Raw genomic sequence first — 72,089 nt, forward strand, 5'->3', positions numbered from 1 at the left:
TCGCTACCTCTGGAGCACTAGTCTGACGTACTGAACATGTTCCTGGAGAGAAGAAGAAAATATCAGTATGTCATCCAGGTAGACATAAATGAACTGATCTACCATGTCTCTCAGCATGTCATTGACTAGTGCTTGGAAGAAAGCATGGGAGTTGGATAGCCCAAAAGGCATGGCCAAATATTCAAAATGGCCCCTGGGGGTATTAAATGCTGTCTTCCATTCATCCCCCTTCCTTATGCTGACCAAATGATAAGCATTACGTAAGTCCAGTTTTGTGAATATTGATGCTCCCTGCAGCCTCTCGAAGGCTGAAGACATCAGTGGCAAAGGATTGGTATTCTTCACCGTGATGTTGTTCAGCCCTCTGTAATCAATGCAAGGTCGCAGAGATCCATCCTTCTTACCCACAAAAAAGAACCCCACCCCCGCTGGAGAAGAGGAAGGGCGGATGAACTCGGAAGCTGGTGAATCAGAAATATATTTCTCCATGGCCTCCCTTTCAGGAGTAGAAAGTGAATATAACTTGCCTTTAGGTGGAGTCGTACCTGGCATTAGATCTATAGCAAAGTCATAGGGAGGAAAAGAAGCAGCCCGGGACTTACTGAACACTTTCTTCAGGTCGAGGTATTCCTTGGGCACGTTAGACAAATCCATCGTCTCCTCCTGAAACCCAGAACTAGACACAGACGAATGAGCAGACACAAGACAAGAGCCATGGCACTGATTACTCCAGGTGGAAACGGAGCCTTGACCCCAGTCAACCCTGGGGTTGTTTTTGATCAACCAGGGGTGCCCGAGAATGATGGGGCTGAGTGGAGTGTCAGTGATAAAAAATTCCAGTGTCTCAGTGTGGTTACCTGCTACCGTCAATGTGATGGAATCCTAGGTGTGCGTGATGATGGGTAATGTCTGACCATTGAGAGCGTGAACTGCAATGGGTTTGTGGAGTGAAGTAATGGGGATGCGGAGGTGACTGACCAAAGAAAAATACATGAAATTACCCTCAGCTTCGGAATCCACCAGGGCCTGGCAATCGTAAGAGCCTGTTGCCCATTGCAATCTTCCCGGAAGGAGAGTCGCGGACGAGGATTTCCCCAATGCTGCTCCACCCGACAGTAGCCTCCTCCCTACTGCCGGGCTTGATCTTTTAGTGGACAGCGATTGAGGAAATGCCCCACCGCGCCGCAGTAAAGACACAGTCCCTCGGTTCGTCGACGCTCTCTCTCCTCTCGGGAAAGCCGAGCTCTACCCACCTGCATGGGCTCGGGATCGCTGGGTGGGCTGACCATGTCTTCAGCGAGGAAGCCCAATGGCTCGAGTTGTCTTCTGGCCCGGGAGCGCTGTTCCACCTGAGAGTGCTGTTCCAACCTCGAGTCGACCCTTAAAGCTAGCTCCATCAGTCCGTTTAAGTTCTTGGGAAGATCCAATGTATAAATTTCACATTGGACATGGTCAGCCAGCCCATGCAGGAATCTGTCCCAACGAGCCTCCTCGTTCCAGTGGCACTCGGCAGCCAGGGTGCAAAATTGTATCATGTAGTCAGAAACAGAATGCATGCTTTGGTGGAGATCAGAGAGTCCCGCGCGGTCAAACACCTGTCTCATCTCCTCCTGGAGTGCCTGGAACAAGGAACAGCAAGGATCGTTATTCTCCCACACCGCCATCCCCCAAAGAGTCGCATGCCCCGACAGCAGGTTTAAAACCATCTAGTCAGGAAAGCTCGACACAGCTCAGGCTCACCCACATTTCTCTCAGGTGTTGGTATCCTGGGCTCGAGCTGGTTGGTGACGTCGGTAGGGTTGAGGGGAACAGGCGGTGGGGTGGGCACCTGTTCCAGGAATCTGGAATGAAGAGCCAAGACCAGGACACACGTGGACAGCCGGAACCCCCAGACACAATGCATCAATCTGACAACAAGGCTGGGTGAAACACAGGTTTAAATTGCCCCGGTGATGAGTGCAGCAGGTGGCAGTGATCAGAGTGATAGGTAATCAGTAACCGCGCCTCCAACACAACCACACACACACAGAGAAGGTGAGACAGTGAATTCATGAACCATGGTACAGAAGTAATTTAAAAGCATTCCAAAAGCCTGATTATATTACAGATTATATAGACTTAAATATGTGATATAATGGTTTACATTACTACATCAAAGATTTCATTTAGTTTATTTTAAAGAGCAAAGTATTAAAAATCTAAATGTGTAAATGAAGCTCTGTAAAACTTTACCCATTGGGTAATCTTCATGCCCCATGAACACAAACAGTTTGAATTTGCCAACATTTAGTTTAAAATGCTTATTTTTTCTTATAGGGGCGGTTTCCCAGACCGAGATTAAGCCTAGTCCTAGACTAAAATGGCCATTTAAATCAGATTAACAGAAATGTGTTTTCTCTGTCATGGTTTTAAAACGTCTAAGACTTGGTCTAGTCAAGAATTTAATAGGCAAATTTCCTGGAGAAAGACTACTGAGGCTTAAATTAAATTAAACCTTCCAGGAGGCAGGTTTAACTTCAGATTAATTTAATTTACAGGGCACATGGATTACTTGGACTATATCAATGATGATCAGTACTTTCCACCAGCCAGGCAAATTCTTGCAGACAGAAGTGACCCATTGCAACATTTTGATGAAATAAGTTTTCAAGATCGTTTCCGTATGCATGAAGTAAATGCAGTGGAGATAATTTCACTCTTAGAACCAAGGCTTTCATCTGTGACCCAAAGAGGACAGCCTATTCCAGTTTGTCTCCAGGTGCTCATAACTATAGCCGCGTTTCCACTGCAGAAACTTTACCCAGAAACTAGGGACTTTGGGCTGGTACTCGGTGTGTTTCCACCGCAGGAACTAAATAAAGTTCAGGGTAAAAAAAATGCCCCTCAGAAAGTCCCTTCTGGCGAGGTAGTACTTTTTTAAAGTTCTGGAACTTTCGGGGGCAGGACTTGGGCGCTAAACATCCTGATTGGTTGAGTTCACGCAGCATCGTGATTTCAACCACCATTTATTCTGATCATTTTCAAAATATTACTGTTAATGTGTAATGAAATGTAATTTTAAAAGTATTTCAGGCGAGAATGTAGTTGTTTAAATCTCAAATCTGTGGTTTATTTATAAAGACAGCACCTATTTAAAAATGTGTTTCTCTGATTTCGGAGACGTCAGCTCCACGCGATCAGTCACGCGATGTCCTTCTGATATGTGCCGCTGGCTCTGATGTCTCTTTAGTGGTTAAACATAAAATATAATTTGTTTTGGGTAAATCTAACAGGTAATCTTTGGTCTTTATTAAATTTGTGTGTACTTTGTATTGATAAACGCACACAGACCTATGTCAAGAGACTTTTTGCCTATTCTTCACGGTACTTTATACCGCGGTGGAAACACAGAAAGCAACAGGTCTGGGGGAGAAATAGTTCCTGGGGAAAAAAGTTTCTTGTACAATTGTTCCGGGTAATTTCGGTGGAAACACAGCATTTAAGGTTCTTGGCATGTTGCACCTTTCATCTAGAAACTGGGGATTTATGTGGTGTCAGTGAACCAACAGTAAGTAAAGTCATTCACAGAGTGTGCAGGCCCATTTGTGAATTAAAAGAACATTACAAAAACTTCCCTGATGCTACAACCCAGGCTAACTACAAGGTACTATTCTATGAATATGGACATTTCCCAGGAGTCATAGGTTGCATAGATGGAACCCATATTCCCATTAAGCGTCCCTCTACTCCAGATGCTGAGGAATACAGAAACCAAAAGAACTGGTTTTCCATAAATGTCCAAGGTGTATGCACTCCCCAGTTAGAGTTTTCAAACATTTTTGCATGCTGGAAAGGTGCAACTCATGATTCCCAAATTTTCCTCAGCTCATCTCTGTATAATCAATTTGAAAGAAGAGATCATAATGGTATATTGCTTGGTGATAGTGGGTATGCTCAGAAGGATTTCTTGTTTACGTCATACTTGCACCCAACAACAGCTGAACAACTGCACTACAACCAGGCTCATATGTGTACAAGGGGTTTAGTCGAGCACATGTTTGGAAGAGTCGCTTTCAGTGCCTTAGAAAAAACACTCAGATTCAAAACAAGTAGATGCTACACTGTCATCATTGCAACAGCTGTTCTTCACAACTACCTAATAAAGCAGGGATGCCCAAATCCCCGAATAGAAGAGGATGACAATCCAGATGTGACACCATTTACAACAAACCACAGAGAAGGACTTGTATAAAGGGGTTCTTTTGCATTGTGCCACTTTAAATAGATATTTTTACATTATTTACCTTTCAACCTTCTGCTCAAATCTGATACATGTAATGATAAAAACCAAATATGTTTTAAAAGTGTACAACTTTTTTGTCTGGTATGTTACTGAAACCACCACAACATCCATCTTTTCTTAATAAAACAATATTTATTTCACAGATTCATGTACTGATGTGACATTTGAGCCTGCTGCATCTCTCTATCCTTCATCTTTATCTCCAGATGTACTTAGTAGTATCTTCATTTCATGCTCCTCCTTAAGATACTCGTTAGTGTCCAAAAATATTGGTACCCTTGGTAAATATGATCAAATAAGGCTGTGAAAATTCATCTGCATTTTTGATCTTTTATTAAAAAAATTACACAAATGTATCCTTTCATTGGATCCTATTCATTGGGGGAAATATCATTATGAAATAAATTTTTTTCTCTAATACACATTGGCCACAATTATTGGCACCCTTTTATTCAATATGTTTTGAAACCTCCATTTGCCAGTTTAACAGGTCTAAATTTTCTCCTCTAATGCCTGATGAGGTTAGAGAACACCTGACAAGAGATCAGAGACCATTTCTGCATTCAGAATCACTCCAGACCCTTTAGATTCCTAGCTCCATGTTGGTGCTTCTCCTCTTCAGTCCACTCCTCTCATTTTCCGTAGGGTTCAGGTCATAGGACTAGAATGGCTATAGCAGAAGCTTGGTTTTGAACTCAGTGACCCATTTCTGTGTTGTTTTTGAGGTTTGTGTTTGGGTTATTGTACGGTTGGAAGATCCAAACATGGCCCATTATAAGATTTTTAACAGAGTCTGTCACTTACTGATTTTTTATCTGTTGGTATTTAATAGAATCCATGATGCCAAAATCCCAGACAAAACCAGATTTCTTAATGTCACGGTGCAAGGTGCCTTTTCAGCTTCCCCTGCGGTCTGTGTTGTCCTGTCTGTTCGGTAGCTTGTGGTCTGGGCAATCATCGCTCATCATGGCAGGGGTGCGCAGATCACGAGCTGATTCTTCCCTACCTGCCGCTTGTTCCCCCACTCCCTTATATGTCTCTGCCTTTCTGTCTGTCGTCATGAGTAGATTGATTTGTCTTTGCCCGTGTTTTGTGTGGTGTCCAAGCTTCATTCTCACCTTCTGTTTTCCTGTCTAAGGATCCGTAGAGATCCAGCAGCACTAGTGGTCCGCAGTGTGCCGGCCAGCTCGGAGATCTCTGTGTGCACCAGCGCATTTAATTATTGTTTATGTTATTTTGTGTTTTGTGGTGAGAATAAAGATTCTCCTTTTCCCTACTCTGCATCTGAGTCCTCTGTCTAGCCCGCACCCTGACACTTCAAGTAGGCATGAAACGGATGTAGTGATTGTCTTTTTTCTTTCCTGTGACATCTATCCGGGTGAAACAGCATTTGAAATGAGAGGACGGGATTTCATCCTTTGGGAATTGATTGGATCGTTGGAAGCTGGGGCGTTGCTAACAAAATGAAAGCAGATCTGAATGGCAGTTTGCAGTTTTCTCTCCACTGGATTCACCGGCGACACTCTAACATAAAATAAATAAATAAATAAAAATTATTGAGGATGACGACAAGGACGATCAATAGCACAAAACATAACAGCGCATACGCGTGCAAGAGAGAGACTGCATGAATGACTGAGCGCGTCCTCCATCAGGTGAATCATATTCATAAAAATTGTTTTGCAATGTCCGAATAGTAAAGTTGTGGTAATATCCGAATATCCTTTAATTTTTAAGGGTAGTGTACTACTCCCATCATGGCTTGCATTATCACTGCTAAATCTAATGATTTCTATAAAGTAAAGCATCAGCTACACTTTTTCCCCGTTGTTTACCCCAGCGTTTACCCTCACGTGACTAGCTCTACCCTTGTGCCATAGCTTGTGACTGCAAGAGAAGATTAGTCGTTTTGAGGGGGAGGGGAGATTAACATTTTTGATTAAAGATTACTAGGGCACTTGAATTTTTTAAAAATCAATTTGAATATAATAAACACTACAGTATTCCATTAAAAAAGACAATGGTGCCATTTCTGTCCCCGAAATTTCGCCAAAATGTTCACAGTCCTGCTAAACAAAGGACCAGAACTCATTGACTGCTTTATTAATATGTAAGTTCGTTTAGAGGATGAATATTAATTCTCAAATTCATCTTAGTCCCCAAGAATCCGAAGGTCAGTGTGACATCTGGCTAAAGAATATAAACATTCAGTAGGCTACATTTTAAAAACACAAGATATCTCCCAAAAACTTTGAGCACTCAAGGACCCACAGTTAAACCATCCCAGTCGTTCTATAGGTCCCACAGAAGTCTGTTTACTTCCTTTGAGAGCACTTATCCCAGAGGATGATGGGGCTGTATCCTGGCAACAGAAAAGCCATATCCATATCCTGGCAACCGCAGTGAGAGAGAGAGAGAGAGAGAGAGAGGGGGGAAGACGGAGGGCAAGAGTTGAGCTCCGTCCTTTGAGAGTCACGCCTTTATTTCTGTAACAGAAGAGTCTAGAATACACCGGGTGTAAATAGAGGTCAAGACATTTTGACCAATTCGTTGAATGATTACATAATCTCTATGTGCTACTTTGTGCAAGATAAAGTGAATTTGAATCCAGAATACTATTATATATTTTCTATGCTCCCTTTCCCTCTGAAAAAGAACGTTTGCAAGTTTCTCTAAAGAGGCACTTGTCTCTTGTGGGACAACAGAACGATGTGAGCAGATGTGCTATTAACCTCTAGAGACTGGAAATAAGATAATCACATAATGATGTCCTGCTGTGTGTGTGCGTGTGTTATTTTGTGCCATCCTTTTTGAAGACAACATTTCTCCTGGGTGGCCCTCAGGGGTCCAATGACTGTCTGCTACTGCTTCCTTCAGCATTAGTTTTAAACCAAAACGATCACAGCAGTAAATTTTAATTCCTAACATTTTGGTAATGGAAGCTAAACCTAATTTCAGTAACAAATCAGTAACATTATCTGTCCTGTATTACCAGTGAACTCTCATTTGGGGGCCAACCAGCTTGAAAGTGAAGACCTTTGTTTTGAGGATCAGATCAACAAATACAAGAAAATTCTGACTGGACCGTTTTTAACAAACACTTCTCTCCTTTACAAGGAGAGTTCATCCACAAATACTGAAAATATTTACACATGAAAGTTAGACTGGAAGAATATAATCCCTACTATTATATAATTATATTAATGTAAATCATCTGTAAAGAAGATGAAGTGTCTGAAAACAGGTTCTCGTGTTAATTTATCATTATGGGTCGATAGCTTCTTTTATTAACAAAGATGAACAAAAACGCCCCAGTGACTGTTGAGATGGGCTATAGTTAAGTACTCTGAAAATAGTAAAGTTAAATGGACAGTATTTATGCCCAAAATACAACTGAATTACATTTTATTAGCTGGCATATTAGAGAAATTGGTACAAAGAGAGAATAATTTGTTGTATCAGGAATATGTTGTTTTTCACGAGCGGCCAATATGGTTTTCTGATCTATTTTTAAGTGTTATTACTATAAAATAACTAAATTAAAATTGTAATAGTTAACATTTAATAAATAATTAAATATTTTATGGTTTTAATTATATAAAAATACGCTTAATAGATCTGAAAATGATGAGCAAAAAGGCTTTTTTTGTCTGTTTTGTTAAATTATATATATATATATATATATATATATATATATATATATATATATAATTTATATCTATATATATAGATATAGATATCTATCTATCTATCTATTATATATATATATATATATATATATATATATATATATATATATATATATATATATATATATATATATATATATATATATATATAAATATTTTATGGTTGGAAGTAATGTAATGCTGTGAGATTGATATGCCGTTTTACATTTAGAGACTTCATATGTTTGACCACAAGATGGTGTTCTTACACTATTAACATGCAATCATAGACCAAACTCTGATCAACGAACACTGAGCAGCGAAATCAGTTTGCTTTCCTTATGATAAGCACTGTTAAACATTTTACGGTTAAACTGTTTCTGCTGACATTCAAGACAATGGCACTTCTGATGATGGAAAGCTATAGGATATAGTCACATATTATTATGTAACCAATTGTTTACCCAAACCTGTACACGACTGTAACAATCTAGTTAAAGTTACCCACGCTTGAGGCATCAAAAGGAATGTCTGCCAGATATTCTCATATCAAAGACAAGTCTTGGCATGACATAATTCTAGTTTCACAATATTCACAGGAAAAGAAAATGAGACTGGCACATGTGTTTTCGACAGTCTTTATGTTATCTAATACCAGCTATTGTTGTGCGTGACACTGAATCTCTGACACAGGGCCTCTCTCAGCGGCCTCTGGAGCTGCAACAGTCTTTCCAGTTCAGCCACCCACTATGTTTCTGCACCTTTCGCTTATTTTGAACTCGCACGGTACCTTATCAATTAGATCTGAGCTGCACTTCAGTCAATTTTCTTTTAATGGCTGTAATCCAGTTATAGTGACATTGACACCATAATTACTACATAAGAAGCTGGAAAGGTACTTTGATTGTACTTACATATACAATACTTGTGTGCAAGAGGACTTTGTGCCAGCATGCCCTTAAATTCAGAAGCTTTCTGTTTCACATGCAAATACTTATTCTTGGAAAAACACATTTTATGAATTGATAAAACTTATTGGTAACACTTTACAATAAGGTTCTTTCAGTTAATAAGGTGGGGTGATAATAAAAGCCTTTTGAAGTGAAGTGATGCATTTAAAACTTTATAAACTGTTATCTCTAGCTTCCGCTAACTGTCATATGTGACGTTCCAGCCGATGAAGTATTTTAAGAAATACATTTATTCAGTAAGAACACATTAAATTGATCAAATTGAAATTGAATGATCAAAGAAGTCTGACAATAAATAAATAAACAGCATATCAGATTTCTGGAGGATCATGAGACATTGACGACTGGAGTAATGATGCTGAAAATTCAGCTTTACATCACAGAAATAAATTACATAGTTTAAAATATAGAAAGAAAAAAAATCACAATATTAATGTGCTTTACTGTATGTTTAACAAATAAATGCAGCATTGGTGAGCAAATGTAATATATATATATATATATCATGCCAACCCCAAACATTTGGACTATATAATTAAAAAGCATTGAATAATGAATAAATAACATTTAACATTGAATAACATCAGTTCATTAACCCTCTCAAGTCGATTAACGCGGATACGCGTTTTGAGTCATTTTCTCCTGATAACCCCGAAAAGAACTTAAATTACACTTTCAGTTTTAATCGTACAGATAAGAGCAATACATCAATCGAATCTGTAAAAGGTCTACTTTTTTTTGGATACAGACATAATAACAACAAAACTTTGTGCACTTATAAAATAAAGATAACAAACAAGGTGTGCTGTCTGCAGCCTTTGTCTGCGCCGATCTTCATTTACAAACACGTCATTAAAATGAACTGTAACTCCGTGAATACTCAACGAAAATACATGAGAGAGATATCTATACAAAGCTTGACATGTCTATTTTTAAACTAAACAAGTGCCGCCGAAAACAGATATTCTGTGATAAAGTAATCCATATGAAAACAACGCGATGTCCGTTTTTCACGTCTCCCTTCATTATATCTAATGTGACCACGCCCCCGCGCTGAACGATCTATTCAGATTCAAACTGAAGCGCGCGGCTTGAATACGCCCATAACAGAAGAAAAAGCAGCAAGACTGTTCAAGTTTTTTTTATTTTACTGTTTGCTTCGCGATGAGAGGAATAACACATAATTCACCCCAAAAAGATGTGATGTGGTTGAGGATTTGAGAAATGGATTTCCTCAGAAAAAAAGAATGAAGCACTTTATTCAGCAGAGATCATAAACATGAGTAAGTCTCTTTTTATTTATTTATATACTTGTACTAGTTTTCACATAACGTGTAAACGTTTTACTAGTTAGACTTTTTCCAAACTATAATTCCTGACTAAATGTATAATCAAGTGAAACATTATGAAGTTTCAATAACAATATACAACACTATACCCTTCAAAAGCTTGATGTAAATAATATAAATGTAACAAATAGATAACTGTAACAAATGTAAAAACAATGCTTTACTTAACTAACAATGTTGAATCAATTGATTGTGTTAATAAAGCATCGCTATTGCTTCACTTAACATAACTTACAGTTAGATGTCAGTGACATAAGAATGCAACAGCAATCTGGAAAATTATTGAAAAATATTATGCTATGTACTGTATAAAACTTTTGGTATTTCAAGATTATATCTGAGTCATTTAATCAAGCTCACTATTGGACGTTCCCACAATGCAGGTGATTTCATTTTTTTTAACCATTAGGGGACATTTGGTCACCTGCCCCCCACACACATATTCTCTCCCATGGTCTTCTGTCTTTGTCTGAACTCTTTAACCACAATACATAAACGCATTCTTGCACGGACAGAGGTTCAGTCAGGACACTTTCTCAGGAGCCGCTGCCAGGAATTTCATTAATTCATGATGCCAGTACAAGATCCCAGATGCCGTGCAGCGTGCACCTCACCACTGGCAACACAGCTGCTTTGCTTTACACATGGTCTCCTTCATTTGGTTGCACTTACTAATGCCGATCTGTCTCTCTCATTGTTTATCTTCTGGAGGCGATCCGAGAACCCAGAGCGAGATTCTAGTCTGAAATGTCTGCTAGATGTTCCAGGTCACCTCACACAGCTGATTGCAATATGAGTGCAAGTTTTGTTTCATTTATTTGAGATCTTTTTTATGATCCAACATGGACTGGAAAGGAAAGAACACAAGGGATTACAACTAGTCCCTTAGTAACCGGTTCCAAACGATATATTCATCACTGAGCGGGAAACAGACAGGGAGATGCTTTTTGTTGATTGCCAACTGTACGTCAGTGGATGAACTTATGATGCACATCTGTCGACACTGAACAAGAAAAAAAGTTGTTGCTGTGCATTATAATGCAAACTCTCTTTCATTTACATTGGATCAAATGCTGCAATAGATGAGATGTGTGTTTGTCTTGCTAGGTCAGCTTTAAAAAAGGACTTTGCCAAAAGCTGATATGCTTACATGGCATTTGTAATAGTTTCCCAAATGAAACATTAAACAGGGCTGCCAACTTTTGAGTTCAGTTTAGAGTGAGATTTTGGGGGGGTGGGGGTTGGGGGGCTTTGTTATGGGGAGGGTCTTGTGGAGGGGCGTGGCTTGGTGTGGAAAAAAATACAAACACAAAATCCTTGCATTAGCAGAAGTGTATTAAGTATATACTGATTGTCAAAATATTTGGTATCTGTGCAGTATTTCTTGGGAGATTTACATTACATTTAACTCTGCCAGACTCTGCCAGATCATCTTAAATGCATCCTGACATTAGCCACCTTCAAAAAAAAAAAAAAATCGAATTGTGGTTAATTCAGGACCAATGTTGTTCTCATATTTAGTCTTTTGACTTTGCCCTTTCTGTATACTTTTAGTCCTTTTTTATTATTTTCCATTGTATTACATTTGTATCCTTTTTCTTTCCCGTTCTTTTATTAATGCTGATGTTAAACTGTATTTTTTTTTTTTTTTTTTTACCAAAAAGCCCTACTAGGGACAAGTGTTGTAAATTAGCTTTAGCTAAAAACATTATGATACATGCATCAGATTACTGGCAAAGTTTATCTATGATATTTGTATCTGTCCCTATCTAAATAAACTTAATAATAATAATAATAATAATTTTCACAAACATTTTACAGAAATAGGATTAACGTGATTAACATGTTCACAGATTAACATGTGCTCTAACCTGTGTTCACAATTCACATGGTGCAGATATTGAATATGAATATGAATATTTTAGCACACCTGTTTAAACTTAACTGGGGTTTAAAGTAGAAGGCATTCTAGCATTCTTATTCATCTCAATTGTTTCTTGGCTAGCACAAACAGTTCTGTGTGACTTGGATTCTGCTATCAGTGCAATGCAACCAATTAGCTTTGGTAGGGGCAATAATTTCTGTAATTGAATTACTGGTTCAAACTAGACCCTTGTGAAAATGTACACTTTTAGTTGAACTTGAGTGTGTGTGTGTTTGTGTGTGCGTGTGTGTGCGTTTGTGTGCATTTTTGTGTGTGTGTGTGTGTGTGTGTGTGTGTTTCTTGGACCCTATTAAATAGGACTTAAATACATCTTTATATGCAATTTCATGTCTTTGAAATATGGTTAACGTGAACTGTTGTATGTGAGGTGTGGTAACCATAGTATAAGCAGAATAATTGACAACGGGGCCATTGTATTATTAGAAAATAATGTACACCTCAGGTGCAGCTACAAAGTGAAGTACATTCTGACAGTGTTCCTGTAGCTTGAGCTAGCAATAGTTCTAATTTGCATCGATAAAAGCATCAACTCTTACCACATCTTAAAAAATGTGTCCTACTTGTAAAACACTCCATCAGGGGGTGATTTTCAAATTTTGATCTTAAAAAGGTATAAAGTTTATGAAAACTAAAAATAAATAGCGGACTTTGTCTCTGGAGCAATACCTTAAGGTACGAAAGCTATAAGGTACATCTTTGTACATTTATTAACCCCTAAATGCTACTTATACCTCAGATATAAGTACCTCAAATGTACATTTTGTTACTTTAAAGTATTTATATGTAACTAAAGTTTACATATTGGTAACTTTTTAAAGTGGGAGAGAAAGTGACTGAGAAATCATCCACTAAATGAAGTTTAAATGCAGCTCTGTATGCAGTTCCAACACAGTCTTATGTTTGTTCGTAACTGGTAATTTGTTCCCAACACAATCTAATTTCTTCATCTTTGTATGATCTGTTTACTCCCCACTGATGGTTAGGTTTATAGTTGGACCTTCATGCTTGCTTTTGTTGTATGAATGAATACAAAATAAAAACATAAAATAGTGACATTTCCCATGATATTGGGTTGGTATTTGCACTAAATTAACTGCTTTTGTGAAAAGTACGTTTTAATGAGAATACTGAATGAAATTACAACAGATGCAGTCTTGCATTGACATACTGAAGTGAGGGGTTTAATAAATAAGAGGATCAACAACACAACAAAAGCTTGCTTTATGTATACTGTATATACACTCTCACACACACACAAACACACACACACACATATATATTTATATATATATAAATTTATATTCTGACTGTATAAACTATATAAATATGTCATGCAGTCCTCATAACTTAAACGACCAATAATTTACAGAGTGAGGTAGGGTAGGAGGGGACTGGGTTGCAATGTCATAAAGAGATCAGAAAAGGGGCGGAGTCTCAGATTACCGACTTTGGCAGTACGGTTATTATTATTGATGGGTGGGAGGGGCTTACGACAGGAGGCTGCAGTGGATTGGCTAAGAAACCAGTCAATAAGTCAGTCAATGCCTCCATGAGTTGCGGCTAAGGACGCACACACAGGCAGCGTTGATTCGGATGAACCTCCAGGCGATCTGGTTTTTGTAGGTCGTTAGCGCCCGCACGTAGGTGTGCGTGTTGGTGCAATAAGAGTTCCAGTGCTTGTTGTCGATCCCACGACAGCTAGAGGTTCCCGCTTTAATGCCACTGGCTCCTTGACCTGTCTTGGGGGCACCGACTGGCTTCGACACGCGGCACGTGGTCTCGTAGAACAGCTGCTTCTTTACAACGTTGTTGATGCGAACATGCGGCAGCACCGTGACTTCATTGCCCGCTAAGTCTGTGGCTTGGGTCAGGTTGCCAACCCAGTGCTCTTCGCTGTCACACACTGAGTACTCACCACGATGCAAGAAATCGTTGGCCTTCCGCCGGACACGTGGGCGCCTGGGGCTCCCCGTATCATTTTCCGTAGGTACCACGTCGCTGAATAGCACGCGAGGTGAACGGTAACGGCGCTTGTTGAAGAGTTTGGGGTCCACGTTGGGGATTGGGTCATCATGGTGTGAGTCCTGCTTGAATTGGCCGTGAGTCCTGGGTGAGTGATGCACTGCTCTATGCTGATTGGCTGGCCCCTGCGCCTGGGTGTGGCCTCCCATGATGAGTGCAGCCTGGACGCTGATCAGGATGAGGAGGACCAGCGTCAACGACCTCATGGGCACTCGTCCTGCTAGCAAAGAGACATTTAAGACAATCAACAACATGGAAATGTGCATCTTTAAAATTTTTAGAAACAGTTTGCTTTCTGTCAGTAAGGTGGCCTGGCTGTTTAAAATCACAGCAGGAATAGAGAACTGCTCATATGGAAGATATTACTGAGATATGCATGAATAATCTGACATCTGTATGAGTTTCATGAAAGCTTTCGAAAACCTGTCCAGGGCATATTTTACCCAAAAATCTTAAGGGAAAAAAATACAAAAAAATTAAATAAAGATAATTAAAGGTATAGTTCACCCAAAAATGAAAATGTGATGTTTATCTGCTTACAGATAAACAGTATTTATAATGTTTTTTTTTTTTTTTTTTTACCTCTGATTCATGCAATGTCCAAACTGTTAGAACTCTCCTGAGCACATTCTCAGCAGCAGGCACATGAGGTGTCTTCTTCTTCTTGCATTATGGCAGATCAAGTGGACCATTGACACTCCTAATTGAGATTGTAGATAGATTGTCAATGGTCCATTTGAGAGATAGGTGGTGGTAATTCACGTATATGTCTGCGATCCGCCATAAAGCAAGAAGAAGAAGAAGAAGCCTAACTCCAAAGTTAGTTTGAGTTCTGCAAAGTAAAAAAGATCAATGATTTCAATAAAATATGAACATATAACCACACTGTTGTTGCATCAAAATGTGAAGTAAACAGGTACGTAACAACAGAAATATTTATTTTCTAAAAAAATAACTCACATCAGTCTCAAAAGAATAAAGTTATCTTGTCTCTGGCTTTGGGTTTGGTGCCATGGTATCTTTGTTTCAAGGCAGAACGTTAAAGAACGCAACACACACGTTTCGTGGAAATCCTATAGAATTCAACCAATCCGATGACGACTTCGACATTCTTGAAGTGTTTCCACTTTTGTGTCCCATCTGCATCAGATGTTTAGCCAATGGCTAAATATTTTTTTTTTTCTAAGACTAAAATAATGTTTGTTTTGTAGATGTTGAAAGCCAGAGACAAGATAACTTTATTCTTTTGAGACTGATGTGAGTTATTTTTTTAGAAAATAAATATTTCTGTTGTTACGTACCTGTTTACTTCACATTTTGATGCAACAACAGTGTGGTTATATGTTCATATTTTATTGAAATCATTGATCTTTTTTACTTTGCAGAACTCAAACTAACTTTGGAGTTAAGGACACAGAAGCCTGCTTGAGTGAGGAGAAGGAGATCTTCTTTGGAAGAGAGGGAAAGACAGTTTAAGGCAAGTGAACTTCATAATTTCATGTTATCATTTATTTTTTATTTTTTACTAAGAGTAAAATAATGTTTGTTTTGTAGATGTTGAAAGCCAGAGACATTGGAGAGCATCATTCTTTTGAGATTTATGTAAGTTATTTTTAGAGAATAAATGTTTCTGTTGTCTCCTGCCTGTTTACTCCACATTTTGATGAAACAACAGTGTGATTACGTGCTCATTTTTCATGAAAACCAATGATATCTGTGTTTTTCATTGCAGAACTCAAACCAACTTTGGAGTTGTCTGATTTGGAGAGTCATCATTCTTGGTCTTCCATCTTAAAGGAATAGTTCACGCAATGTCATTCCAAACCTATAAGACTTTTTTCTGACAAGACAAATTAATATATTTTTAATTTTCTCATAATTTTTTGTTAATCCATTGAGAGTCTAGACAATCGTATTTTCAAGCCTCATAAATGCAGAGTTATAATAGAAGTAATCCATTCCGGTATTTATATATGAATAAATCTTAAATTATATGATAGCAAACGTATGTTCAAAAGAAAATACTGGTCTCCCAGACTAGCAATGGAGGACGAAAATTAAGAGAATATTAAATATATTTATTTGTGTTCCAAAAATTAGCAAAAATGAACCCTTTGAAGAGCAGCCCTCCACATACGTGAAAATTTGTGAGGAATGTGAATGTCATGTCTGTTTTAATGTTTCAGTAAAGAAGCTTTCTGAAAGCAATATATGTATTCAAACAATATTCCATTCCCTCACACTAGTGCTGCCATTATAGCCTTCTGGAGCGCTGCGGTAAACAACCACACAACGTGTTGAAATTACAAAACAGATTATTTACCTATCCCTACGGATGTTAATACACCTCTATCTCGAAAGGGATAGAGTTTAATTAAATGTTTTCTGTTTTCAAATGTGTTTCTCTTTCTAGGCCACTGATGAAGAGCAGGTGGTGACTGGATGAATGCTGGTCAAAGAGGAGAACGTTCTTTCCTCTAAACTGATGCACCAATGGTTTTAAAGGAGAACACTGCCCTGGATGATGTAGAAGATGTCACATGCTGTGCTAACGGGACTTCTTCATGACTAAATCAGTTATGCAGGGGAAAGTCGTGGCCTAGTGGTTAGAGAGTTTGACTCCTAACCCTAGGGTTGTGGGTTTGAGTCTCGGGCCGGCAATACCATGACTGAAGTGCCCTTGAGCAAGGCACTGAACCCCAAACTGCTCCCTGGGCGCCAGAGCATAAATGGCTGCCCACTGCTCCGGGTCTGTGTTCACAGTATGTGTGTGTTCACTGCTGTGTGTGTGTGTGCACTTTGGATGGATTAAATGCAGAGCACGAATTCTGAGTATGGGTCACCATACTTGGCTGAATGTCATGCCACTTTCACTAAAGAGATCATGAAAGTTGACAGTGATGCATGATCTGTATTCATGGACTATGAAACAAACTGTAAGTGTATAATTTGTAAAAACAATGTTAAATGCTTGTTCTGTGTTTTTTTTAGTAGAAGAGTTTACACTGTCATTCATACACATGCTCACATCCTTTCACACACACGTGTCTGTTAAATGTTATAATATCAATGTTAATGTTGTGATTTATTTGTGTACTGTCATGCCAGAATAGTTGGTAAAGAACTTAACTAATTGTACAATTATTGTATAATAGTGTTTTTGTATATTTTTACACAATATATACATTTACCAAAAAAGTCAACTTTGATTTTAAAAGTTATATTCAACAAATGGCCAATGCTTTATGAACTCTGTAGCTATTAATGCCATACTTTTCTGCATTCCTTACATGCATTTTACTTTTTGACTGTTTTCTCTTGTTTTTAATAAATATTTACCTTTTGATAGTTATTATTTGTGTGTAAAAGTGATCTTAAAATGCCTAGCTCAATTTGTGTTCTTTTTAGCCTGGCAATTTAGCAATTTTAAACCATAAAAAAAAAAAAATTGGGGTTAAAATAACCCAGCGTTGGGTTCGTCTGTTTTTGACCCAGCGCTGTGTTGCCAAAATAACCCACATTGGGTTGTTTTCAACCCAGCAGTTTTTAGAGGGTAATATATTCATATGATGGCAAAGCTGTATTTTCAGCATCATTGCTCCAGTCTTCAGTGTCACATGATCTTTCAGAAATCACTCTAATATACTGATTTGTTACTCAATAAATGTCTTATGATCAACACCTAAGCTTGGACAACATTTATTTAAAACAGATGTTTCTAAGAAAATAAAAGTCTAAACTAATTCCATGGGAAAAACTAACTATTTTACAAAGTCAATTTTGTACAAATTTGTATGATTTGGATCATACGAAAACATATGATTTATAGGGGCTCTTTGCACAACACTGTTTTGAGCTAATTATGTTTTTTTTTATGTTAATGTTATCATCTCTGTGTAAACGACAAACATGCAAAATTGTGAAAATGGTGACAACAGTGTATTTTGTGTTCAGTCTATAGGCGTGTAGTGTTTCTGTATAAAATGATATCACCAACTACTGGGCCTGGCATGTATCATACAGCACTTTAGTCATTTTTGTGGATCCTTGTGAATGGGAATCACTTTGACAACATCATTGGCTGTACAGTATGCAAAACTAAAAAAAAAAAAGCATGAAGGAAAAACACTTCTGGTTTTTAGTACATCGTTGACATGTAAACATATTTTTATAATGAATGTCTACCATTAAACATAACCATCAATGGGGCAGATCATACAAAAACATATGATTTCTATAAACTCACATATTTTGCCAAAACATAAAATAGTGAAAAAAAAGATAAATTGTCTTTGAAAGGTCTCTACTGTCAGTTTTGATCAATTTAATGCATACTTGCTGAATAATATTATTGATTTAATAATAAAAGATACTGACTCAGACATGCCTTCCAGACCAGTGTGTGAGTGTATACAGTAAATATCTGTGCTGACTGACCTGTGAAATGTTTAGAGCTGAAGTGAGGGCCCAGTGGGCTGCTAGAGCCAGATTCAAGTGCAGGCTGACCCCCAAGCGCCTGCCATCAGGACTGGCCTGTGTGTCCGCTACTTTCTGTAAAACACACACACATACCATGGCACTTTAGCTACAACAACATTCAAGTATATGCATTCAATGGGCTGAATGTAATCTTCAAAGCTGCAGACACAAAAATAAAAGGCTCTACACTTTTCTCTTTAGGAGCACCTTCTGATCAATAACACAAATTAGCCTTCCCATCACGAGGTGATGTTTGACTGAAGCGTTTTTTTTATTTATAAAAACTGAAAAAAAAAACTTCTGAAACCACAAAAAGGTCAGTGTTACACTGTATTTTCCAAATGCTCACCCAGCTTATGAGTCACTTCATCTGCCTGCATCATTTAACCACCTAATGTGATGATATTCCATTAAACGTGTGATATTTGACACTTCATAATGAGACTTCTGCCCCCTCTTAACCACACACTAGAAAGTGTTTCATAAGAAACCATCCATCAGGCTGAGCTTTCTGAATTGTATCAAAAATGCCACATATTGAAGCTTTAATATAATTGGAAATAAACAAGGAATTCATTTAAAAGAGAGCCCAGTAACCAACAGACCTTATTATGGCATCACCAACAATAAATAAGATCTAAATTTGTTATGCAAACTAAACTGGATTATGATTAATATTACCTGCACGGCTTATAAGAAAAACATCCTTTCCAAAAGCAATCCAAAGCAATTTCGTTCTAGTCCCTGCAAACAACCGCTTCTTCCATATTTACACCACAAATAAGAAACATTTGTACAAAATGAATTATGGCAAAAGGACCCAAGTAAAGTCAGTATTTGTAAAAAAAAAAAAAAAATTTAGAGACAGTCGCAGCACGATCCTGCTCACCCAGTGCCTATGATCACGTTTACTGTAAAATCCAGCATATTGTGAAACAGAAAGACAAGCCTGTTTCCAAACACTGCCACTCTATTTATAAGGTAGAGCCAATGTACAGGCATAATGCCAAATGTGTGCTGGCACAGTCTCAATAGCCTCCTTGTAGGCAAATTAATAATGTTTATTGTGCAATAATAGTGGTATTGATCAAAATGCACTACTCTATGTCTATGCTCTCATGCAGTGTTCATAAGGGTGTGATGGTTGGACATGAAATGCAGTTTTCACAGTTTTACGCATGGTCTTCAAATGCAACCCTTAACTTTCAGAGAATAGTGAGCAGATGGTCTGCAATCTGTATGCCGTGGCTTTCAGCTGATCACACATGATGTGTACTTAAAAAACTAAAACAGGCCATTTAAAAAAATTTTTTTCAATAAAAAATAATTAATTAAATAAAATAACCAATTAAATAAATAAATAAATATGCTAGTTTTTTATCCATAAAAAATACCCAAGCATCTTCCAAAAATATAATATAATATAATATAATATAATATAATATAATATAATATAATATAATATAATATAATATAATATAATATAATATAATAACAAAAAAGAACAAAATATACATATGTATATGAGGACATGCATATATAATTTGCATATATATGTTTATGTTTTAGAATTTTTTTTACTTTTCTTATGCTCACCATAAAATCAAAAATTTGGTAAAAATACAGTAAAAACAGTAATACTTTGAAATATTATTACAATGTAAAATAGCTGTTTTCTATTGTAAAATATAATTTATTGCTGTGATGGTATATCAGAATTTCAGAAAATTATGATTTTTTTTTAATGTTGAGATTATTTGTACTATTACAAAACCAAAATAATTGATATATTTAAATCAATACATTTTAGGCTGAAATAAATTCAAATTTTATTTACATTTACATCACTGTTAAAAAAAAATAAATTACTTTCCTATTTGACTATATTTTTAAATGCAAATTATTCATATGATGTCAAAGTTGAATTTTCAGCATCATTCCTCCAGTCTTCAGTGTCACATGATCTTCAGAAATCATTCCAATATGATGACTTGCTACTCATGAAACATTTTTGTGTATTATTCTTATTATCAGTGCTGAAAACAGTTTTGCATTTGTTTATATATATTTTTGTGGAAATATAATCATGCATTTGTGGAAATTTCTTTCATGATTCTTTGATGAATAATACACATTTCTAAGTTTTCTATTCCCATTTCTCCTGACATAAAACAAACAAACAAAAACTGGCCCCAGACAGTCAAAGGGGGTTTGGGTCAAAGATGAAAAGGAAATGTATATAAAAAATATTGTCAGACATATAAAAAATAAATAAAAAATAAACATTTGATGACATTGCAAGACAATTTAAGTATCACAGTGCAGCTCCCAAAACACATTAATTGTCATTTTAAATCTTTAACAATCTTAGCCACTAACCTTCAAAACACTAGGTTTTACCGCTTTGTCAGCAATAAGTTTTTAATCAATTACAATATAATACATTTTTGTATGATAATTTATTATTTTATATAGTATTTTAATAAATACAGATCTGAATAAGAATGTCATTACATTTGTACATAAATAAACATATCTGTTAAGCTGATTGATGATGGAGCATTATTTCACCTATATTTAGACATTTTCACAAAAGTTATTGAAAAATTAAGACAATTTTATTGTGTGTTCTTATAAATCTTATTTTATCATGAACTTTTTTCCCCTTTGAAGATGTAATTGAAACTGTAAATAAAACACAGATAGAAAAAGTGCTTTATTTCCATTCATCACTAGAGGGCAAACCTGCACGAACATTTCATCCACACATCTGGGAGTAAATACAGGCATTCATTGTCACAGCTCTGCACATGGAAGCAAGGCATAGACTAAATGCTCAAGCAAACAGGACGGAACCAGAGCTTAAAAACAATAAAGCCATGCATGAATCTTGCTGTGTATATGTTTGGCTGCATATGTTTTGCAGCAGAGGATAAGATCTAAAGGAGCAGCTCTCACACGCATGATACTGCCCAGATACCACCTAACCCTAACCCTAACATTAACATTATCCCTACCCTTAACCAACTTAACCTTAACCTAACATACCCTAACCTAACCCTAACCTAACCAAAACCTAACCCTAACCTAACATACGTTAACCTAACTTAACCTAACCTAACCTAAACCTAATCCTAACCTAACATACGCTATCCTAACCTAACCTAACATACCATAACCTAACCTACCCTTGTCAAAAAATCCTATTGGAATTTCACTTTGTCCTGTTGGATCTTACTTGATTCTTAGAATCCTATTTGACATTCTGATTGATTTTAATGGAATTTCACTTTGTCCTATTGGATCTTAATGGATTCTTAGAATTCTATTGGACATTCTGATTAATTTTAATGGAATTTCACTTTGTCCTGTAGGATTTTTTTGATGTTTAGAATCTTATTGGACATTGTGTTTAATTTAATGGAATTTAATTTTTTCATGTGATCTTTTATTGATTTGTATTGGACATTGTGATTTTAAATGGAAATTCACTTTGTCTTGTAGGATCTTATTTGATTCTGTTAATTAATTTTTAAGAGTAACTTTCCTTCTTTAGAGTAGCATTGTGTGTGTGTGTGTGTGTGTGTACTTGTAACCCATAAAAATGCAGCCTACATATACACAAATATAAAAAAATGAAATTCATAATACAGTAAGGCAAATATTTTAAATGATATAATATCCGAATAAGTTAAAATGTATTACACGTGACTAAGAATTCATAGAAACACAAACATCTATAATGGTATTGTTGTGACGCTTCCCCTTTAAGAAATCTGAATGTAGTGCACGTGACACTGTAGGGTGCATAATTTGAATGGTAATGGTCAGGTGAGGAAGCCGAGAAATCGAGTGATTAACGTTGTTTAACTTGTTAAAAGTTTATTGAAAGACGCTAAAAAGGAAGAAATGATAATTATCTGAGCTGCATCCCAAACGAATCATTTTGGGTGAAGTAACTGTTGGTGAGTTGTTGATCTCGTTACTGTAACTTATCTGCTGTTTAGAACAGTAGTCTGCCATTACATAGCAAAAGCTAATTTAACAACTGATATTATTGAAATATTAATGTATGCCGTTTATAATAAAATTTATTTGTATAAAACACTGAAGTAGCGAGTACAAAATGCCTGTTCTGCCACCATTTTGAGCGTTTTGAATTGTGCTTTACGGTTTTGTGTAGCGCTTTATTTGTATTGATGGATTAATATGTTCTTTTGTGCAGGTCAGGTTTTATGTTCCAGTTAAAAAGTTTGACATGATACAGTTCTCCCGTGAATCGTGATATGTGTGTACATGGAGAAGACACGCATGACAAGAGAATAGATGGCGAGCCTTTGTCAGTGAGAGGACCTGTTACATTGCCTGGTAACTAGGGCTGGGATAAACGATTATCTTTTAAATGATTAATCTAGCGATTATTTTTTCGATACATCGATTAATCTAACGATTCTTTTTCCCCAGTCCGATTCGATTATCGATTATCTCCCCATTAATTGACTAATAGCAATTTATACATTTTGATTTACATATCTGAATTAAAAAAACATGAATTCCTTAACATTGCAATATATGTTTATTGCTCTTAAAATTCCAAAATAAAACATTATACAAGTGCAAAGTAATGCTTTTTTTTAGTCAGAGGTAGCATTCAATAAAACCTTGAAGCCTTGAAAACACAAAGGCCTAGGTTACTGAAAAAAGTGCATCTTGTAATTCTTTCAGATGAAAATAACAACTTGATGTCTAATATTCAATAAACAAATTAAACGTCACCCAGGCAGCCACCCTTTCTTAGAGCTATTGAAAGAATACAGTAACTATTGTAAACTTGGGGGCTTTAAGCTAATACAGAAAGTGCTTTTCCAACAAAAAATAAATAATGAAAATAAACATTCAGAACTCAACATTTATGTTGAACATAGGCCTAGCTTACTGAAAAGGAAGCATCTTCATTCACAATTTCACATGCAAATAACAACTTACACTCTGACACTTTCCTTTCACCTTAAGAATACTGTGTGTGTGTGTGTCTGTGTGTGTCATTCAAGACAAAATACAGTCATATATTGGAATGGAGGAATGCGAGCATTTCAACATGCTCAGGAGTCAGGCTTGCCCTTTTTTTTTAGTAACAATGTTCCCAGCAACTGAGAAAAGCCTTTCAGATGGCGTTGATGTGGCAGGTATAGACAAATAGGATTTGGCTAATGCATCCAGGGTGGGGAACCTTGTGGCGTTATCCTTCCACCATGTAAGGGGGTTGTTATCCCTTGGGATAGGGTTTTCCCCAAAATACAAAAGCACCTCTTTCCTGACTTTCTCACTGTCCCCATCACCATCCTCCTGGTCCATGTTTTCTTCATTGCCGTCTTCTCCCTCAGAATCTGTGCCCAACAAAGTATCCAACAAAGAGCAGGAGCAGGACCTCTTCTTTGGTGGGGAGCTTGGTGAGGCTTCCTGCACCACAGCTGCCTGTAACAATCTCTGCTTCCTTCTGATATCAAGAGCAACAGTCTGTATTTGTACTTGTAGTTTGAGTGCATCTTCTACTGGAATTAACTTCAATTTCCGAAAACGGGGATCAAGTGCAGCAGCAATGAGAGACACATTTTTCCCATCCTCTTGAAATACAAACACATCCTTCCACCTTGACAATATCTCCTCTTCTGCTTTGGTCTTGAAAAAGGTCATGGCAGCAGAATCAAATGATTTATTTCTGTAACGAGGCTGCCTTAAGCAGGGATTGGTGCTCTAAGAGTGTGACTTTACTCACTGAGCTACTCCCAGACTGTTAAACCCAAGAGCGGAAGAGAAAAAGAGCAAAAAAGGCCAAGGGGCTTGAATCTTCAAAAAGTAACAATAACCTTTACTAGAGAAAACAAAGTACAAAATAAACGTAGCAAACTTAGCTACCATTAAACAAAAAAAGACACAAGGGTCCAAAAATACAAGCACAATCAAACTTAAATTAGCAACTGGATACACAGGAAGCATAGGCTCTAGACTGAACACAATAGCAGGGAACAAACAGACTTATAAAGGGTCAAACACAGGTGTGAGGAATCAACGCTGATTAGCAGAACACTGAACATGGTATGGGGCGATGGCGCCCTCTGGAGGAGCGGAGAGACCATAGGGCTAGAGTTCATAGGGCAAGAGCCCTCTGCAGTTCTGGAGGGAACATGACAGTACTCATTGAGAATGACCCCTGCAGGCCAGGATGAAAACAGCAATGCAGATACGAGCCCATTACAGGATCCCCTCTCCTAGGAACGGCTCTTGACATTCCCTAGATTGACTCCTTGGGCTTGGTGAAAGTCTGAGATGAGAGCCTTATCCAAGATATCCCGAGCTGGAACCCAGGTCCGCTCCTCTTGGCCATAACCCTCCCAGTCTACCAAGTACTGAGCCCTTCCACGTACCCGGCGGTAATCCAGCAGCCTGCGGACGGTGTATACTGGCTGACCATCAATCATGCGAGGAGCTGGGGCAGATTTACTGGCTGGAGACAAAGTGGAACAAACAACTGGTTTTAATCGAGAAACATGGAAAGTAGGATGGAATTTCATGGACCTGGGCAGGAGAAGACGAAAGGAAACCGGATTAATCTTTCTGAGGATCTTGAAGGGACCAATGAATCTTGGAGCCAGCTTACGGGATTCCACTCGCAAGGGAAGATCTCGGGTAGAGAGCCACACTCTTTGTCCTGGACGAAATGAGGGTCCTGCTCTCCTCCTTCGGTTAGCCTGCCTCCGTTGGAGTAGGGCCGCCCTCACTAAGGCTACAAGGGCCCTCTTCCAGGAAAGTCGACAACGACGCACAAGCTGTGTGGCAGCTGGGGTGTCAACCTCTGGCTCCTGTCCAGGAAACAAAGGGGGGGGGGGGTCCATAGAGACACTCAAAGGGGGACATGCCTAAAGAAGAATGGTACAGAGTGTTATGAGCGAATTCAGCCCAAATTAAACGAGAGCTCCAAGTGGATTGGTTGTCAGCAACCAGGCACCTTAGGGTCTTCTCAATGTCCTGATTTACCCTCTCAGTTTGTCCATTGGACTGTGGGTGGAAGCTAGAGGACATGCTGATGGAAGACCCAATGAGCCGGCCAAACGCCTTCCAAAACCGGGATGTAAACTGTGGCCCCCGATCAGAAACCATATCCTGGGGAAAGCCGTGGATTCTGAACACATGTTTCATCAGAAGTTCTGCAGTTTGGTTAGCTGTGGGGAGTTTGGGCATGGGTAAGAGGTGACAAGTCTTAGAAAATCTATCTACCACCACCAGAATTACTGTGTTTCCCTGAGACGGGGGCAAGCCTGTGACGAAATCCAGTGAGATGTGAGACCATGGACGTCTCGGGATAGGCAGTGGGTGCAGTAAACCATGAGGGTGAGTTCTTTACTCCTTGCAATGGGCACAGACTGGACAGGCAGAGACAAAGGCCCTAACATCTCTCTGTAACTTGGGCCACCAAAACTTCCTCTGAACCAGCTTGCAGGTTCGAGTGGTTCCTGGGTGTCCAGAGGGGAGGGATGCATGTGCCCACTGCAGGACCTCAGAGCGCATACAATTTGGGACAAAGAGACGCCCTACAGGGCCATTACCTGGACCAGGCTGTTGCTGTTGGGCTCTCCTGATGGCGGTCTCAATATCCCACTGGATAGGGGCTATCACCCTGGATGTGGGGAGGATGGGTTCTGGGCACAACTCCCTCTCAGGTGGTTCAAACTGCCTCGAGAGTGTATCTGGTTTGAGATTCTTGTAACCTGGGCGATAAGAGAGAATGAAGTAGAACCGGTAAAAAAAAAAGGGCCCAACGGGCTTGTCGTGAGTTTAACCTCTTGGCATCTCGAATGTAGGTGATATTTTGATGGTCCGTCCAGATGAGGAATGGGTGTTTGGCACCCTCAAGCCAGTGCCTCCACTCCTCCAATGCCATCTTAATGGCCAACAGCTCCCTGTTCCCAATGTCATAATTTCTTTGTGTTGGAGTAAGACGGTGGAAGAAAAAGGCACATGGGTGAAGTTTATAATCACTTTTACACTTCTGTGACAAGACCGCTCCTACCCCCACATCTGAGGCATCCACCTCCAGGACAAAGGGCAGCTCTGGGTCTGGGAGAGTTAGAATGGGGGCAGATGTGAATCGTTGTTTCAGTGTATTGAAAGCATGGTCAGCATCGCTGGTCCACATGAATGGCCTGTTAGACTTCTTTGTGAGTGAGGAGAGAGGTTCTGCAACAGAACTAAAATTTCTTATGAATCTCCTGTAGAAATTAGAGAACCCCAGAAAGCGCTGTACCTGCTTGACTGAAGTGGGTTGGGGCCAGTCCAAGACTGCTCGGATCTTGCCTGGATCCATCTGGAGGCTGCCCTTGGACACATGGAAGCCGAGAAATAAGACAGCTGGGACATGGAACTCGCTCTTCTCCAGCTTAACAAAGAAACTTGTGCTTCAACAGCTGGGTCAGGACCTGTCTGACATGCTGTAACGAGGCTGCCCTTAAGCAGGGATTGAACCCGGGTCTCTGGTGCTCTAAGAGTGTGACTTTACTCACTGAGCTACTCCCAGACTGTTAAACCCAAGAGCGGAAGAGCAAAATAGCAAAAAAGGCCAAGGGGCTTGAATCTTCAAAAAGTAACAATAATCTATACTAGAGAAAACAAAGTACAAAATAAACGTAGCAAACTTAGCTACCATTAAACAAAAAAAGACACAAGGGTCCAAAAATACAAGCACAATCAAACTTAACTTAGCAACTGGATACACAGGAAGCATAGGCTCAAGACTGAACACAATAGCAGGGAACAAACAGACTTATAAAGGGTCAAACACAGGTGTGAGGAATCAACGCTGATTAGCAGAACACTGAACATGGTACGGAGCGATGGCGCCCTCTGGAGGAGCGGAGAGACCATAGGGCTAGAGTTCATAGGGCAAGAGCCCTCTGCAGTTCTGGAGGGAACATGACAGTACTCGTTGAGAGTGACCCCTGCAGGCCAGGATGAAAACAGCAATGCAGATACGAGCCCATTACAATTTCGAGTGGATTTCAGGAGTCCCTTCAGCCGGGGGGGGGGGGGGGGTTTTGGGGGTTGTGACATAAGATTGACCACTAAGGAAAACTGTGGCTGAGCAATGTATGAACTGTTCCAATGGACTGCTACATCCTGTATCAATTTATGTTCAACTGTGCCCATCTGTTTTTGTTTTAGCTTCAGCTTAGTGGTAGCTGGCTCACTTTTCTTTATGTGTTTTACGAGGCACTGTATAGCTGAGAGTGCCTTGTTAATCACAGGGTTGTCCATTGCATGGTTGACTACCAGTTGAAGTGTATGCCCAGCACACCGATGGGATACTACCCCAAATTTCTCTTCCAAGATTCTGAGAGCTGCCACAATATTATGTGCATTGTCATGGATATTATAGCAAGGATATTCTCAAACGAAATGTCAAATTTTTCTGCCAAATTCTCCAGCCAGGAGGCAATGTTTTCTGCTGTGTGGCGTTCTTCAACTGGAAGTGTTGTCAAATTGAAGGAGACAAGATCCCAACTGTCATCAATAAAATTACAAGTTACCCCTAAGTAGGCTTCCAGACTTGTGACCAGATTTGTCCAGGCATCAGTGCTAAGGGAGATTTTGGATGTGGCCATTTTAAGTTTGTTTTTAAGTTTCTCCACTGAAGTTTCATACTTGTTCTCCATCATAGTAGTGAAATGACGCCTACAGGGCAGAGTGTAACCTGATTTAAAGGTGGTCAGCGTTTCTTTGAATCCCTTGCCCTCAACCACAGAAATCGGCCTCATGTCTTTAACAATCATTGATAAGACGCTCTCAGTAAGTATGGCAGCCTCCTGGGGGGTGCAGGGTGTTGTATTTTTCTTGTGAAAGTAATTTTCCACACTATTCTTCTTATCCCTGAAAACATAAAGTACACACACATTAAAATAAATATAATAATAAACCAACAATAATGAAACACAATATACGATTTTTTATATATCCACCTCAGCCTACAGGCTATGCCCATTTATTAAATATTAACAAGTTGGCTAATCAAATCCTATGTGTGTAACATACAGATTTCAGATTAATATATTCGTTTTCCTTAAAATTTGAATTAACAGAAAAACTTAAACACTTTGGAGTTTGAATGATGTCCTGTGACTCCTGTATAAACAAAATGACGGAGTATGTTTTTGTTTCCACTGTTCGATCGCGCAACACACACGCACACAAATATCATCAAACACTCTGCGACTATTAGCTTGCGCCCGCGCCTCTCTTTCTTTCTCTCTCTCTCACAAACACACACACACACACACACACACACACACACACACACACACACACACACACACACACACACAGTTAATTAGTAATTAATTACACAGAAAACATACACTGTAGCCTAAAACCTTAGGTTTCGACAACGTATTATAGCCTACTCCAACATCGAGTGCAAAGTGAGGAGTTGAAGAAAAACTTACGGTGCTCTGTCATCTGCAGCTGCTCCCGGGTGGCGCCTATTCAGGTGCTGGTGCATTGCCGTGGTGCTGGAATGGAAGGCCATCTCCATTTTGCAAAGACGACATATCACAGAATTGTTTCCTTTTAAATTAAAGAATTTCCATACTTTAGAGGAACGAGTGCGTGTCATCTTGCACATCTGAAAGTCTGAGGAGCGAGTCGAGTTGCTTCTACTCTGCCATTTTTGTTTTGGGTCTGACGAATCAACGTTCATATTTTGCGTCGACGTATTTTTTGGGACGTCGACGCGTTGTCCCAGCCCTACTGGTAACCAATTGACCATATGCATGGAACTTCGGGCATAAAGATAAGCCAATACTCAATAACTCCCGGTAAAGCTGATTTAATGTTGTGGTTTATACAGGTACAGAAACATCACCTGCATAAAAAACTTACATTAAAGCTGCAGCGGTACCTTTTGGTGCTCTGGTCTGGCAGAAGAACATTGTAGCCGGAGCTACTTCTCTCTGTTTACATCTATGGCGAGTCATGCAGGAACTGTGCTACTCTGCAGCGTTGCCAACCTCCCCCAGGCTACAATAGTCCGAATGTAAACACTTATTATAGGTGTACTGTAGTGATTCAGGATAAGACAAAAACATGGTTTGGAAAATGGATTCATGATGTACTCGCTCATTATATATTATTCATTTTATGTTGTTGGCGTGATGTTACGAGCACGCTGCTAATAAAGTTGCATACGAATACACAGTGGATTCATGTTTATTATTATATTTACAATATACCACAGTTTTTATGCCAGTAGTATCATTTTATTTTGTTGTATTTATCCATCACACCTTAAAGCCCGGTCCGTGAAAATATTGTGTGATATTAAACCGGTCCTTGATGCTAAAAGGGTTGGGGACCGCTGCACTAGAGGGACTCGTAGCACACTTTGAGAACCACTGGTTTAGGTGTACTCTGAAGAGCCTTCTCAACGTGCAAGGTTATAAACGCTTGCCGCAATTCCACGCGCTTTTCCCAAAAACTTTACTTGACATGAACGCATTCTACGTGCTACTTAAGAGTCGCTGTCCATTCGTGAAATTCGTGCTGAAATATAACCTTTGGAATCGTATTCTGAACGTTCAACCTAATAATCGTCTTCTTTTGTGAATTAGCAATCCTAGAAGTCTACAATAAAGCACTGACAAAATGGCTGAACAAAAACACAAGAAAAGATACCTTTCAAAAATATAGAGGCAAATAAAGATGTTATTTTTAATAGATGTAAAGGACACCATAGAAATAAAGCCTGGTTCACACGGGACGATTTTAAAATTGTCGGCCGATTTTCCAAACCTGAGAGACCCCACACACGGCGATAAAAAATCAAGGGTCTAACAGTTTTGATCGTACTGTGTGTGATGTGCAGCCACACGGCAAAATCAACACATCACACATGAACCGATTTGACTCCCGAGCATTCCCAGGTCAGACGGGAAATCTCGCAAAATCCCTCGAGATCAAACGTGACTTCAGAGTAAACAATCATGGCGGATGAAGAGGATGCAATGGCCATAGTTTGTGCTTTGTTTGTAACCGAAAAAAAAAACAAGAAAAGGCGATGGTCAAAGAAGTGGAGACAAAGTCCTCCATCTCCAACGTCCACCGGACTTTCTGGTGTACCATGCCGCCGGCTGTTTTGATTTTGTTTCCCGGTACTTCCTCGCCGCCTTGTCACCTCGCTTTCTGATTGGCTACACGCCACAGTCCACAGGCTGCATGATCGTTTGTCCTCGGGGGACACCACACACGAGAAGAAATCGGGCCAAATAAATCCAACATGTTGGATATCCCCGATTTGAGATCGGAGCGGTCCCGACGTCCTTCCGAGCAGAGGAGAGCAGTCTTAACACACCACACACGGCAGGAATATCTGATCAGATTATTTTACGATAATCGGAGCATCCTTAAGATTGTCAATCGGGGCTAAAATCGGCCTAATTATCCTGCCGTGTGAACCAGGCTAAAGGAAAAACAAAACATCTGGGAGGACAAGAAATGCCCAATAAATGGCTAGTTTTCATGCACGTCATAGTGAAACAAATTTGCTTTTTTGTCCTTTGTCGATCACACCTATGCTAACAAATGCTAACCTAACTTAACTTAACCTAGCCTAACATACCATAACCTAACCTAACCTAACCTAACCTAACCCTGTGCTTTCACTTACACATTTGTCACACACGCCTCCAATAATGTGTTGCCTGGCATCTGGATTACACTGTGAATGAACGCCAGCATTTTCATATCTTTCTAAATCGTAAAACAAGACAATATCATGTAGTTTGTAGTGTTGGGATAACCTTAACAATAATATTAATATTACAAATCTTGTTTATCACTATGTTGTTAACACATTGTGTGGGGTAACCTTTGTGTTTGATAAATCACTGCAAGGTTTTAAATCACACCTGTTAAGGAGTATTCCAGGTTCATTACAAGTGAAGCTCAACCAACAACATGTTGACTACCACAAAATTCATTTCTACTGGTTCCCGTTTTTTTTATTTTATTTTTTTTATCTGGGTCATAGTGAGGCACTTATAAAGTGAAGTGAAAAAGAAGTGTGCTTAAGTGTACTCAATGTGCACTTGTACTGAACTTCAAATCTTAAAAGTTTATTTAAAAACTACTTGCAAAAAATATAAAATTAATAAAATAAAAGGGCCACTAAATGCACTTATTTGCAAATTCATCATTAAAAATAAGTACATACAATTAAAAATGTATTTAAAGGACATATTGTCAGTTTAAATAAAAGATGACAGAAATGACAATAAAGTATATTTAGTAAATTTTAACAATATTTTATAGACAATAGAAGTAATTATGAAATTACATATACATATTAAGCGAGTCAATTATGAATTAACTATTTGCATTCAACAAATTTGAAGTATAATACATTTTCATTTAATTGTAAATAACATGCAGTTGAGTGTCTGAAAACATTCAGTTCAGTAAATTATATTATTTTAAAGTATTATTTCCATAATTAGTGCTCTTTTTAAAAGTATGCTTAAGTGTAGTTAATGGGACCAGTCATTAATGTTGGAAAGCTATGGAGCTGCTGCTCTCTTGGACAGAAATCTCCATGAAGGGCCACAGCACTCCTCACCAGCACATGTGAGGCATGTATAAACACACACTCATCAAACTGATACACAAGCACTAGCCCTCTAGTCCTGTGGCTCCGAGTACACTTTGTTCACTTCTGAATGCTAAATAAATAAGCTCCGAACTCCCTTTGGTGAAACCTTTATAAACACACAGTGCAGCGCAGCCACTGAGGGTCAAAAATGGTTTACTGAAGACCTCCATCCTGCGCAGCACTTTTTCTTCACTCACAGACCTTTATAACATCTAACATTTATCACATGACTGTGAAACACAGGCTCGGATACAGGCTGGTACCTGAAACAGTCTCTGGCAGAAATTGATGATGACAAGAGGGTTTTTCTGAGAGACTACAGTGGTTTGAGGTTTGTGGTTGTTATCCGTTGTTTATTTTAATGGTAAAAGAAACACAAGACATCATGGTCTACTTTCCTGTAGAGAAGAAAAAAAAAAGTGAAATCTGAGAGGGAAGCTGATCCGCACATGGAAAATTAGATATTTACTTTATTTTTACTGTAAATAAACCACACACACAAGCACAACAATAAAAAAATTAGTACTCAAAATCCAAGCACATGTGGTGCTTTGTCTAAAATAGTTTTAATGAGCTCATAATTTATTAGGCAACTTCTTTGAATATTTGTATTGGCTGTGAAGGCAAACTAAAGCTAATAGAAAAAAAGAGAAATGTTAACTATTACTGTTTACTGTAAATGTCACTCTACACAGGAGCGAGGGACTAAGAGCAAGGAGATGCTGGAGAATTACCATCTAAGGCATGTCTTTACGCCACCTAACATCCAATGGGTGGGGGGTTGGGCACTCTGGAGGTCCCTCAGGACAGACACGAGATGGTGGGCCTCCAGAGACCTCCCCCATTGCGGATGCAAGGACTCGGGTGGCCCTGGTGGAGGAGGTGACTCGGACAGATTCCAAGGCCAAATCCCCATTCTCCACCTCGGCCTCTATGGCTGAAGCCCTACTACCCCCCCAAAAAATTACATGGGACAATTGAAAATTTAAAGGGCAGTAACTCGGGGCCTGGAGCCCTCCCTGGGCTTAACGGAGAAACAGGATAGTGCTTGCATGGTGCTGACACTGGAGGGTGCTCTGGAAGAGCAGGTACAGCAAAGTGCTTTCGAGGAGCTGGAACTGGAGTGAGTTTTGGGCTGGAGGACGCTTACAAGGGAAGTGCACTAGGGCTGGAACTGAAACTGGGGCATCATGAACGCTTGGCGGGCTTGCCATATTAATGTTCATTGGGCTTGCCATATGAACAGCCGGTGAACTAGAGTGAGCAGCGGATGGTAGACTTAAACTAGTAGCAGCCCGCAAACTTGACAGGGGTACGGCCGGTGAACTCAATGGGAGGATGGTTCTGGCTCAGGACCAGACACTCCCCAGACCCCTTCTCCCCAACATAGTCCGGTGATGTCTGGGAGGTCCATGGGTCCGATGGTAGTTATGAAACTACATCCAACACTGTCACCACAGTGAGTTTGTAGAACTCCCTGGCGTACTCGTAAAAGGGGAGATCTAGGTGGGATAGGGCGAGGAAATGAGCAGCGATCTTCTTACGGTGGGGGGGAGAGACTAGGAAAAAAAAAAAAAGAAACACGGGAAAAAGAAAAATGAGGAGAAGGGGTGCTGCTTACTTTTTTCAGGTTGGCTGTTATGTTACGTTTCCCTTGGGGGTGAGGAAGGAACAAGGAGACGCTGGAAAATTACCATTAAAAAAACACCTTTATTTCGCAGATGTGGAATCACACAACGTACAAGGAGAGATGACATATATGACAGCCAACAGAAAAAACTGGGAAACAGGTTTTAAATGCACTGAAACTAATGGGACACACCTGGGAACAATATGAACTAAATGGGAAACACACTGGACTAGAAACAATCAGGGAGCAGGAACAGGAAGATAACCAAATAAGGGCATGGGGACATAAATGTGGAGCACGTGGGGGGAAGAAAACACACACAGACACAGAACTAAATCTGACAGTTAAAGGGCCTAAAATATCCACTTTACTTTACACTTTACACTTAACAGGAATTCCTGATTCCTTTCCCTCTCACTTAACTACATAATGGCATGTTTTCATATGAGTTAATTTATGCCCAATGACATGGGGAAAGCCACAAATGAGCCTCATAAAACAAGGCTCTTAAATCTATTTTGCGTAAATCAATCTCCATTAATGAGCAGCAATGCTGAAGCAGACATTCTTCAGTTTAGAGCTTAAGATCTTTGTCTGAACCCAACTCTTAATTTATATCATCTTACGCGGGCTTGGGCCGGGCTTGGGCTTGCGCTCCGGTTTGCGCGGTAAATGAGCGGTCTCAAACATGAGACAAAAATGTGCTGTTTGAGATGTGTAGCATTTCATAATGTGTCCTGTTTCGCCTAATAATGATGATTATGATGATAATAATAATGATAAGGTAATTGTGACTTTATCTCACAATTCAGAATTATGACTCACAAATCTGACTTTTTTGTATGCGTAAAATTTAAGTTATAGCAAAGGTTTTTAAAAATGACATAAAAAATTCTACACTATTTGCACTCTGACATAAATTATGTAACAGCATCAAGGGTAGAACAGACGCACTTTTTTCTTACTGAATACATGTCAGTAGGTTTAGAAACCTGTTAAAATATTTGGTTGTGAGTGTCAACATTGTATTTTGGGTTATTTTGAGGTGCTGACAACACATCAGAGATAATGAAGCAGTGCTAAAGACAGATGGCCTCCTTTTATCAACAGATGACAAAAGGAGAGAGAGGAAGACAGAGGGAAATGGGGTGAATGAGAGAGAAAGAGAATGAGAAATGGCTGAGCATTCGTCTGACAGAACTCCTGTTGGCACAGAATATTCCCTTTCTCCTAACTGAATGCTGCAAATGCATGGTCTAGTGTGTGTAGCAACAGCAATATGTATTTTGCAATGCATATACAGTTTCACACATACAATAAATGCATCTAACTCCTAAACTATGATAATGAATGTAAACTCGTCTGATTGCTGATATATAATTTTCTCTATCTTTTCTAATCATCACAGCTGTTTTGAACTCAACACAGTTTTCTCCTAGAACAGATGATACTGATACACTGATACACACCAGGATGACTTTTAGTTCACCCAATAATCAAACTTCTGTCATTATTTACACAAATTAATGTCGTTACTTCCGTTCTTTTGTGAAAGAGAAAAAAGTAATATATTTCTTAATATAATGTAAGAGAATGGGGAGACTAAAGAACAGCTGCGAAATATATTTGTAATGCATTTTTATTCAAATTTTTCACATGCCTGTTTTTCAACAGGTTGGGAATGACTTGAGAATGAGTAAATACTAAAATGACTTTTATTCCCTCTAAACATTAAAAAGTAAATTGTGGTGTCATTTTTAATTTTTGTGTGAACTATGCCTCTAATTAGTCCTATAACTAAAAGGAATTCTGTAATGAAATTGTGAATTGTGAAGAGCTATACATGTACACAGACACAAACACAACACAACACAAACTGTGTAAACCTGATTAGTTATATGGAAATTAACTGTTATGAACTTTTATGAAAAATAACAACATACAAGCAAAAAAATCATAGTCAATAAATAATGAATATATACATTTTAATGTATATTTTAATGTATATTAATTATACATGTAACTGTTATTGCACTGCATAAAATATGTTTTATTTTACAATTAATTTTATTGATTTTATATATATATATATATATATATATATATATATATATATATATATATATATATATATATAATAAAAAGCATCTGTGGACACACATAAATACCACAGAAACGTTTTGCCCTGACCTGTGTCTGCACCATGATTTGAAGCATCCATCACACATGGCATGAATTAAATCTTTCACGGTTATCTTCGGGGAAGACTCATGAAAATGAGACTTCCGCACACAGAGCTCTGGAGAAATGTGTCCAAAAGCTGCACTGAATTTGAGGAGTGATTGTATTTACTTCTGTTGAAGAGTTGAAGAATAACATTACAGCCTCCAGATGGAATACCAACATTATTATGTTAATGATGAGTTTCACAAACACATATGGCCACAGATACATACAGTACATACACATGGATGTCTGTGCGTCATAAATTTGGCGGAAGACAAAACCACCATTGGGACAGCTGTGAAATTGTATTTTAAACACAGCTGCTGTTTTGTAGACAGTACAACAGTGAACAGGAAGTAGCGTGACATTCGTTTAGGATGTGCGAGCATAGTGGTAACAATTAACCTTTCTACTCTATCAAAATTTACCAGCAAAAATCTATATACATTGACTAACAAAAATTATGAACTTGACCTTTTATTTATTATTTTGACAGAGAAATGAAAGAAATTCTTAAATGAAAACATGGAATCAAAGTTAATGTATGATAATTTAAGCTAATTTTAAAAGTGATATTGGCAGATTTTTTATACGGCACATTCTTTGGCTCGGTCACATGATGTGATGGTTGTACAGGCTGTTATCTTTGTCAGAGCTCTCAGGCATGAGAAATCACTTGAGGTGAGCTCGCCAATAGCTCACAGGGCAGCCAAATGTTTCCCAAACAAACCTGAAGACTTCCTGGATAGGCTGACAGCTAGGATCATTTAGAGCCTTTCCTCCAAACAATTTAAACAGATGGAGGCGAGTGGACAAGGGCTGTAAGTGATCATTGTACAACATTTGTGTCCCCTAAGTCTTGGTCAGTATTTAGCACTGCTTTAAGAATTATGTAATCATTTCTTGATTAAATCTAAAACATCAGTACTGCTGCAATGTGCAGCTCCCACTATGAACAGTTGATTTGATATGGCTTTGAACGTTGTGTTTAGAGCCAACGCTGAATTATGGGAACATTAGTTCATTTGTTTTCACATTGTGCTGCAGCCAAAACGTCCTATTGCTTTTTGAGAAATTAGACGAGTTTCCGCTTTTGCTGTGAGCTACGTATTACTACTGAATACATTTGGTTGCTAAGGAAAAAATAACATTTAGTAAAAACAACAACAAAAAAAACTTTCATACATACTGTTCATACATAAGTACTATGCAAGTAGTTAATGAAATAACTCTGAAGTAACAAATGCTGGTGTTTCTTCCCCCCCCCCCAAAAAAACAAAAACAATTCAGTCTTTGATTTGAACTCATTGGAGCTGCATACTGAAGCTTGAAGCATTGCACGGGTGCTGTGTGCAATTTTGTTCAATGTTAAAATATGTTCTAATATCCTAGCTTAATATGCAGAGACATCTTTAAATTAGCCATTGGTAAGTTAACTACCTAAAAAGTTGAAAAAAAATATGTGGTCTGTTTGCTTGAATATCCCGACCTGGGGTTTGCTTCCTTAAAGTATCTTTAGCCAACTATGGTAGCAATTTCCGTCGTTGCGAACACAGTTCAACAATTCTGCATTTCCTGAAAATGAACTTTAGCAAACTTGTGTGGTTGGAACTACAGCTCTTGACCTGTGGCTAGAAACACAGCTTCTTGTTAGTATGACATGTAGACTTAAATAGATCATGCTTTTTGGCACAATAAGCATGTTAAGATGCAAAACATTCTCTACATTTCTTTTCTTCACCTGATTTGTTATTTATTCATGATAGTTGAAATATTGGTAATGTTACGATTCAGTATCTGTGTGATGTGAATATATTTAGATTACAAACATACAAGTGCATCTCAATAAATTAGAATGTCGTGGAAAAGTTCATTTATTTCAGTAATTCAACTCAAATTGTGAAACTTGTGTATTAAATTAATTCAGTGCACACAGACTGAAGTAGTTTAAGTCTTTGGTTCTTTTAATTGTGATGATTTTGGCTCACATTTAACAAAAACCCACCAATTCACTCAACAAATTAGAATACTTCATAAGACCAATAAAAAAAAAATTATGGCCTTCTGGAAAGTATGTTCATTTACTGTACATGTACTCAATTCTTGGTAATAACTTTTGCTTTAAGGTGAGACACTGCTGGCAAAAACACTGTTTTTTTAAGCACCTGTCAATTTTGAGATTTTGGGCTTTTTGGTTTTTCATAAAGTGCTTTTTCAAACTAGTGGAAGGGAAACATCCAAAAGACACTGTTAAGTGTTTCTTTTATAGCACTTTATCTGTTTGTGCCAATAGATTTCAATTACAATACATATTTTTAAAGGCCGTTTTCTCAAAATGAGTTTTTTCTTCAACACTGAGCCATAAATCTCCACTTCAGTAGCACTCAACACACCAAACTTGACATTTTTATTCCTGTCTATATTCTGAAGGCTTTTACAGAGCGATTTGTTCATATATATTTTCCTTGATTATATAAAACATTTTATTCCCCCCAAAATTGTGAAAATATATTGTTTTCTGGCTGTTCAAAGTATTTTCTGAATTATGGAGTGACAAAAAAAGTTAACCAGAATTCCCTCTGTAAAAACATTTGACTCTAATATGTCAAAAAAATTAAACAAAAAAATTGAAACTGACTTCATCTAGTGTTCAGATTTTTGTACTAGACATTTATGCAAATTAGCACATTTCATTAAATAATGCCTAATTTGCATATTTAAACATAACATTTTTGAAAACTTGTAATACAAAAAATGTTTGCAATAATCAATGTAATCAATCAACTGGGTAAGTAAGGTGATAACTATTAGTTATTTTTTTTGCCCTATTCACCTGCAGTGTCTCGCCTTAATTACTGCCTCAATTCGGCGTGGCATGGTTGTTGATCAGTTTGTGGCACTGCTGAGGTGGTCTGGAAGCCCAGGTTTCTTTGACAGTTGCCTTCAGCTCGTCTGCATTGTTTGGTCTCTTGTTTCTCGTCTTCCTCTTGACAATAGCCCATAGCTTCTCTCTGGGGTTCAGGTCTCGTGAGTTTGCTGGCCAGTCAAGCACACCAACACCATGGTCATTTAACCAACTTTTGGTGCTTTTGGCAGAGTCGGCATGTGCCAAATCCTGCTGGAAAATGAAATCAGCATCTACAAAAAGCTGGTCAGCAGAAGGAAGCATGAAGTGCTTCAAGCTTTCTTGATAAATGGGTGCAGTGATTTTGGTTTCCAAAAAACATAATGGACCAACACCAGCAGATGACATGGCACCCCAAACCATCACTGACTGTGGAAACTCAACACTGGACTTCAAGCTATTTGGGCTATGAGCTTCTCCACCCTTTCTCCAGACTCTAGGACCTTAGTTTCCAAATGAAATACAAAACTTGCTTTCATCTGAAAAGAGGACTTTGGACCACTAGGCAGTCCAGTTCTTCTTCTCCTTAGCCCAGGTAAGACACATCTGATGTTGTCTGTGGTTCAGGAATGGCTTAACAAGAGGAATATGACAACTGTAGCCAAATTCCTTGATGTCTTGACCCCAGCCTCAGTCCATTCTGTGAAGTTCACACAAATTCTTGAATTGATTTTGCTTGACAATCCTCATATTGCTACGGTTCTCTCGGTTGGATGTGCATCTTTTTCTTCCACACTTTTTCATTCCACTCAACTTTCTGTTAACATGCTTGGATACAGCACTCTGTGAACAGCCAGCTTCTTTGGCAATGAATGTTTGTGGCTTAACCTCCTTGTGAAGGGTGTCAATGATTGTCTTCTGGACAACTGTCAGATCAGCAGTCTTCCCCATGATTGTGTATACTAGTGAACCACACTGAGAGACCATTTTGAAGGCTCAGGAAACCTTTGCAGCTGTTTTGAGGTGATTAGCTGATTGGCATGTCATCATATACTAATTTGTTTAGATTGTGAATTGGTGGGTTTTTGTGAAATGTGAGCCAAATTCATCACAATTTAAAGAACCAAAAGACTTAAACTACTTCTGTCTGTGTGCACTGAATTTATTTAATACACAAGTTTCACAATTTGAGTTGAATTACTGAAATAAATGAACTATTCCATGACATTCTAATTTATTGAGATGCACCTGTAAGCACAGAAAACAGTTGAAAACAGGAAACTCTAAGTGCTATCTGAAATTTAAAAAAATGTCGGCTCCTATATTTATGTTATGTAACTTTAATGGCATAAAAAAGACCTAAACATTACCATTAAAGTAAAATTACTAAACCTAAATATAGGACCCTGATAAAAATGTTAGACTGCTTTAAAATAAATTTCAGATGGCACTTAGAGGCTTAATTTCCAATAATAAAAATACATAAATAAATAAATAATAATAATAAATTTTAAGAAAACATTCTATATCTTTCATCACATTTAGTAACAGCTTAACCACCTGCGTTTGTCTGGGGTAGGATTGTCTGTTTATCAGCCAATAGCAAATAAAGGGAGCATTCCATATATACATATATATTTGGTAATTACTAAATACAGCATAGTTTTTAATTGTGGTTATTCCAGTGCTCTGAAAAACAATTAAGTGAAAATGTAGTGACTGGTTCTTTAACATTGTTTGCTACTATTACATAAAAAATAACTAGCCATTTTCTAAATTATAGACAAACTGCTAATTCTTATCAGGCAAATTTAATTACATGTTTTTCGAAATAAACGTTACGATTCGCAAAACTATTCTTTTTGCTCCACTGTGTCTGCCACAGATCTCATTTCAAGAGGAAATTAAGTCACTGGTGCCTAAGTTAAACATTTACCATGGTGTGTAGGTCATAGTAAGGTATATATGGGTCGTTTGTGCAAATAACTTTTCTTTTTAAGGTAAGAAGATTCTACTGCCTTGTAGAGTAGAAAGTCCTCTAAATGAACAAAACTGACAATCCCTATTCACTAAAGCTCTGAGAGGAAGCTGTAATTAGCAAAGTGTGAACAGTAGCAGCTGAATTAAACTCATAATGATAGACATATTTGCCCAAGGCAAATGTTTTATTAATTTGTTTCAGGAGATTTTGGCATGTCTTGTTAGGGAGCTGTTATGTTGCTAATTGAAGTCTGAGTGAGGTTGAGATTGTAAAGTGGCATGAGGAAGAAGGAATCGTTTTGCATTGACAGCTCAATGAATATCACGTTGAGTGCAATTATGCAAAGAAGATGAGCTAATACAGCAGGATTTAAAATGTTATTCAAATAGTGGCTGATTGCGAACTCTAAACTATCTTTTCACATGCTACAAGACATTCAGTCTGACTTCCACTTCAGCTTTAATCTCAAATGAGTCATGATATTTAGTTTCAAGCATGATTTTATGGTGTTTGTGCAAGTACCTTATTACGACCTATATTTACGTTTTAAAGTTCAGCGCCCTCTAGCGGGAGTAAAAATAATGACAGTATTGTGTTGCGTCTGTTGTCATGAAATGACGTATAACTGTCATTGCCTATCAAAATGCGCATTTATTTAAATGCAATGTGTGGACTTTTTACACCGATCTCACAGTAATTTGTACATATTTTACAAGGTGGCTTATTCGTTCGAATGACCACACCTAACTACACCCCTAAACCTATCCCTCACAGAAATCATGCAAAATCATGATTTATAGAGCATATACATTTTAATGAGCATGTTCTCTGTGATCAAACCCATAAATACACATCATCATATAACGCAATGCTTTACCAACAGCGCTACATGAAACCAGAATTATAGCGCAAATTAAAAGGGTACAAAACATTAATATGAAAAGGTCCTGCTGCCGATAGGGGCACAATTGTAGTATATGCTCTGATGGGTCGTATTTTAAGGATTTGGACAAACGACCTATATGGGTGTATTGGTTTGAGGACAGGTTGGTTTTAATGCCACTTTTAAATTCAAAATTAGCAGTATTTGCTTTAGTGAAATCTCAGCTCACAAAGCAACAAACGTTTGCTGTTAATGAACCTACACTGTGGCCTAAACACTCACACTAGAGGAATTCAGTAAAAATGGATTACACCTGTTAATAATGTCATATGTTTGCACTGTCTCGGATGCAGCAGACTAGTAATATCCAGTGATAATGGTGCAGCAATGATGTCATCGCTTTTAGTTCCTGGTTAAACTGGGTTTCAGATGGTTTGTGAACAAGATGCAGGTTCAAAACCATATGCAAATGTTATACAACTACCGTTGCTAGAGATTTCTGGCTCGTGTTCTTTGGGAACACATTTGTTTGTCTCTCCTGTCCCATGTGGCCCATAACTTTTCAATGGCCTGTGAATTTCAGAAGTGTGATGGCATTTAAAGTTCTCCTAATGAACTCTCCCAAACTGTCACTGCCAGTCAGCCCTCGAGAGATATAAAGCTGACTAGGAATCATGCTTTCTTTTTTTCACTGTTCAGTATTCATAGTTGTTCCACTGTTTTTTGAATTCCCAAATGATTGTTGGTGGGAAAACCTTGAACGTCCGACTAACGTCTTTTCCATAACGCTGGAGTTTTACAGCCTTGACATTTAACAATTTCAGCTTGACACATGGCTATGTTTTAGTTAAAGCTATGCCATATTTTCCCCTCAGTTTGTGAGAATTTGATTGGAATTAGAGACGGGCTTGCCAAGCAAAAATTCTTGTCATTACGCTGTTGGGAAAGAGCTGTGCTCGTTCTTCATGACTTAGTCTCAATGGGTTTAACATCTTTCATTGTGACCATTCCTGTTCAAAACAGTTGCTTTAAACTTGACCTTCGGCTGTCTGCACTCATCGTAACATAATTTACCATAGTTGACAGCCAAGAAATATATATGGCTTCATGAACAGCCCTCAACCAGACAGCTGACAGAAAGAGTTGTGGATTTGGTCAACAAACCGAGTTTAAACAGTCTTCTAGGCTACTTGAATGTGAATCTACTTGAAGGTGTCTTAGTACTACACTGCGAATAGTTATTTTTTTTCTCACATAGCGAGACTACTTGATAAACACATATGATGCTTTTGAAAGAAAAATCTGCACAAGGATCTCCTTGGTGAAAAAGAAGTATACTTTAACATAGTTTTAAAAAGAGTACTTATTACATATTACATTAATGTTTTCCCACACTTAACTGCATGTTAATTGCAATTCAATATAAATTCGATTTTAAATGTATATTAAATATAATTAGTTGATTTTGCTACATCTTTACTTTTCATTGTGTAATTACTATTGTAATAGTTGAAATATAAAAATGAAGAATATAAATATAGAGGGTTTTCAGAGGATTGTCATCAATCTGGAAGTCGGCCATTTTGGAGGCACAGAACGTAAACAATGCCACTGAACGGACTCGCAAATTTGACTGATTATTGCTGCTGAAAAATGGTCGAGTTTTGGTCTGTACTAATCGGTCACATCGGTTAAAAACATTTCCGAGTTCTGTCAAAAGTTAAAGAGAAGAGAGCAAAAAAAGTGATTAAAGAAGGCGTTTGTGGTTCCCTCTATGGTTAAAGTGTACTGCTGAATGAACTAACAAGCATTTATGGTGAACTAAAATATAACATAATTTATATTGAAGCTTGCCAAATGCATTTAAATACAATTGAAATCACACATTTATAACGACACAGTTGCAATTTACAGTAGTAGATTTAAACTATATTAACTCTAAATGAGTTAATTCATGTAAATGGCACACTATATATAATCAAGTGCTTCATATGTATTTTAATCAACACATTGAGTGTACTCATTTAAAGGATGACAAAATATTATTAAATGATTTATTAATGAAAATTATTTTAATGTTCTCTCTCTATATAGGAGCATTTTTCCTAACTAAAAGTAGCGATACTAAATTTTTTTTAGAAGCGAAACTAGCTCATAAAACAGTGTAATTTATCCAGCACAAAAGGTACTTTTTTCCCACAGTGTAGCTGCAAAATGCTACATTGTTGTTTTTGCTTCATTGTTTTGCATGTGCAACTCTGCAGCTGAGTAAATAGAGTCCATAATTAAATATCCAAAGCTGTCTTCTCCGCTCCATTTGTATGTAGCTTTGGTAAAATTAATTCATGCTTTAGTGAATTGGTTTGTTTGAATGCTTTGTGTAATTAATTTACTTTCCCTGTGTTGTTGGTTAAGAAATATTTAGACTATAAATTAGATTAGATTTTTAGAAATGTCCATATGTTTTTGATTTGATTAAATGCATTTTCTGTTTAGACTCCTTCAAGTCTGATTTGCTCATATGATAAGAAAACTCCTTTATATAGTAAAAAAGAACAAGGAAAAAAATGGTGAAATTCACGTAGAAATTACTAGTAAATGTAATGAATGATTACAAGAAAATGGCTAGTAACACATTGGAAGCAAGAAATCTTGAAGTGCAAAGGCTGAAATAGTGTTTTCTTGTAAAACACACTCCAATAATCTATTTTATTGACAACTACAGAAAATATTTTTTTACAGTGTGCTCCAAAAGGTGAAACAAAATACAAGAGTCAAATTCTCTGTGATTACATTTGTTAAACTTGCTATACATTTCCAAGTCATTATACAAACATACTATCTGACTGCCATGATTGACCAATGAGAATCAAGAATTACAGAGCACCACAATAACATCAAACAAGCAAACAAGATTTGATGTTCAATTAAGGATTAATGGTGCTTCGGAAAGTCAAAAAAACAAAACAAAAAAAAAAAAACAGCGAAAGCAAATATAAGCTATAGATCTGCGTTCCTGTATATGTTGGTCTGTGAGACTTAATATTATTTGAGCATAGATAATGCAAAGATAACACTGCTGCAAAGAGGAGAACACAAAATTAAGCTTTTTGTAATAAGGAGATATTCCAGCTAGTGGAAACTTGGTAGTGAGCGTGACTAACACCATTCATTCAGATCTTAACAAAACCAAAGTTCATCGTTACATCATCTGTCTGCAGGATTTATCATCAAACATCTCTTCCAATTATGTGGAGGTGAAAGCATGTAAGATGGCTTCACATGACTGTCTACAGGTTGTTACTAATGAGTGTTTATGACTGTAGGAAATGGACTCTAAAGCCATACAAGCATTCATGCTGAGCAGCTTGTGAGTGCCAACAGAATGACTCAGGCTAGAAGTTCACACAGACACGACTGGCTAGACACGCTCTGGAGAGGTGCGTGATAATTCTTCTTAGGCCACACACAGCGGAAATGTGAGAGGTTGTAGTAGATCCCATAGATCTCAAGGCTGTAAATCCAGTTTGTAATTCCTTTTGTGAGATGCTACCAAGAAGTCACACATACTGCTTTATATAAGCACAGTGACAGACAGTACGAAAAAAGTCTACCAGCTGGATGGGTGGAGTGGTTGGCTGGGGTGAAATTAAAACCGCCAGGAGACAGCAAGTGAATGTTAATGAGTGAATTATTTATTCAACTGAATCGTTCAAAACGCTGATTCATTCAATAACATAACATATCCATTGCTCAGAGCAATGCACATCATTCAAATTGCACATCATTACAACAACACTTACCATATTATCGCAGACTCGAATTGAGTGGGAAAGGAAATCATGAACAGTTGTGCGCGGCGCGGGCTTGTTTGCACATGAGCAAAGGTGTTTTTAGGAGTCTTAACTTGCAAATGCCAGACCACTGATTCGTTACATTACACCACTGGATAAAACACATTTCTAAAATCATTCTAATGTACATTTTGTACATGATTATGATGGAATATTTGTACTTCAAAAAATGTATTTGCCCATTTAAAATTAAGTGGTGGAAGTGATTAAAAATGGCCAAAAACAAATAGTGACCAGTTTCAAGACTCAAGATACCCAAGTACATTCAAATCTTCATTGTGATAAAAACAACGTCCATGGACACATTATACAACAACCACCAATGTATACAGTGAAAGCGAGCCATACATTAATCTACACAGTAAATATTCTCACAGCTGTCTGAATCATCTTTTGATCTTAAACATGAAATTACTTGTCTACTTCCCCACCTGCAGTAGCAAAAGACAATGTAGGAACTTAAAGTCAGGGCCCACGAGGGGAAGGTGGTTGCGGCAAGTTCAAAGCCTGCTGATCATTTGTTTCTGTTCTGTGTATGTTTTGGAGACAACCTCATATAGAGGCAAGCACAGCAAAACATGTCATATGTCTATGAAATCAAAACAGAAATACAGTGAGTGGGGCACAGTCGAAGGCACCATGCTCTGCGGTCGAGCTAAAATTAGGGCATATCACATCTGTTGAGCAAACTTCTGCCAATTGTTATTTTAGTGGCGATTATTGACCTAAAATGAGTCATTAGTTAGTTGTGTACATAAGTCTACAACCTCAGCTCAAGGATTGGATGAAGCATGCTTGCTTGTTAGCTGAATGAAAGGTAAGATTCAGATCTGTGAGATGCATAGACTTAACCTTGAACATGCAGTAAGAAAAATAATGTTTGCAAACCATAAAAGGACATAAAGTATAAACAGTCCACAGAGGTCTAAAAGCCTGAGACCACATCAAAATATCTGGGATTTAAATTAGAAGTTAAACATGGACATAAACAAAGTTTTGGTTTAAAACTTTAAAACAAAGTAATCTTGTGATGCAAAACAAATAGGAAATATTTCAGAATCTGTACTATTTCTATGTCACTAATCAAATATTTGTGAAGGGCATGTGAACCCTTTTTACCTACCTGTTCTCATGGCAAATACGTACAGTACCTGGGGGCACGTTTTCGCAAGACACGAAATACGTGCAAATAAGTACATTTCACTGCAGTTTCCAAAAATGAACACTAGAGGTAGTAAAACTCTAAATCCCTTTTATTAATTTTCACACAAATTTAAAGAGTTTTGATTAATAAAGTGTAATTTTCGCACAATTACTTGAAAAATATCATGTTATGACTTCAAAACAATATAAATATGCTGGGAGATTTGAAAACTGATAGTCCCCGGATATTTTAATTCTGAACCGCCGCAATATGTACCAGAAGCAACGTAATAAAAAAACAGCAATACGTTCCTAGATAAACGTAATAAAAATGTGCCAGGGTTCATGTATTGAAACCGTGTTTTAGCGTCACTCAGTGGACATTTCTCTTTGAAACTGCTGTGAAACGGTAGGTAAATCTGTAGGTAAATCTGGTGTTGAAGAAATGTACCCAGAGGTATGTATTTGCCATGAGACTGGGTTACTTTTTACACAGACAAATAGATGTTCATACTTCTTAAGAATAAATTATGAATAAAATGAAATGCCACCCTACACTATATCAAAACTATAGTTGCCCAAAAAGCATTTTCCGTTTTCTTACATTCACAATTTACAAACAGTTTCAGTCAGCACAGCAATTTTATGTAAATCAATCCATCAAATCAATCATTTGGATATTTCACACAATTCATCATTAATAGCAATGATACGTGCAATTCATAAAATGGGTAGCGACAACAATTCTCACTGAATTCACCGAATTGGACCGATTCCCACTATTAATTAAATATTAACTATGACTTTTGACAAAATGAACTACTAATTTGCTACTTATTAATAGTAAGGTAAAATATGGTCAGTCAGAACAAGGCAATAATATGTGCTTTATAAATAGTAATAAACAGCCAATATGCTAGCAATATGCATAAACAACTAGTTAATAATGAAAATTGATCCCTAAACTAAAGTGTAACCATCATTTTACATATAGAAAGTAACAAGTATTTTCAGTATACTCAAATTTTTTTAACCCCACTGTGAGTTGGAAAACAAAAATATGAGCTCAGTTATGATACAGAACAAAACCAACCAATTCAAATAAAAACCCTAGCTTGACAAAGAATTGTATGATGTATTTGGAACAGAGGAATAATATCCTATTCACATTTAGATTGAAATTGCATCAGGGTTTTAAACGAGAAATATATTTTTTAGAGTTTATAGGCTTCTTGCGAATGGTTCCAAGGTTCATGAATACATTCAAGCATCTGTCTGGGCATGTAAACAATCCTCTTCTTCGTACAAAGATTTTTTTTCTTTTTACATTTGAACATTATTGCATGATCTAACTGATCTCAGAGAAAGCACTTGGGTTAAATGACTCTGTCAAACTATAAATTATAGCATTGCAATAATCTACCAAAAATGATTTGCGGAATTTGTCTGACTTAACCTATACCAACAGTCATGCATGTCAAGTACATGTTTTTGTTATTTATTAGCATTTCTGTACTGACGTTGATAGATTTCAGCATCGTACCTCATTTTAAAATCATTCTATTAATTTATCACTTTGACTTTCTGACTCAAATGTTGCGTGAATCACCATGGAACAATTTTCAAGCTCATGTGTGGCCAAAGGGGCATTACATCTTGCTCTCTGTCAAAAGTCAGTCTTCTCTGCACAAACAAGCACGGCTTATCCTAAACAGAAGCGCTCCAAAGCAAGCTCAAATACTCATAAAACTGTCTTGGCAGTGCATACAAGAGCCCCAGGGCTGTCCTAACTCTGAAATCCATCAGAAGATACTATATGTTCTAGATAATTTCAGCCAGGTGCCAGGGAGAGTCAAACAGGACCCCAGAGTGCATGTTTGTGTCGGGTTTCCAGGCTGAAAACAGCTATTGGTATGCAGAAGTATTTTAGGTAACACTTTATTATATGGACCAGTTCTCGCTATTAACTTGTTGCTTGTTAGCATGCCTATTATTAACATATTGGCTGTTTATTAGTACTTAATAAAGCACATACTGTACACATAAAGCACATATTCTACACCCCCCAATTCTACGCAATACCCAATATCTATCTTAATATCCATTAATAAGAAGCAAATTAGGACTTTATTAAGGCAAAAGTCATAGTTAATGGTTTGTTAATAGCGAGAATTGGACCTCAAAATAAAATGTGATTGTGTTTTGTCTGTGAATATGGGATGCTGGGTGAGTAAAACTAGATACACCTCATCTATTTGTTTGGCCAGATGGTCAGTGTGCTCTTATTGAGCCATATAGTTAATGGGTCATTTTATATATTCACGGCCAATAACAGGACTAAGCTATAGACTCGAGTCATCGGCCTGGGTAACTTAAACACCCAGGGGAGTTGCTGGCAGTGGCCCACCTGCCTCATTAGAAACCCTCATTACCTCTCATTACCACAGCGGCACGCTACGCTACGTGAGCACAGATCTACAGAGAGAAACCTTTAATTCAGGCTCAATGGGAAACATGACCCTGCTCATGAATAATAATAGCCGACATCATTGTATGGAAGGAAAATAGCACTGTCCATCTGCCTCAGGACAAGAGAGCATCTGGGAATTCGAAAGGCTTCACTCACTCAGTGTCAAGTAAATGTTGGGCTCTATCCAAACCCACTTCAAGAGGGCCACCGACCTGCATTTGTACCTAGACACCTAGGGCAAGCCTATATGTATACAGTTCTGGGGGAATTTCAAAATATACGTTACACAGTACATAATCAAAGTATTTTTGTGCAGGCTTCAAGAGGGACTTTATCTTTTGCAGATGTTCACTGAATTGCCCAACCTGTTCTGGATGGTATTCAGTACCTTATGTGTTAACAAAAAAATAAATAAATTGTATACCTGTATACAACTTTATACTGTCAACATATACTGTAAACAACTTTATACTGTCCAACTTTATTTATTATTGATTTATTACATAATTCTGCCAAATATTCATAAAATTCCTCTGCCTGCTAAGCATGTCTGTGTTAATTTCTTCCTCCCGTTTGTGTATTCAGACTTCAACAGCGGTCCTTAAGCCGGCTGACATGCTAACCACAGCTCCTTCCCAGATGAAAATGATAAAAATCTGTAACTTGTTCCATGTCTCGGAGAAGAATGAAGCAACGATAGCGGGACCCTCCGGTTGTGTAACATGAGTGGTTTGATGGATAGATGGAAATAAAAAGCGAAAGGAGGAGCGAGCGTGAGGTTTGAGGTTTTAGGGGTCTCTAAATTAGGAAAGCATACTTCTCCAAAGTCTAGGGGTCTCAAGCACCTAGCAGACCTCTTAGTTTATCTCTTCATGCTTCAATTTCATATCATTTCACACCCCAGAACGCTTGAGTTTTCATAATACCACATGTTATTCTTATCCAAACCTCACAATTTGGTTTGGAATTCATTCAGAAACTGTTTGGATTTTTCTTCTACCTCTCTCTCTCTCTCTTTTAAATCCCTTAACTTTTTGAGGTTGATGAAGTGAGCTCCACTTCTGCTGGTCCTCTCCCCTCCAGATACCATTTAGTATATCACTCAAGTTATTTATTTTCAATGCATGCATTACTTTTCTTGTCAGCAGCACCTTGAGTCTTCCTGTCATAGGATACAGGCTTATTAAAAGCTTCCCTTTTGCTTGTTGACAGGTAGCAAGCATTCACGAGCGTTCCTCGAATCTCATAATTCAAAACATCAGCAACCAGTGCTGCTTACCTCACAGATGCTCTCCTCTCAAGATAGGGAAATGTCAAAAACCCAAGTTGATGGTATTCCAGCTCTCAAACTCTATACAGGCTTATCCCAACTGCCCGGTCCTGCTCAGTGTTACACAATGCAAGTATCCAGGTCCTGTGCCATCCACTCCAGCCCTGCTCCCACACTCTCTTAAGGGAAATTGATTGTTCTGAAAAAGTTGGAGTCCCACAGCTACTCCCCTGACCTCCACTACAGGAGCCAACAGGTCCTAGTGCCTCCCCTTTCCCTCCCTCCTTTCTCTCGTCGCGTCTATAGGCTGCAGAATCTGTTGCGTAGAGCTGAGAGTAACAGGAAAGTGGAGCTTTGTTTAGACCGTGTTAACAAGATGATTCACTGCCGTGATTTGCTTGGCCAATATCAGCCATTCAGATCTTGACATTTCCCCAGTCCTGTTAGTCATCGTTGGAATCTCTTTACCTCATAAGTTGTTTCAAAGCTCTCTCTCTTTTTTTTGAGTCATTTAATCACAATCCAGTTTGCTCTAGAAATGCAGGTGTCTTGGATATTTGCATAATAAAATATGAGGCAGTTGTGTTGCAGATGCTGAAAATCAGAGGCAGAATAAAGGATTGACAGAAATGACGTTTCTTTTTTTAGTACAACTCCCATGAACGAAACCACAAAGGAGAATAAAAAGCAGATGGAACTGCTTTGATCTGAGCTCCAACTAAAGTTGGCCCTGAATTGAATTGAATTTAAAGAAGAATTAGACTCAAAGGAATTGCAGTTGACCGATTGCACTAAGTGAGTATGACATGAGGAGTTTTCTCATAGCGATCAAAAACTTGGTATTAATAATTTTGATGGAAATTCCCACATAGAAATGAACATCTCTTCAAATTAAAGATCATCCAGTGTTTCCATTGTTTTATTCATGTCCCTGTTGGGTATTGAACTTAAAAGCATATATATAATGCAATTTGATGCCCAACACACCCAGCTTTGAACTGGGCCAGTCCGCTTAAATATCATAACGGAGGGGTCTCGTCTCATTTTTACCGATGTGTCTTTCCTTTAGCTCTCTTACTTTAGTGAAAACAACGTTCAGATATTCATCTCCCGCCTCAAATGGAAAGTTGCACTAACAAACCAAGAAGTTTTATTTTTCTTTTGGGATTGATTTTACTGCAATATAGTATTACATTTAGATTGCCCTAGCTAGCTGCTAATATTTAACACTACAACCCTGGTAAAACCTCGCTCAAGTGATTTGCTTGTCCTTGCTGGCCACCAAGCTTGTTTCTACTGTTCAGACTGGTCTGGTTTTATCAAGTGGTGTTTAATGCTCTTTTTAATTGGTAAGGCTGGGAAACCAGTTGTACCAGCTGAATACCAGCTAATGTAATACCATATAAGTCTTACACTGTGTTTAGATCGGATGCGAGCATGATGCAATGCAACAAAATCAGACTACCCATTGGTATCAGTGATACTGTCTACACTAGATGTGGTGGGAAGCAAAAAGTCACAGACAGAAAACTGATGTCCCTTTCTATTTATGATGTACTTCACTCACTTGCACTACTTCCAACAACAAATGCATTTGTAACTTCTGATTTGACTCATACAGTGTAGAGAGCCTCAAGCCATTGTGATGTGGCTCAGCATGACAATGGTCATGTCTGTTGTAGACATGGTGTATGTGCTACTGAAAACATGTAACTGGCGATACTGTTTTAGTTATAATTAAGTTAATAATTAACAAATCTACAATAGCAAGCACTTAAAGAAACAGTTGGCATAACCTGGAGGTACATAGTCACATGCTTTATGCAGACTGTGACATGCTTTGCTTTTTTATGGTAATGTAGGAGAACTGTTATTGTTCTGGTTTATAGACCTAAGCATTCAAAGACGTGCCAGTTGCATTGTCAGGGGCTGTCCTTACGAGACCAATGTTTTAGTGGTGTTGATTTGGAATGTGACCCGGTAGCCACCCAGACCCCTTGACCCTTCAGACTGGTTGATGGTTGGGGAGGTGTCAGTTTTGCTGAAGCCATAACTGTGTGCAGTGCACCAGCTGGGGTTGACGACTTCCAGTGAGGATTGCTTTCAGATTATGGGCAATGATATAGTACTGAACTTTGATAACCCAAATTCTTTACCCGTCCAGGCATTACCAAGGTCTGTCTCCATGGTAACGGACCCAAGATAACAAAACACATACTATTTATTTTAGCAAGCATTCTTGAACTAAACTGACACTCCCATGTGACTGACGTTTTTGGTAATCTGATATCTTCAAACTAGAACATATGGTATGGACCCAAGTGTAGTTTTTTGTTATTTTGTTTGGTTACATTTATGCATTCTGCAAATGCTTTTATGCAGAGTAACTCCAGTTGCATTAAATGTGTACAAACATCAGCTGATGCATTCCATGGGAATCAAACCCTCTTAGTGTTGCTAGCACCATGCTTTAGTATTTGAGCTAAAGGAAATTAACTGTAATTAATCACTTAAGAAGTCTGCTTCAGAAGTTGTTCTGGGTACAGTTCATGTGAAAGTATGAGTCACAGTTGTTATAAATGTTCCAAAAATGGACCACTACAATTATATTTTATTTGCACCTTTACATTATAGTATAATACATTTCTCACAGCAGAATGTCTTCGAATAAATAGCCCCCAGAGGGCAACTCAAATTCTTAAAATCTTATGCAATACCGTGGTTTGGAACCAAAAGGACAAAGTGAAATGAGACCAGTGGGACTAGCAGAGGGGGTTGAATTGAACTCAGGTTTGGACAGATCAATCAAACCAAGCATAAAAATTGTCTTACATGCATATGATCCATTAGAACTTGGATGGAGATTCAGTATACAAAAGCTTTATTGTCCAAAGTATTATCATCCACTTAACTTCTATACCACACGGACTATATTCTAGATTCACTGCGATGAGGGTTGTGGTTAATGTATGTAGTTGGACGGGTTTTCCCAAATGATGTGGGCGATGCATATTAAAGTTTTCAAGGTATGTGATCCTGAATGCACCCTTTTTTCACTCTGTAGATGAGCATACAAATTTGACAACCAGCCAATCATATTTACTTTCAAGCCTGGAGTTCTTTCTAGGGGGTTTAGCCTAGTAAGTCACTGATTGAAGTCAAATACTGTAACTCCTATAGGGCCATGAGGTGGAGTCACTGGATGAGGTTGGAGCGGTTTGTAACGTCAGTGGGGCGTGGAGGCACAAGCCCTCTGATTCAAGGAGCACTGCAGAGGGAGAGGCCCAAGGTGTTTTCATGTTTATGGCTTCCATGTGCTGGCTCTGTGCCCAGAGAGCTGAAGGCAATGAAAGGAAGATTCTGAGAAAAAGACGAGTTTGTGATGAAGATCTTTCATGCTATATCAGATCTCCTGCAGTTCTTTCTCAGCTCTGATGTCAGGCTCGGAATTTTGATTGATTGTGAAGAAAAAAAAAACTTCTATGTGAATGAACAAACTAAAATGCAAAGATGTAGATAACTTTTTAAGTAATGGCATTGTCTTTTTCTTGCAGAATTTATTCACATTTATTCATTTATTCTGAGATAATCTGAGATAACATGTGAGTATGACATGAGAAATAATGCTGTCTGATCCTTGCTACTTAAAAACAAAGCAAGCAAACAAAACTGAAATACAATTTTGTAAGTAAAATGCACTTTCCATAAATATGGTACACTTTGGTGCACCATTAAGTAAGTATTGACTGATTGATTGATTCATTTGAACGGCAAGTGTCATCCAGAAAAAAACTAGTAGAAAAACAAAGTAGATAGGCCCTACTGAAAACAAATAAAATAAAACTAAATTAAATTAAATTAATGTATTTTTAGAAAATGCCAAATGTGCAAATTAGGGCTTCAAAATGTGTAATATATATTTTAGAATCCGGACTGCAAACCTCTTAGAAAAATGTATACAAAATAATTAATGAGAATAATTCCAGGATAAATGTGTTTGAACGGTCTTGTGACCATTGTATGATAAAACAGCTGTCATTAAACACTGATATGATATGATATGACTGAGTCAACTGAGTATGTTTTTTTTTAAGCACTAACAAAAATTCTGTGGTTCAATGTTACCTTACTGTACCTTTAAAGTGTAATTTCTCATCACTTTTCAGAGGAATCAGCAAATGGTTTACCAATATGAGATAGCAGAACAATTTCAACACTGAAAAATGCACACATATCAACTGTAAGTAAAGCAGCAACAAAACAGCCAAACAGGAAACTGACATGTGTAGCAAGATAATTAGCAGGGCATTTATCTCATATTCCAGTCGTGGGCTATACTGTGCAATTGAGCAAGGCCTCCTACACTCATGGCTGGGTCAAGAGCTGACATATTGCTGCCTCCTCTTCACTCATTGACTCCTCATCTTCTTCATCCCACCACTCTGCGCTTCAGAAGCTCGCTATTGTCCCGCCAAGGCCGGCAGCAGAGAACAAACACCCTCCTCCACACATCCATCCAGCTCTTCATATTTGCCTGCTCTCCAGACACTGCCGGATAGAAGGATTAAGCAAAATAAATGATATAACAAAGAACATAACAATCCTATTCATCTTCTCCATAGAGAAACAGATTTAGTATAAACACACCTTTCAATAAAGACTTTCCATGATATCTGAAGTTGTTAATCAATGGCATTAACTGTATTTTTATATTGCACCCGGGTTTTTTATTTTATTTTTATTTTTTATTTTTTTTACACAGTCTGTTTCACTGATCCATTTATTTATTTATTTTTTGTTAATTAATTAAGAAAACATTTAAGTAAATAATCAGTTAATTAACTCATTTATTTAGCTTTAAATTTCATTTTTGACAAGGTTAGCAATGTTGTGATCTATCTCAGAGTTGGATGGTTTGGTTGAAGGCTTATAACTGTTATGGAAAAAAAAAGAATGGAAAAAAAAAGTTGTGACGTCTAGAAAAATAACTTTTTTAAGGTAACCACAAACGATTGCAGCGGAAATGAAACTAGCTTGTGTTCTTGGTTGCTCTGGGGACAATACAGTATAAGAATGAAGTTAGTTTATTCAAGTAGGCAGTACTTTATAATTCTAATAATTCCTAATCCTAATAATTATGAATTATGAAACCAGTTATGAATCCTCATTGTTTAAAATGATCGTGATTGTGAATCACAGTAGTTATTAGCAGTTATTAAATGATAAGCTCTGCGTCACATACAGGGGTTTTGGTATATTTAACTGCTTCAGAACAGACAAGCCGAGTCAAAGTGACAGCAATTAGATGCATTCCTCAAATGCCGAGTCATCCCACAAGTCCTGCAGGGCAAATGGGAGTTCTCATTCAATACTGTGTGTGGTGCAATCACTGATTTACACACTACATGATGTCTTCCCATCACCGGGATAACTATTTATTTTTTTTTTTTGTCACATAGTTACACGTAAAAAGCCTTTTTTAGTCAGACAATGCAGAATTGTTTAGTGACTAAAAATAAATGGTTAATTTTACAATAAAAAATATTGTGTTGAAAAGTGCTCTGTTAAACTGCAGGGAACACATTAAAATGCAAAAGTGATTCATTCTCAACTTTCCAATTTTCCAGTATCAAATAGATGAATAAATTTTAACACTTCACACAAGATACAAGAAACACAAGACATGCTAACTTATAGGGTGATCTGAATCATGAGAAGAGTCAAATACAGACTCTTTTTTTTGTTGCTACAACACTGACATTACCCAATATATATAATGATCAATGAATTAATCTTTGATATTAATGTATATTCAAGACTTTCTTTTCATGTTCAGATTTTTCAGTACACATCTATTGTTTCCATTCCATTTCCATTCATAAAATTATATTTCGATCCCTGATTGTCTCTCAGCAAATATTTCTCCATGAAACAGATTATTCCTCTTATGTTCCACCAGCAGGCAATCATAAACGAGTACTCCGGCTGTTTGTGTGAAAATATGTTTGAAAAAGTTTAGAAGAACATGAAATGGTATTTTCCATTCCATGAGCCTGTTTGCATTTGAGTCATTGTTTTTAAGGTGCAATCTTTAGGGTCTCGCTCTCTTCGCTTATTTAGAAGTGACAATAACAACTGCAAAAAAAGCAACAGCATCAATATCACTCTCATTAACAATGAAAGCAAAAGCTAACAACAACAAAGTACCCTGCAGAAATAAGGGAATCCAATGGCATATTGGGGGAATTTGCTGGTTGGGATCTTGCCAAGGAAATAGCAGGCCTCACAGTCTTCTGCTTCTTTATGTGGTGTTTTGACAACGAAAAATTTTCAAAACATGAATACAGTATTACTAGATCCTTACGTCCATCTCTGTGTTTTGATGGCTACTGATGTGGTAAGGTAAAATATAACCTAAACTTTTATTTTTTGAAAGTATGAAAGAATAACGAAGCAGCTTTAACAGTTTTCCATGTGTTTTATGGGCAGCGTGCAGTCTTACATGCTTCAACAACTTCATGAAAACCATTAAAGTGAGATTTATCTGAAGCTTTGTTTACTTTGCCACACCTGCTATTAGGAAATTCCAGAGGAAATCCTGATGGTGAATCTTGCATCTAATTTAGACTGCTCATTCATTTAATTTCATATGCCCAACACAGCTAACCTAGATAGCAGATAGCACACGTACATTTCCAGTAAATCTGATAAAGAGCACTTCATCTTGACAACATCTACTGTGTACCTGTGAACACTGTACTTGCGGATAATGTAATATTAATGAAATAAATGGTCATTTAAAGGTACAGGTTGTAGGACCTGCCACTAGAGGGCGCACTACCTAAACAATAACAATCGTGTGGTTTGATGACACTAAGAAAGAGCGTGGAATGATGGGATTTGTTGTCTTCTACCCAACCGCAATCAGACGGAAAGATAAATCATGGACTTAACAGATGAGGTAAAGTTTTATAAATGTTGTGTTTGATGTCATAATTGTATTATATTGAATTAGACCCGAGAAATGGAAGGCTTACAACTAAATACATAGCAAACGCGGGTTCAACAATTTACGCGAGTAGATTAACGTTACATACAAAGTCAATGCAAGGACGCGATCATACTATGGCTCAGACGTGTCCTTGCGCGGGTCTAGAGACGCGATGCCCCACGTTTTTGGCGTGTATGCCCCATAATACTAATCTTGTTGATTGTTATAATAGCATACGTTTTCTGTAAAGATACGAATCAAAACAACTCACCTGTCGACTAAAACACAAGCGAGATCGGCATCTCTTTCTAGTTGAAGTTTGTCGCGAAGCTCTCTCCATCTAGAAAATACAGCACCAATATTGATCCTCGCTCTTTTTCTCCTCTTGTCCCAAACTCTTCTTGGTTTGTTTGGTTGACCCATACACTTACGTTTACGGGAGCTGTCCTTGTCGACAGAACCAGCAGCAGACGGTAAACAGTAATTATGTTCCATAAATAAGTAACACAATCCACCATAAACGTCAGTAAAGGCGGTAACAAAGGGTAACTAACGTCATTGACAGGCGACTGCACTGTCCCGTGTCACTGTTTAGAATGGGAATTTTCTCATAATTTACAAAAAGTTGAAAACATTAGAGTTACAGTATTGTTAGTAATCAGCTGGACAAAATATATAACACTAGCCTAGTGGTTTTTGGATATTTTACTGCAAATATCTTACAAATTGTACCTTTAAATTTACTTAGTATACACTATCATGATTATGTTACACACAGTAAGTAAACTTTAATAAGTGCACTTTGTAATAGTGTCAAAGTAAATAGCGCACTAATTCAAATGTAGCATACTGTAGTGTGATATTTGATTTTACATTACGTATTAAAGGGATAGTTCACCTGAAAATGAAATTTTGCTGTTAATGTACTCACTCTCAGGTCATCCAAGATGTAGATTACTTTTTTTTTTCAGTAGAACAGTAAAGAAGATTTGTATTTTTTTTTTTTTTTTAGCTGAAAACGTCCTTAGTGATTCATAAAAAGCAGGTTAACGGCTACTGTCACTTTTAGTGTCAAAAATGCATATCAATGAATGCAAAATAAGATTGTGTTGACAATATATTGCAGACTGTCCTTCAACGAAAAACGACCCTTTAGGTCATTTGTGCAAGCACCTCTTTACTACCTACATTTGCATTTTAAGTTTAAGTGCCCTCTAGTGGATGTAAAAATAATGACAGTGTCGTGTTGTATCTGTCCTCATGAAATGACGCATGACTGTCATAACCAATCAAAATGTGTTTATTTAAATGCATTGTGTGGACTCTTTACATGGTCCAACTGGATTGTACATATTTTACCAGGTGGCTAGTTCATATGAGTGACCACACCTAACCTCGCCCCTAAACCTACACTCACAGAAATCATGTAAATTGTGATTTACAGTGTATATACATTTTATGAGCATGTGCATTTTTTGGGGATTAAACCTATGATTGCATATCGTCATATAATATGATGCCCTACCAACTGAGCTATACAAGTCCTGAATTATGATGCAGATAAAAGAGTAAAAAGCATTAATATGAAAGTATCCTGTTGCCAATAGGGGCACAATTGTAGGATATGAAAGTTTTAGCCTAAGTTCTGCCAGGAAGACTTAATTACTTCGTCACTAATTACCTTCCTCATTATCCAATCACGTCTTTATACTTTGGTATAAAAGATCGTACTTACACATGTTTGAGTTCACAGATGCCGACGTGATAACAACCGCAGATTCCGACACGATTGTCCTTGCTCAAGCTGTTGCGTTTATTGATTTACTCGCTATAGTTAAGTTGTGTCCTGCAAACTATAGCGAGTTCGACGTTCCTCTAAGATGTACACTAGATCGCTGGCTTTGCTCCGTGTCGCTGTAATTATCTGCGGTCATTCGTGTCGGATGATATACAAACTTTGGCTTTTCTCGGCAGAGGATGTGAAACATTGGCGGAGTTCGCGGGCTTTCCTGGGTTGCCAGGTTTTCTCAAAACCATCAGTTACTACTAAAAATAGCCCAATCGCGTTCAAAAAGGGGTTTCTCGAAGTATTCACATTCTAGGGGCTATGTATGACATTAATGGGGTCACCTCAAACCCCGGACCGGAATAGCAACCCGCAGAAGAAAAACAAACAAACAAAAAAAAAACACCGGTCTTGGCAACGCCGGTGCTTTCCGAGATGTCGTGTCAGTGCTGCTTGGGTCTCAACACCTGAAAGGATTTTGGTCTCAATCAACAAATATTTCATCCATACGCAACACGTGAACCTGCACGAATGAAGTCTCTCCGGACCAGCAGACAGAATCAAGGCTGCCGGTCTCTTTTTGGCATCTCGCCTCCATTACTTCATCAATCTACAACATTATAAGTATCATTTTGTTCTATGCACTTGTGGCGTTCGGGCATTCACTTTATTCTCTGCAAGGCTTTATACTCACACGTTCAAGATAAAGCACTGGGCGTTTCGTGCTTGTTTATCTAGCAGACTCGCACTGCATAATTAAGATGTTGATCATAGTGCATGCAATGTTTTGAATATCCCCTTCGTAATGAGACATTTTAAGGCTTGTAATAAAAGCTACAATCTTTTATACTGATAAGGATTGTTCGCATTTCTGAAAAAAAAAAAAATGCTTCGTCTAGCACACTTAAGATTGTTGTTTTAATCCTATGCTATCTTTGTTTATTCAGTCATTGTTTCATTTCGTCTATTCCTGGATGCTTCATTCTGGAACAGGATTCTATGGCTGCAGATGCAGAGAACCGCTGCTCTCACCTCATCTTTACACGGCTTACTCTCGGACTAGCGCTAATATGAACACTGGATCTATCAAGCTGATGCGTATATGGACCCTTTCATTTGAGTCGTAGGTAAGATTCGGTTCAATGCTCAGTAGGCATCTTAAGTCCATGTGACACGGAGTTGCTGCTGACTTTATTTTGTGTAGTGACATATCTCCAGTTTAAACCGATTATTAATTAGCGGGCATGGTTTGTTTGCACTCCTGGTCTCCGTCTCACTCATAGCAAACTAACGGCTGGAGGGGTGTGTTAAGGAGGTTCTGCACATGCTGTCATCCTGACGTCATCAGAAAAACTATGCATTACAGAGTGGAATGTTCAGATTTCGATAAAGATTACGAAGACAAACAATGATTAATTGTTACATCAAGATTAGCAATGTGTGCTAGTAAGTTTAAGTCAATTTAGATTTTATGCGGACTTTAAGCTGCAATCTAGGCTTGTTTATTTCGCGCATCTACCGGTGTTGGTTCATTCTGTCTCTCATACCATCGACTTCAGTCTTACTCGGCTGTTGCGGCCTTCACATTACACTTTCAGACAGCCGTGCCCCTCAGTCAACCCGGATCCTTCAATCTGCCCTCCGTTAGCAGACATAATACTAAACTAAACGACCTGCTTATGTCAGCTAGAAATCACATTTCTAAATGCGTCGCTCCCTCTACACTCAAGCCTACACGTCTGCATGGTCCGCTTCTAATGTTTTTTCCTTCCAAATCTCCGTTTTACCTTTTCTAATTTCGACCGTTTGCTCCTTCTCATCTTTAATTTTAAAAATCACAATCTTAAAATTTCTCTATTCGCAGACTCCTTGCCGGCATCCAATTCTACGCTAAGTTTTATAAATCCTATTTTTCAAAGCCTTTTCTGGATATTCCGTTCGATTACTACTTAAGGGGTTAGCTAAATCTCCCAACAAAATTAAAGACAAACATCTGCTATTACCATGCCATATTGCAAAAATCGATTACTTCCATCAGCTATGGCCTCCCTTCTAAGTACCTTAATATTCTCTCGAGGCAGTGTTCATCTGCCTTCTACGGGTCTATGCGTCCAGGGGAATTCACTTCAGGAACTAATTAATTCGATCCTGCTCGTGGCATTCCTTTTCCGATCTACGATTCAGACCTAAATTCTTCACACTCTTCCTTAAGCACTCCAAACTGATGCGCAAGGTTCTGGTGCTACCTTAACAATTTCAAAAATCAATAATTCTGTCCCTCTCAGCCACGGTGAAATTCCTTAAAATCCAGCCTAGAACTTCTAAAAACACACCGCTCTTCACTCTACCTAACGGAGCACCCGTTACCAAGGCCTGTTTTAGAACTCACTTAACCGCTGTTCTCAAGCTGCAGTCTATCCCCCTCTCTCTATACCAGCCATTATTCAGAATTGGGCCAGCTACTTCAGCAGCTGAACGAGGAATCTCTACGTCCGCTATTAAGATCATGGGCAGATGGTCTTCCTCTGTGTTCGAATCATACATCAGACCTGACCATTCTCTAAGCTCAGCAAGCTTTCCTGTTAATCAGGTAAATTCATGCAATTACTGGAGGTGGTGTTACTAGCGGTATTTAATATTAAAAAAAAAAAAAAAAAAAAACCCCTATCTGTATGGCCTATTGAGGCCTGTCTGCGTCTGGCTTATCATGGCTATTTCTGTACGGTCTACCAAGGCCTGTCCGTGTCTGCCTAACCTGGCTATTTTTCTGTGCGGTCTACCGAGGCCTGTCTGTGTCTGCCTATCGTGGCTATTTCTGTATGGTCTATCGAGGCCTGTCCGTGTCTGGCTATCATGGCTATTTTTCTGTATGGTCTATCGAGGCCTGTCTGTGTCTGCCTATCGTTGCTGTCTGCGTCTGGCCTATCGTGGCTATTTCTGTACGGTCTATTGAGGCCTGTCCGCGACTGCCTATCGTGGCTGTCTGCGTCTGCCTATCGTGGCTGTCTGCCTCTGGCCTATCGTGGCTATTTCTGTACGGTCTATTGAGGCCTGTCCGCGTCTGCCTATCGTGGCTGTCTGCGTCTGCCTATCGTGGCTGTCTGCATCTGGCCTATCGTGGCTATTTCTGTATAGTCTATCAAGGCCTGTCCGTGTCTGCCTATCGTGGCTGTCTGCGTCTGGCCTATCGTGGCTATTTCTGTATGGTCTATTGAGGCCTGTCCGTGTCTGGCTATCATGGCTATTTCTGTATGGTCTATTGAGGCCTGTCTGTGTCTGCCTATCGAGGCCTGTCGGTGTTTGCCTATTGTGGCTATTTCTGTATGGTCTATCATGGCCTGTACATGTCTGAAATAAACTTATATATAGAAAAAAAAATAATAATAATTTAAACATAGGCATATGAGGTTAATCTAACATTATCTTACTGATCATGCTAACTCTCTCTTTATATCTTCCAGGAACCTTAGGATTCACAACTGGTTTGTATACTTTCATCTATTTTGGGGGTAAGGCCGCCCCGTCTGGTGGTTCATAATCCACCTATTTTTGGGGGTCGGCTGCACCCCTGCCTTCGTCTTCAGGCAGGAAATGCAGGTCCGCTACCCTCGGATTACGAACCATGGACTGGGCCTTCCGCCAAAGAAATTTATAAATATGCTTGCTGAGTTGTCAATAAATGTATGCTTCGTACGTTTTATCTCCCGAGTCTTTCTGGTAGAAATGCTTTGATGGGATGCATTTCAGGGATTTTGACAAAAAACCTAAACGGGCGTATTGGTTGGAGGACATGTTTATATATTGAGGTCTTATGAAGCGAAAACATCGGTCTGTAATACAACATTATTTACAGCATTATTATCTGCAATCCAGAGCTTCCGGCAAACAGTCTGGAATGATGTCTGATTCGCGAACAAATAAAAATTTCAAACTGGTTCTTTTTAGTGAACTAGTTGAACCAGTTTAGCAAATCAGACTGAATCGTCTGAAACAGTTTGTGGCTCGAGTTGTACAGTTACTAGCACAAGTTACTCAAGTCACCTATTTCTTGGATGGCCTGAGAGTGAATAAATTATCAACAAATTAATTTTTTTATCACTTTAAGTTAATATATTGCAAATTTCTCATTAAAAATGTGTAATTACAAGTTTCAATGTAAAATATATTTAAGTATTGTGGCGGGGTGAAGTAGGACACAACTTGAGGATGAAGGTAAGTTCCCAGAAGGGTGGATTTTATTGATAAGAGGGAAGGTGAAAGGTGTTGCTGTGTGGCAGTTTTGCTCGGCGTCTTGGTTTGTCGGTGCGCTAGTGCAGTGTGGGTCCGTGCTCTCCCATGGCATTGAGGCTGGTGGTCACACGCTGCTTTCTATGGGCAAAGGAAAAGACAAAGTTAGCCGAGTCTTTTGGAGACATCTCTCAGCGTCTGATGGGGCGCAGGTGTGGCCACTCAGCCCATGATTAGCAGGTGCAGGTGTGCCTGCTCCGTTTCCAGGGCGACGCTGATGAGCGCTCGGGACACGTGTCACAGTATATTTCAGTTTACCCTATATACCTTTTCATTCATCAGTGCTATATTTCAAAAGACAATAGCTGTATGAAAATGTATTTAAATATGTACTTAAAGGGTTAGTTCACCCAAATAGCAAAATTATGTCATTAATAACTTATCCTCATGTTATTCCAAACAATTAAGACCTCCGTTTATCTTTGGAACACAGTTTAAGATATTTTAGATTTAATCCAAGAGCTCTCATTCCCTCAATTGAAGCTGTGTGAACGGTATACTGTCCATGTCCAGAAATGTAAGAAAAACAAAGTTTTTTTTGAAGCATCGAAAATACATTTTGGTCCAAAAATAGCAAAAACTATGATTTTATTCTCTTCCGTGTCTGTTGTTAGAGCGAGTTCAAAACAAAGCAGTTTGTGATATCCGGTTTGCGAACTAATCATTCGATGTAACTGGATCTTTTTGAACCAGTTCACCAAATCGAACTGAATCGTTTTAAACCGTTCACGTCTCCACTACGCATTAATCCACAAATGACTTAAGCTGTTTGATGTGACTGACTTAATGTGGCTGACACTCCATCTGAGTTCAAACAAACCAATATCCCAGAGTAATTCATGTACTCAAACAGTACACTGACTGAACTGCTGTGAAGAGAGAGTTGAAGATGAACACAGAGCCAGATAACAAACAATAGACTGACTCGTTCACAATTAGAGTAGTCGAGTATCTCTGAAACATGGAGAATCTCTGCTTTACATCACTTTTTAAAGCATTCAGATTGGATTAGCGGTTTAAAAGTTATTAAATATTAATAAACAACAGTCATTTTTTGCTGCGGGCGGTTGTCTCTGTCTTTGAGGGTTAAGTCCACCAAGACCACAACTATATTCTACAGTGCGGACCCAGCTTCCAATACCTTATCTTCAGGAGAGTCCAATTCAAGTGTGGCTAAACCGCTGTATAAGATGTTCTATCCCTACAGCACAAATACCCAGCCTTGTCTGAATTAGTGACATAATTTCAGCCAGCTCACCAAAGAACAGAAACCTAACTGGATGAAAACAAATAAGAGATGCTAGCATTGTGGGTGAGCTCATGATGCAGCACAGTGGCATTTAAAGACGAGCTGTAAGGTGTGTGTGACCCCTAGGGGCACGCTCAGTCTCACAATTTGTAGATCTAAACTAGAAAAACCCCAAACAGCACTCCCCTTCAAACTATTTAGACAGGTTATCTCCAATGAAAAGATGAAAACGGGACTGATGTACTCAATTTTATTAAACACTAGACAATACACTGATTGGCAATCAGAGCAGACAGATGTTTCCCGTAGGTAACAGTTAACAATTCTACAATAAATTAATCACAGTGAATAAAAACAAGTCTCATAATAAATGAGTTACAGGATATAAATATCTAACAATGCCTAGACTACAGTGAATAAAGATATATAGGTACTGTTCACATACACACACACTCCAACACTGCAAGAAACGCTTCAAACCAAATTGGCCATGCGTACATTAACACAGCATTTCATATTTTAATACTTTAAAACATTAAGTCTAAGAAAGGATTAGGAAAAAAAAGGAAACTTAAATTTTTTTCTTTTGACACCAGCCTAAATGAGCAAAAGCTATATACCCCGTAACAGTAAAGTTAAACGGCATGAATGACTAATAGCTGTGCACTCTCCTCGATGTTACTAGTTACTGCAAACCCATGTAGAATCACTACTCGCTATTATGCGAGCAAGTGTAAACTCTTGACTACTGGCACCATTTACTGGTTGCCATACACGCAGACACCAAGCCGAACTACAAGCAAACAAACGAGCCGTGTTAAGCAGTTCTCATTAAGTTCGATATTAAATCGACATAACCTTCCGAGAAAACTCACATTCTCCTGTTTACACAGACGATACACCAAGAGGCTCACTCTTCAACTCACACCGCATTAATGTTTTTCTGTTCATGTCTTGCGACACATTTAAAGGGACGCGTCACTTACGCCACCTGATCCAAATGATCAGTGCCAATGATTAGGCCTTAAACCTTTAAGGCCTAATCATTGGCACTGATCATTTGGATCAGGTGGCGTAAGTGACGCGTAAGTGACACTTCCAGTCTCAACCACCCTACCCGCTACATATGTAAGAGTAAACATCTCGAGGCACTTCATGACTTAAAAGAAAAAAACAGTTAATGAGATCACTTGCCTCGTCAGCAATGCCAATGTGGTCCTGTACCTATACCGACTATAAGGTTGCAGTCAAGTACTACTATAGGTCACAAAAGTAATTATTTGGAATGGCGAACATGTCCTTGAAACATTTACAATTTTGGATTATGGCTAAGAACGCACCATTCTTTTGCAAGCAACTGTTCAGAAACTGAAGCTACATGGCAAACCAGGAAAACTTGCTGACAACTGTTAGACAGGAAATAAGAATCATGAATGGTACATAAATCTCCTTAACCATCTCTGCAGCCTGTCAACCTCATCGTGTCTTTAAGATACACAGGGCATTTGCAGCAGACCAGTTGGGGCTCGCCGAACACACATGCCTTAGCTGCCACTTTACAGCATAAATGCAGACGCCTCAGAGGGCTGCCAATCCCTTCCTTTGATAGTAATCAGCACCTCCTTCTATTAAGCTCTGACTATCCCTGCTTAGTTACCCCAGCTGAGCCTGTACACTTGGGACCTAATGGTGGACCAGCAACAGTAAAAACACAACTAGGCTGGACAGTCCAGTGGCCTGCTAAGCTTGTGCAACATTAACTTCGGAACCAGCAATGTCTCAAAATGTGTTCCTCTTTCAATAAACTTTCAATAAACTGTTCAGAAATGTTGTAAAGCTTTGGCAATTTGATGTATTGCCCTTCAGGAGTGAGAAACTTGCAACCAGATCCAAACAAGTTCAAGAGGCCATCGACCTATTATATGCAAAGACAAACTGATTCGATATCAGTGGAACCCAATGCTATGCTTCACCTCTCTTAAGTCAAGTCAAACCACCTTTATTTATATAGTTCCTTTAACAATACAGATTGTGACAAAGCAACCGAACAGCATTAAATAGGAAAATAGTGTGTTAATAATGCAAAAAGGCAGTTCTTCACTGAATTCAGTGATGTCATCATCCACCTCAGTTCAGTTTAAATAGTATCTGTGCAATCAACTGGATGAAATGGCTGGAAATTTTGTGTCCCCAACTAAGCAAGCCAGAGGTGACACCTAACTGATGACAAAGAATTGACAGAGCAGCCAATAAGTCTTGGACAGCGTTCTAGGTTATTACATACAGAGTTAATAGGTCCTGTAATAAACACTTCATTTTTTTCCGAATTTAGCAGTAAAAAAATACTCCTCATCCAGATATTTATATCGACTATGGATTCCATTAATTTTTCAAATTGGTATGTTTCTCCGGGCCGCAAAAAAAAAATAATAATAATAAAGTGCTGAGTATCATCAGCATAACAGTGAAAGCTAACAGTGCTTCCTAAAGAGATCTCTTTAGGGAATGTGTAAAGTGTGAAAAGTAACGACCTTAGTACTGATCTTTGAGGTACTCCATAATGCACTTGTGATCGATATACCTCTTCATTCACTGCAACAAACTGAATGTGGTCAGATAAGTACGATTTGAACCATGCTAATGTACTTCCATTAATGCCAGCAAAGTTTTCTAGTCTATTCAAGAGAATGTTGTGGTCAATAGTGTCGAATCCAGCACTAAGATCCAATAGCACTAATAGAGAGATATAACCACGATCAGATGATAAGAGCAGGTCATTTGTAACTCTAAGGAAAGCAGTCTCAGTACTATGGTACAGTCTAAATCCTGACTGGAAATCCTCACAGATACCATTTTTCTATAATAAGGAATATAATTGTGAGGATACTACATTTTCTAGTGTCTTGGACATGCTTAAATTACATGCTACAAAGCTAACTGTAATTCCGAACCTGTGTAGCACAGACAACTGTCTGGTTAAAGATCCAATAATCAATAATGATCATGTTTGTTGCCTAAACCGTTATCCAAGGACTTTTGCAATCTTATGGACTCTTTCAGTTTCTCTCAATGGGTGCGAGGTCTGACGCATAATCAAGGTCATACCTTGAATCTGGTTTTCTCACATGGTCTTTCTATCACGAACTTGGAGATTAATGACACTGGCGTTTCTGATCATAAATCTGTGATATTCACTACTACCTTTCCTCGCACATCTAGTGAAGCTCCTGTCCTGGCCTGATCGTCTTGCTATTTTTCTCCAACAGCCTGTGAGAATTTCTAAACCCTGCTGTTAATGTTTTCTCTGATGTGTCCGATTCTCTATGTGAAAACTTTCTGTGTTGATAAGACAAAATTGTCAAGACCTCAGTCTCTGCAGATGGTCCACATCGGCATTTTAAGGTCTCGTTACTCTGTGCGCTAAAAACCTTGGCGTTTTAATTGAATCAGGACTTTGACAAACAGATTAATTCTGTCATAAAATCATGTTTTTTTTCCCATTTACACTGCTTTGCAAAAGTTAAAACTTTTCTCTCCCTCAAGAATTTCTAAACAGTTGTCCACGCATTCATTACCACACATCTCGACTATTGTAATTCACTTTATTATGGAGCTAATATTTAATCTATTGGACGTTTATACTTTAGCTTAGTTTAGAATGCTGCCACTAGGCTTTGATCGCATTACTCACATTTTGATGTCTCTGCACTTGCTACCAGTTAAATTTAGAATAGAGTTAAAATTTTTAGTCTTCGTTTACAAATGTTTAAGCTTCAGGTTACCTTTCTGTTTAAGTATTCTCTCATAACCCAACTAGGTCTGGTGATCTTGAATTACTCTCTGTGTTTAGGACTAAGCTTAAACATAGAGGGGAAAGAACCTTTGCAAAGGTTGACCCCCATACTATGGAACAGCAGTGTCAATTTGAATGGTATCATCTCTTTCTATGTTTTAATCAAAGCTTACATGTATATCTTATCTTTTATCTATGGCATTTAACAAAAAATGAATGAATTTTACTGTGTGTATTTTACTTTGCTGTTTGAAGTTCTCTTTTTATGTATTGTTTCTAATGTACAGCACTGGTCAGCCTTGTGGTTATTTTTATATGTGCTTATAACTAACTAACTAACTAACTAACTAACTAACTAACTAACTAACTAACTAACTAATCACCAGTTATCTGCGTCTAGATTGGAACTGTGTGCAGATGAATACATTACTTGTGGGAAGACTCTAATGGCGCTTTTCCACTGCATGGTACTACTCGGCAAGGCATGGCTCAGTATGGTAAGGCAGAGCTCGGCTCGGTAACATTGATAACATTGGCACCAGAGTTTGACAGTACAGTGGGCTTCATTTGAGTTGGTGGGAGACTAGAACCAGAACACCTAAGAAGAGATGATGCCAACTCCTCAGAGGACCTCAGATGACACTAACCCTGAAACACACAGAACTAACAAATACTGCTACTTACTATGCAATCAAATAATTGCTGATGACTATTTTTTGTATTATTTTTTCTGAAAATTCCTGTCATATGCACATAAACTGACAGTCACCAAAATTAATTTTCTGTAAAGTTACCTTGCAATGATTTGTAACTTTGTATCTTGAATTGAATATGAGAAATTTTATTCGATATATATATATATATATATATATATATATATATATATATTAAACTCTGGAATAGCCTTCCTGATAATGTTCGGGGTTCAGACACACTCCCTCTGTTTAAATCTAGATTAAAAACGCATCTCTTTCGCCAAGCATTCGGATAATGTATCTTAAATTGTGAGTATAGTTGTATCTGATCAAATGTGCATTCTTATTCTTTAGCTTGGGTTAAACTAATTAATTTGACTTTGTTGGAACAGCAGCTATGCTAATGATGTCTCTATTTGTTTCTGTTTTGCCACTAGGATTTACACAAGCTCCAGTCTGGATCCAGAACACCTGAGAAGAGATGATGCTGACCCTCAGAGGACCCCAGATGATGCTAACCCTGAATCAATAACAGAACTAACAAATATTGCTACAAGTGTGACTGCATCATATTATAATTATTTATTATTAATACTATTAATAATATTCATCATCTGGCTGACTACGACTTGTATAAATTTTTCTACAAATCCTGTCATACGTGTACAAACTGACAGTCACCACTTAAAAGCTATTACTAATATATATATATATATACATATATATATATATATATATATATATATATATATATATATATATATATATATATATATATATACAGTATATAAAGACAAATATAATAGATACAAATTAAATTAAATACACAGTAGGTTTAACATGTATACTTTTTTATCATCTTTTGTTGTTTGATTAATGCTAACGAGATGGACTGTCTGCACCTAATTGTGAGAAGCAGGAGATAAAACCATTCAGCGTGATTCCGTCTGTCTCTCCTACACTTACCGAGAGTTAATCGATAACGAATTGTGATTGGGTGGTAACTTTGTTCTACGACAGCTTAATTACTTTTGATTAGTCTGTTCTCATGTGACAGAACACTTCATCCTAATTGCTCTGATCAACTAGTCGTGAAGAAATTTTGAAATACGGGACGAAATGTGATTTTTTTTCAAAATAGGTCGGGACACTAAAAAAAGAGCTGAAACATGTGATTTTCATATGGGATGTCTGTTCACCCTACTTAAAATATAGCTTTCAAAGAACTGCGTTTTTATCGTACCTGTTTTGGAGCAAGCATAAGTGACTACAGTGTGCAATTACATGCACAGGGCAAGCATCAAGAAAAAAATCTACTTTAAATTAAAGTGCCATATTAAGCTAAGATTATAATATTATATTAAAAATATATATTCATTGTGTGGTTTATTTATTTATTTTAGTTACAGGTATGTATGCAATTTTAATTTTTTCTTTTTTAATTTGATCATTTTTGAGAACTTTATCTCTTACTTCTCACAATTAGGTGGAGACAGTCCACCTAGCACTAGAGTGCTGATATTTTAATGTAATGATGGATTATGATCATTCTGCTGAATCACATATCATTGTCTTGGCTGAACATCATGTAGTTGTTTGGTCTTTTTATGTGGTTAGGCCTCACCCCTTCCCTTTACAGTTCAGATAGAAGGAAACTGGGATAGGTTCTGAACAATAGAAACACACAAATTGCTGTTCAGTACCATTTCTTACCATGCACAAAATAGTTACATTCATGAAATAATATTTTGTTTTGTCCTCACACAAATGTGTTAATTTGGTTGTTCTTTCTAAACTTTTCTGGCCACAGTATAATTTGCAGCATCACAAAGAAAACATAAACCCTAACTTGTTATCTGGGTCACATATAACAGATCAGATTATTTAGAGAGCAAGAGGAGACTAGTTTGAATTCAGAATGGACTGCTGCTATACTTTTGAGCTGATTTGAAACAGATCGTAGAGCTTCACTTGTGAAAACAGCCATATTAAGGTCCACAGCTGGAATGCCTTTAGATCTGGAAAAGCTTATGCTTATGCAGAGGTGTAGGGTTAAACACACACACACACACACACACACACACACACACACACACACACACACACACACACACACACAGAGAGAGAGAGAGATAGAGAGAGAGAGATAGAGAGAGAGAGGGGGTGTGTAGGTGAGAGACAGTTCAGCAAAGTTATTGGTCCCTTGAAGAAAAAAAAAGAGAGAGAAACATTGAAGGAACAATAGGAAAAATGTGTTGAGACTGTCAGAAACAGTTTGACTATAAAACCAGCCATGTGGTTTCAAAAATGAAAGAGTTGAATCATCATGTCTCCAACAATGCAGTGAACATTTATACAAATCTCTTCTCAAATTGAACATAACGTAACGGTAAAATGATAATCTTTTCACACCAAACATGTGTGCCTGGTAGGCAATCTGCAGAAATTGCTGGAGACTCATGGAGAGCAGAAGGCTTGAAATAGGTTTCTGCAGATTAGGGAGGAAACTAACAACTTCAGAAGATTTTACATTTTAATACGCTGTGACTGCTATTAACCCAAACTGATGATTGTGGT

At 38.0% G+C, this 72,089-nt stretch overlaps 1 protein-coding gene across 4 annotated transcripts; it reads right to left on the reverse strand.

Annotated features, from left to right (window-relative positions):
• Positions 1–13,353: 13,353 nt before the first annotated feature.
• LOC132129200 (neurotrophin-7-like) lies at positions 13,354–50,973 on the reverse strand. Of its 4 annotated transcripts, none has more exons than XM_059540706.1 (2): positions 50,721–50,973; positions 13,354–14,454 (listed from the first exon to the last, which is right to left on the reverse strand). In XM_059540706.1, the coding sequence occupies exon 2, from the start codon at positions 14,441–14,443 to the stop codon at positions 13,754–13,756; it is 690 nt and encodes a 229-aa protein (XP_059396689.1). In that variant the 5' UTR covers positions 14,444–14,454; positions 50,721–50,973; the 3' UTR covers positions 13,354–13,753. The 4 variants fall into 4 exon arrangements, with proteins under 4 accessions (XP_059396689.1, XP_059396688.1, XP_059396687.1 ...); XM_059540705.1 differs by having other exon boundaries at positions 13,354–14,457; XM_059540704.1 differs by lacking the exon at positions 50,721–50,973 and adding an exon at positions 18,675–18,809.
• Between the last annotated feature and the right edge of the window lie 21,116 nt (positions 50,974–72,089).

Source organism: Carassius carassius, chromosome 46 (assembly GCF_963082965.1).
Source record: "Carassius carassius chromosome 46, fCarCar2.1, whole genome shotgun sequence".
NCBI lineage: Eukaryota > Metazoa > Chordata > Actinopteri > Cypriniformes > Cyprinidae > Carassius > Carassius carassius.

Coding starts and splice junctions, on each gene's coding strand:
- LOC132129200 (XM_059540706.1), bottom strand. CDS start 14,443: ATGAGGTCGTTGACGCTGGTCCTCCTCATCCTGATCAGCGTCCAGGCT.